The 72,089-nt window shown below is 34.7% G+C and overlaps 1 protein-coding gene across 1 annotated transcript; it reads left to right on the plus strand.

Moving 5' to 3' along the window:
- Positions 1 to 18,013: 18,013 nt before the first annotated feature.
- On the plus strand, positions 18,014 to 55,165 carry tilB (touch insensitive larva B). The gene is made up of 15 exons (XM_035361677.2): positions 18,014 to 18,136; positions 24,023 to 24,116; positions 25,535 to 25,608; positions 25,725 to 25,802; positions 29,631 to 29,727; positions 31,318 to 31,393; positions 34,676 to 34,726; positions 37,265 to 37,321; positions 38,187 to 38,278; positions 39,220 to 39,306; positions 40,143 to 40,223; positions 41,457 to 41,522; positions 44,986 to 45,151; positions 50,425 to 50,497; positions 54,991 to 55,165. The coding sequence occupies exons 1-15, from the start codon at positions 18,121 to 18,123 to the stop codon at positions 55,062 to 55,064; spliced, it is 1,182 nt and encodes a 393-aa protein (XP_035217568.1). The 5' UTR covers positions 18,014 to 18,120; the 3' UTR covers positions 55,065 to 55,165.
- Positions 55,166 to 72,089: the final 16,924 nt, after the last annotated feature.

A 72,089-nucleotide genomic window follows, 5' to 3' on the forward strand; every position in this document is an offset into this window, starting at 1 on the left:
GAAGAAAGTAATAATGTTGTCAGTTACGTTTTTGAACTTATTAATCGAATGAAGAAATGCCAAGAACTTGCCGTGGAAAACATGGTACGATCGAAACGCAGTGAAAAGAGAATTTTCTAGAGGAGATTTAGTTCTTGTTTTATCAACGAATCGCCAAAATAAACTAGAAGTACAGTGGAAAGGACCTGGAAAAATAGAGCAGAAAATTTCAGAAACCAATTATATTGTAAGTTTCGAGGAACAAAATGAGCCAAATCAAGTATATCACATTAACATGCTTAAACCATATTACAAAAGACCAGAAATGATTAATATGATAACTGAAGTGGAAGGAGACTTAGAAATGGACATTCCTCGTTTACCTTCCAATCCAAGTATATTAAATTTCTCGGACATCATAGAGGAGAATGAACTCAAGGAAAGGTTGAAATCCGAGCAAATAGAAGATTTACGAAAGATTTTATGGAAATATTCTGGTTGTTTTTCAAATAATCCTGGACTAACAAACTTAGTTTGTCACGATATTGAGCTATTAAATAACGAACCAATACAAATAAAGCCATACAGACTGTCACCCCGACAGACTGAAATTCTCAAAAAGGAAATACAGAAAATGCTCGATCTTAAAATTATAGAGCCGGGAGAATCGGACTATACATCTCCCATGATTTTGATAGAATCTTCATCAAAGGATCCTCGGCCTTGTATTGATTATCGTAAACTCAATGCTGTTACTAAAACTGAATACTATCCTTTGCCTAATATTGAAGAACGTATCGAAACTGTAGCAAAAGCAAAATATATTACCCTATTAGATTTATCTAGAGGCTACTGGCAAATTCCGTTAACAGAAAGAGCCCAAAGATATGCAACATTTGTAACTAGTTTTGTAAGTTTCAGGCCTCTACGTTTACCCTTTGGATTAAAAAATTGCCCCATATTTTTTTAGCAAAGTTATGACTAAAGTCCTGGCTGGATGCGAAGGTTTCGCTGTACCATACCTGGATGACATTGCCATTTACTCAGAAAACTGGGAAGAGCATCTTAAAAACTTAACTTCTGTTCTAGAAAGAATACAGAAAGCAAATTTACGACTAAAACCATCAAAATGTAAATTTGCACAAGATCAAGTGAGATACCTAGGCCATGTTGTGGGACAAGGACAACGAACCCCGGATGAAGTAAAGATCCTGGCTGTAAAGGAGTATCCTACACCTAAAACCAAAACAGAAGTACGTGCTTTCTTAGGACTGGTAGGGTATTATCGCCAGTACATACCGAGATTTTCAGAAATTGCTTCACCCCTCACGGACGCTTTGAAGGGGGTAACAAAAAAAGGAAATATACAATGGTCTGAAATATGTGACAAAGCATTTAAAAATTTAAAAGAGTTGCTATGCAAGAAACCAATTCTGTATGCTCCCGATTTTGATAAAAGGTTTATTATACAAACCGATGCCTCAGACAATGGCATGGGTATAGTACTATGCCAATTAGATAATGAACAACGTGAACATCCTATCTTGTATATAAGCAAAAAATTTACTAAGTTTGAAAAGAATTATTGTACTACTGAAAAGGAGTGCGCTGCGATCATCTACGCTATCAAGAAATCTATCAAGAAATTTTTTATCTGGATGGTCAGCAAGAATTCTTGATTCAAACTGATCATAATCCTTTGGTCTGGCTACAATCCAACGCCAAATGTAACTCTAGATTGATGCGCTGGGCACTCTCATTACAACCTTATAATTTTAAGATCATTCATCGCAAAGGATCTTTGCACAAGAACGTAGATGTTCTGAGTAGAATTAAGTAATGTAACTCTTAGTGTATGTAACCACGTTTAGAATTAATTTTATTATTTAATGTATGCTCAACTAATGTATTTGAACGTTCTCCATTTCTTTCTTTTTAAATGTGGTGTAAAAGTATTGTTTAAAACTTAAAATTTTTTGGCCTGAAATTTAGAAATTTATAAGAGAAATAACCTTTTCTCTTTAAGCAATCGAGCAAACCGAGCTTACAAAATTTCGAAATTTACAGAACTTTTCCCTTCGGTAAAAGTCTCTCCATTGGGGGAGAGGTTGTAACAGCTTTAAATAATATTAAAATCTTGTAGATTAAATAATTTAAATAGATGAACATTAAGGTATTTGTGAATGGCAATATTTGAAACCAGACTCGAGTGCCTCGTGCGACTCTCGCACGAAGAATGTAATTTATTTTTAAATGATAGAATATGTTTTCTCTTCTTGTTTGTATGTCGCCATTTTTTTTAGTGTTAAATAAAAGTTATTGCTGTATTCCATCATTGGAGTTGCTTCATTTCGCCAAAGAAGCATCACAATATCTATGTAAATAACATGTACTCTAATAACTTAATTTTGTTGATTTTTTTTTCCAACATCCTTTAACACGAAATTCTTTTAACACGAAAAAAATATTTCATTCCCTTCAGTTTCGTGTTAAACGACTTTTACTGTATACAGGTACGTATGTATGTACATATGGACATGTATTTATGTATGTGAGTGTGTGTGTATATAGGATGATCCAAAAGTCGTGTACTTCAAAATTCAAAAATTATGAAAATTCCAGAGTGGATATTAATGGAACATTTATTAATTACATATCTATACTACACTAGTGTGCAACTTTAAAATTCAAGTAATAAATTTAATTTTCAACACATCACCATTAAATTATTGAAAAGGGCTTTTTGAGACCAGTACAGTGAAAAGCCAACTCCGCAGAAAGGGGATGAATAGGCAAATATCAGCATCATCACGTCAGAAGTTTCACCAGGGCACGCAAAATGTGAGAAATCGGAGCGCGCAAAGTAACTTAAAAAGAAGGAAAAAAAAAGGCCTATTTCCAGGCATTTTTCTGCAAGCGAAAGAGAGATTGTACATGCGGCATGGCTACAAGAAAGCATCAGTGCGCCTTCACATATGGTAGAATAATAGGCAAGCTTTTAAAGAAAGGCGTACCTTGAAGTCTGTCACCCAAAAGTTAGGAACCGATAAAAGCGTTGTTTCACGAGCTTGGAAGGCTTTCATACGAAATATACACACGAAACGAAAGATTGTACGAAACATTTATGGTGGTCGGCCAAGGAAAACAGCTATGACTGACGACCGTCTATCGCTCTGCAGGCGAAAAAGAGATCGAAACTAGAAAAATTGCCTAGCAGTTATGCAGGGGCAACAGGATGACAGGTGTCCCGGTTTACTGTGGACAGACGACTTCATAAAGATGGCCTGTTCACCCGATGTCCTCAACCAGTGAGAGCAGCCCATCGGCGACACCGTTACAGAAGTGTAGAGAACTCAAAGACTGGACATTTCCTGAATGGAATCATATCCTCTTTACCTAAGAGTCATTTGAGTTTGCCAAACGATTCCCGGCGCCAAATGGTATGAAAAGAGATAAGATATGCTTTCATCCCAGCGGCTTCAGGAAAAGAGACCTCTAGGGTGATCCTGGCGTGCTTATAAAGGAAGACATTATGATGAACGAACGGACGGAGCTCCATATTTTCGACAGAGGTTGACTTACGGGAGATTATTACTGTTAAGAGGTTATCCTCTCTCATGTACGCGTTTTTTATGGTGCCATTGGTCCCAATTTTTTTAATGGATTCCACATGGTGTAATGGAAAATGAGCTTGATTCTCCTAAGGTGAACATTTTCTGGGCCGTTTGCAACAGTTTTTTTTTTTCTGGTCCCTTTTTCTTCGTGGAAAAAACGAATAACGGGTGCATTTATCAAAATAGGCTTTCAGAGTTGTTTTTCCCTAAGTTGTAGGAAGCGGTTGCTGACTGCATTCTTCAGCAAGACGGTGCTCCACATTATCATAAAACTGTACTGGAACGGTAGTTTACCTCATTGCTGCACTCACTGCGGCCTGCTGGCTCATACGATATGCCATTACTTGGTTGGGCATCGGGTTCCCCAGATCTAACCCGTTGTGATATATCCTATGGTATTTTGTTAAAGACAAAGTGTTCCTGTCTCCATTTCCCAGAACTTAAAGCAACTAAAGTAGCAGATAACTGAAGTGCTCGAATCATCAACAAAGGATGTTCTATCACGAGTGTGGCAGAATCTGGAATACTGCATAGACATTCGCCGTCTCACCAGAAGAGCACACGTAGAACATCTGTAGAGAACTGGATGACTACAGTTTCACTGTAAATTTTATTTATCAAAATAAAGTGAGTACAGCATTCACATGTGTGCTTTCGATTTGTCCCATTCAATAGGAAACTCCCCGTACTTTCCTTATCCTTTAACTACTACATTGTATCTCTTTAGTACGGATTTCGTGTCTTTCAGTTGATTTTTTGCGGAATTAAGGCCAGAATCAGAGAAATTATTTTTGCACACTAGTGTATTAAAAGTATCACTTGGTGTGGTGTGGTGTATTTAATTACGGCAAAGCACACGAGAGCTATCTGCTTAGGGGGAGGGATGCCTTCGTGGAGGACTTTCTAAGGGAAACTGGCTCGTATACACGTTACACATGGGGAAAACCACGAAAACGCCCATGTAGCCAGCCCGTTCGCGGGATTCGAACCTCGGACCGAACTACCAATGTTCAGCGACCTTTACCGCTCGGCCGCTGGTGGGCCAAAAGTATCACTTGAAATTTCAATCTAAGTTTATGCTGTCAGGATAAAAGCCATTTGTTCGGAGCAAAATGGGGACGAATGTTTCCCAGGTGGAACGAATTTTTATGACTGAGCGTTATTTCTACAGTATAAATTTTACCGATTGCATTTTTCTCTTATTATTTGTTGGTGATTGAAGCATTTTAGCTAATTTGTTCGAATTCGAAAGATACGGGTGGCTACTTCATTTCTTAAACAGAAATCTTACATTTTCTCAGCCGCCCAACGCGAGCCGAAAGTCTTCCGGTGTGGTTTGATGGAAGAGCAGAGGAGTGGGAGACCCTCGGAGCCGTCCTTCCGGGGTGCTCTGCATCAAAATTGGGGGCGGAACTGAGCTAAATCGCACTGTCACCTGAATGGTGCTCAAGGTTGTTGCCAATGACAGAAGTGTTCTAGCGCTCCCTACCACGAAGAATTTCGTGGGCTTGGCCCGACTACCTCAGACAAGTGAGCATAAGGAACGTTTTCTGAAATTCAGACTGCCAAGAGGAAGATCATTGTTTTATTATGTTCATGAATGTTTGGGAAGATTCCTTTATATCGTTGAGTGCGTACGGGTTCATAATAGAATAAATGCATTAGTAAAGTTTATTCTTATCAAAAGAACTATACCAGAATGCTGGAATTTTCCTCAGAGATTTCGTACAAGTGCTCACAATACCACGCAGTATAATCAGTAGTTATACTTAAAACTACTAAAAGCGTTAAAATACAACGCAATGCAAAGCGTTTCTAAAGAGAAAGCTAACTCAGATTTCTCAATTCAAGCGGAAATAACAACTCGCAACAACAGTAACTAAGCAACTGAACTGAGACGCTCTCTCTCCGGCCTTTTATAATTTTCAACCGCTCGTGAGAAATTTCCAGAAAATTTCTGCTTCTCGAGATTTCTGAAAAACAATAAGAGGATGTAATTACAGTTACAACTAACATAGTGGTCAAATACATTTATTCAGTTTCAATATAAATTACCGAGATATCTATTTACTCAAAGTTAAATGCACGTGTCCCTGTATTCTTACTTTTTCCGGCATAGCTTTCTCTTAAAATTTGTCTCGCGCTGCATTGCATGGGGAAATACAACAATTTTAATTATAATTTTACTAAAATTAACTATCTAAATACAGAATTCGTAATCATATGCTTCGTCAGCTTTTCCGTAAGGAAGTTTTACGAAGTAATGCTCTATTATAAAAATTTGTTAGACTTAATAAAAGGTTACCTTCATCTTGCACCAAATAAACAGCTTCAAAAGCCTACAGAATAAATTGTACTTGAAATTTAAAGTGATATATTACTTGCAGTGCCGTTGCAACATCTGTAGCCGTAACGGATATTAAAATTTGGGGGCATCAAAATTTTTAGAGGGAAATCGAGCAACAAAAATGGCTAAGTTTTTAGAATTTTGTGGAGGCATCGGGCTTCAGAAATTTGAGCCTGAAAATATTATACCAAGTGACAGAACACCTAGGGGCGCCCTGATTACTTGCCATAGGATAATGAGCGCATCTCTTGAAACAATTTGCTATTGATATCCATTTTGGAATTTCCACAAATTTTGAATGTTTAATGGCTCGACTTTTGAATCACACTGTGCCAATATGTGCTTTGGTATTTGTTCAGTACTGTAGTGTATAATCTACCTTTTACTTTTCTAAACTAAAAATTAATTAAAAATTTATAGATAAATTACTTATGTCCAGTATCCAACTTCTTCTGTACACACAAGTTTAGGTCATTTTATGAAAATTTCATTTGAGCAATTAGAAAACCTACAACATATACATTACATAAGTCTATGATAAGAGTTGTATATACAACTAACTATTGTAAGGATCTTAAGTTTTACTAACGTTTATTTTATTTTAAATCTTTACTATCACTTCTTATTTTCTACTTCCGGCCAGAATTATAAGCGTGAAGGAGTTTATGCAAAGTTGTCTGGCGAACGCCAAGTGTGGCCTTTTTGCCAAGCAGAAGAGAGGAAGCCGTGAGTTCGAAGCAGGCCGCTTACCTTAGAAGTTACGCAGTTGCTACTTTGCCTTCCAGGCCAGAGGTTTTAATCCTCTTGATAAATTAAACGTATTGTAGTGTTCACAGTCTCTGTGCTACATACGCTTTCTGTTATTATAAGGCCAATCTTATTCTAAAGTTAAATTAGAGTTTAGTTTTATTTTGATATCTTTTAAGTTAGACCCCGAGTGGAGGGTCATTGTATTCCGAAGTACGGAAGTCATTGTATATAAAGAAAAAAATAAAGGGTTTTGTATACCCTTCGTCTGTATCCTGTCTACTTACTACAATTAGTGAACATAGCTTTAGTAAGCTCTCTGTTCTAGTCAGGTCATTGTATGTTTCCGAAGAAGGTTAGAAGAAACATTGAACCTGATAGTGGCGCCCGACGAAGAATAACCATGGCCGAGTTTCAAGAAGAACCTGTGCTGCCTGCAGAAACAGCTCAGAATCCAGAAATGCCAGCTGCCGCCCTGGAAGGATTTGGGTATATTGTCCAGACCATGCGCGCTTCGATGAAACCAGAAGCAACGTTTAATGGAAACTCACAGGTAACCAGTTTTTTGGAAAAATTGGATGACCACTTCATGCTCTACCCCGTGCACGAGTTTCAAAAAGTTACCTTAGCTACCAGCGCTTTGAGGGGCCAAGCGCTTAACTGGTTCAAATGTATCGGCAGAAGTCTCTTGGGTCAAGCAGGAAGTCCCACCTATACCTACGAAAATTTCAAGACTGCCCTACTAAAAGCCTTCCCTGTTGTAAGGGATCGTGCGAAATTAGAAACAGAACTTTTCAGTATATATCAACAAAGAATGGAAAACATCTCGAGTTTTATTTTAAGAAAAATTCACGTTTTCAAGCTCTTGTATGGAAACCGTCCGGATCCTGAAATAATTCAAGTGATTTTGCCGAGGTTACTACCCCAAGTGCAAGACTTTATTGAATTGAGAAATCCGACTACACTGGAAAAATTATTTGAGCTAGCAATCCAGTTTGAAAGTAGAAGAACGGCGGACGTCGAAAGAAGACGCCAATATCAACAGCGAAACCAATTTGGTACGCCAAGACTACAGCAAACTCAAGCACATGGCTACGGAGAAAAAGCGAATCAGTGGGCAAGGAAACCCGAGCATTCAAAAACAGCCGGCGAACATCGACAGTTCAATAGCAACCCAGGAAAAAAGTCTCAAGGCCAGTGGAGAAAGAAGGAAAGCACCGAAAGGAAAAATAATTTAAACTAAAACGGATTTCTGCTGACGAGAGGGTGCGGAAATCCGAAGGCCACGAAAACCCCTCTTCCTACAAGTTAAATACAGTAATGGTGAAAAATTTAACTCTTCCGAAGATTGAAGTCTTGGTAAATAATATCCCGGCCACCGCACTCCTGGATACCGGCGCGCAGTGTTCCTGTGTGGCAGAAGTCTTTTTTAGAAAGTATTTTCGCAAATACCGCATATATAATGCGGATAATACAACAGTATTAGCGGCGCAAGGAGAACAATGTAAGTGCGTAGGTAAAGTACCTTTGTACATCCGTATCAAGGACGAACAAGTAAAGGTGATGTTTTTTATAGTAAAGAATTTGCAAGCACACTTAATACTAGGAATAGACTTTCTTTCAGACGCACAAGCTACACTGGATTTTAATGAAGCGTCTCTTAAGCTGACGATGAAACCTGTGCGTGTAGAAAAGGTTGAACCGCCAAGGTTAAATCTCGACCACCTGCCTAATGACGAGCAAGATAGAATCCGACAAGTGGTAAGTGAATTTGCTTCCTTATTTAGTGATATTCCAGGATTTACCCAGGTTACTAACCATAGTATTGACACCGGAGATGCATTGCCGGTTCGTCAAAAACCATACCGGTATGATAAGAATAAGGAAAAAATTATAGAATGGCATATTACCGATATGCTACGTAAAAAGATCGTAACGCCTATCTCAAGTAGTTATGCTAGTCCAGTGGTTTTATGTAAGAAAAATAATGATTATCCTTTGGAGCATCCAAAAAGGTGGAGATTCGCTATTGATTACCGTAAATTAAATTCCATAACGAAATATCCGGTATATCCGTTACCGATTATAGAAGAAATTTTAAGGAACATAAAATCAACCAAATTTATGACAACTTTAGACTTAACGAATGGTTATTTTCAAATAGGGATCAGGCCTGAGGACGTGCCTAGGACTGCTTTTATAACCAAGTCTGGCACTTATGCATTTTTGCGAATGCCGTTTGGCCTTTCAGGCGCCCCAGCAACATTTCAGCGATGCATGGACATTGTGTTAAGACCTGTTCTCGGAAAGTCCACATTTATCTATTTAGACGATATCATTATTACTAGTGATAATCTAGACCAACATGTACAGGATTTAAGACAGGTGTTTTCTTTATTAAATGAGGCCGGTCTAAAAGTTAATGTCGAAAAATGCAAATTTGCAGCCCCTGAATTAAAATATTTAGGTTACAAAATATCGCAAAAAGGGATCGAGACAGATGAATCAAAAATAATCGCTGTACAAAAGTATCCGACTCCAAACACGGCAAAGAAGCTCTCTTCTTTTCTAGGACTTTGTTCATATTATAGGTCCTTTATAAAAGATTTTGCGGCTATCGCTGAGCCATTGTTAAAATTAAAAAGGAAAAAGGCAAGATTCTCGTGGACGGCCGAAGCCAATAGTGCTTTCGAAAAATTAAAACAAGCATTAACGCAAGCCCCTGTGTTGAAATTTCCTGAAAAGGATGAAAATTTAGAAATTTCAGCGGATGCTTCGGATTATGCGGTAGGAGCGGTACTTTCGCAAAATCAGCAGCCAGTAGCATTTTTTAGCCGAACTTTAAATCAAACACAAAGAAACTATTCCGCGACCGAGAGAGAGGCACTTGCAGTTCTGTTAGCAGTGCAAAAGTTCCGAGTCTATTTTGGAAAGGCGCCGATAACAGTATATTCTGATCATGCGGCGGTAACTAGATTGTACTCTGGAAAAAATTTATCCCCAAGGTTAATAAGATGGGCACTCAAGCTGCAAGAATATAATCTGGTAATCAAGCATACCCCCGGAAAGGAAAATATCGTAGCAGATGCCCTGTCACGAATTAAATTAGACGAACAGGGTAATACCGTAAAAGTTGCAATGCTGACAGCGTGTACAATAAATTCCCGAGAAACTGTAATAACCGAACTGGATAAGGATCCTGAGTTTGGAAGTATTTATGAGTATTTGAAGGATCCTGAAAATTTTAGCCACCAAGATATTGTGGCGATAAGAAATAGGGCGGCCCATTACGAACTAATAGATGGTCTATTATTTTATACAAAAACTACGAATTCCAACAACGAATTTCGACCTGTTATCCCAGCTAGTCTTAGATTAAATATCCTGCAAGAGCTCCATGACAGCCCTTTAGCTTCTCATGCTGGTGTTCGAAAAACTACTCAACGCGTACGCGAGGCAGTCTACTTTCCTGAACTGCAAAAGTTAACAAGGGCGTATGTCCAGTCCTGCCCAACATGTCAAGCCGTTAATTATATTAATTTCCGCCCGGCCGGGTTTCTAAATAGTATTAAATCCGAATTTCCAAATGAAATAATCGGCATCGATTTATTGGGCCCTTTCCCAAAAAGTCAGTTAAACAAAAGTCGCTATCTCCTTGTTATAGTTGATCATTTTAGTAAATGGACCGAAATTGTTCCCTTAAAACGAGCCTCCGCGAAATTAGTTACCGATTCTATTTTAAATAAATATATTTTAAAATACGGGGCGCCCCTAAAAGTTATATCGGATAATGGTCCTCAATTTGTAAGTAATATATTTGAAGACATGTGCCAAAAACTGGGCATACGTCATTTAAAAATGGTCCCGTATCGGCCGCAATCAAATATAGCGGAACGGATCAACAGAAATATAGTGAAAATTATCCGTAGTTATGTTAAAAATTTTCATAAAAGCTGGGATAACTATGTCAATGAATTTGCTTTCGCCCTTAGGACCGCAAAACATGATACAACGGGCAAAACTTCTGCTGAGTTATTTCTAGGCAGAAAGGTTATAACACCGTTAGATAAACTATTTTATGTGCAACAAAGAGCCCCAGAATTTAAAATGGGTGATATAGATAAACTAATAAAAGAATCAAAAAAGAATACGGAAGTAGCACAAAGAAAACAAAAATTGTATTATGACTTGAAACGACGGGGAGTAACTTATAAAGTAGGGGATGAAGTACTAAAAATTAAGCATTCACTTTCTTCAGCACCAGAAGATAAAACTGCCAAATTTTTTCCACGCTTTGAAGGACCATATGTTATAGAAAAAATAACTCACGCTGTTGTAGTGTTAAAGGCAAGAAATGGTGAAACCTGTTCCGCAAACATTGACCAGATAAAACCATTCTATGACCGTAATAAAATGCAAATCTTTTCAGATCTTTTGCAGGATCCGGTACGGCAGACACCGCAGGTACAAGTTCCAGAGGTGGGAAAACGACAAGTACAAGGGCAAGCCAATGAGAGACAGAAGCAAGTGAAAAGAAAATTGCCCCGCGGAAAAATTGAAGGTACAAAGAAAAAGAAGCCGTTCCACCGTCCAAAAAACAGAGTTCACGAACACCCCCAGAATGAAGAAGGGAGAAGGACGACGTATGTGGAAAAGACCGGGAGAAAGGACGGCAACTATAACCCGGCTGTGAAACGGAAGATTGACTCATCCGACAGAACTCTCCGCAGGAAAAGTCGCCGAACTGCGGAAGGGCCATCAGCGGCGGAGGAAAAAGTACAAGAAAAATTTGAACGGCCAACAACGAGGTCCAAGCAGGATCACGACAGAAGTTTCCCGGTTCCACCAAGACCAGCTGCCTTCAAACGGCCAAGAGCACAAGCAGAGGACAGAAGGAAGATGTTCAAGGGTGGCCGTAGTGGTGAAAAACGGAAGCTTCCAGAGGAAAGCACTGAAGGGCGAGCCCGTACAAGAAGGAGGATCAACCAAGCTACGGTCTGCAGCACCTTTAAAGACTGGGCCCAGAAAAGGATGTCTGAATATTACAAAGATAAATCTCTGGAAGGAACCAGAATTGAATAAAGCTCCTGTTTTGATGCAGTACAGATGAAAAAGAAAAAAGATTGTTGTATATTCCGGGAGCTGCTATTGTAACAAATTTCTTTCTTTTAAAATTTTCTAGTTTCTAGCTAAGTTAGGATTGTAAAAGTTTGGCCTCGCGTTAGTTTCTAGAGCTAAAAGTTTTCAACAAGGTCGTTTTAGACCTCAGTTTCAAACTAATTAACTCTGGCGGGAAGTATGTAAGGATCTTAAGTTTTACTAACGTTTATTTTATTTTAAATCTTTACTATCACTTCTTATTTTCTACTTCCGGCCAGAATTATAAGCGTGAAGGAGTTTATGCAAAGTTGTCTGGCGAACGCCAAGTATTTAAGTGTGGCCTTTTTGCCAAGCAGAAGAGAGGAAGCCGTGAGTTCGAAGCAGGCCGCTTACCTTAGAAGTTACGCAGTTGCTACTTTGCCTTCCAGGCCAGAGGTTTTAATCCTCTTGATAAATTAAACGTATTGTAGTGTTCACAGTCTCTGTGCTACATACGCTTTCTGTTATTATAAGGCCAATCTTATTCTAAAGTTAAATTAGAGTTTAGTTTTATTTTGATATCTTTTAAGTTAGACCCCGAGTGGAGGGTCATTGTATTCCGAAGTACGGAAGTCATTGTATATAAAGAAAAAAAATAAAGGGTTTTGTATACCCTTCGTCTGTATCCTGTCTACTTACTACAATTAGTGAACATAGCTTTAGTAAGCTCTCTGTTCTAGTCAGGTCATTGTATGTCATTGTATTGTCAGCCACCAACGGTAGATAAGTTAAGTTTATTTAGAAAGCGCATATAAAGTTTAATGTGAAGTGCTGTGGCAATCTAGTATAACTGTTTAGCCCGAGAAGAGACGTCGTCCGCCTGGTTGTCCTGTGTATTGGTGAATGGATTTATGATAGACTTTAGAATTTGAATTCCCCCTTTTATAAGGTATTTCTCCCACCTTCTTAGCATGCTTCGTGGTGTAGTGGTCAGCACACTCGGCGCGTATTCGAGAGCTCCATGGTTCGAGTCCCGGGGAGGGCATTGCTCATTTTTCATCTCTCCTATTTTCAAAAAATACGTAATGTCTGTACAGTAGTGCTCGAATTGAAAAGGGTGGTGGATGACGATTCTTCACCGCCAGGATTTGGCGATTGGGTCCCCTAATCCCCAGTTGCCTTTAAAAGAAGAGTATATAAGGTATTTCTTCCGCCTTCTTAACATGCCTTCGTGGTACAGTGATTAGCACGCTCGGCACATATTCAAGAGGTCCGTGGTTCGATTCCTGGAGGGGGCATTGCTCATTTTTCATCCCTCCTGCTTTCAAAAAATACCTAGTGTCTCTACACCCTCTCGCAGCTGAGTTTAGAGGTGAAAATTTGATTTTCTGGCTTACTAAATACACGAAATTTTAAAAATCAGAGTTTTGATAACTGTATTTGTTATTTTTAATTGTGTCTGAAGATACATATCTTTAGAAAAACGTTAATATGTTATACCTTTAAAAACCACTTCCGTAAATTTGTGCTTCTTGTCTATGCTACTGAAGTTTAGTTGGATTGCTATTTACTTTGAAGAAGAAATTTCACAGAGCAAGAGAAAATTAAACAGGAGTAAATAGTAGTTATCTAACTGAAGCTTTTAACTGATAGCTTTTAGGCATAATGCTTCATCAAAACTCTATACTAACATGTGCATTGCAGCACACATATCTTCAGTTTATTCAATGGCAATCTGGCAACCTTGATTCTTATCTCCAGTGCCTATCACTTGCGTACAAATTATGTAATCTTTCAAATTAGTGCTTCAGTAATTCCCTAGCCTGAAAAATACATATACACATTTATTTAGATTTAGATTATTTCTAACGTGTTTTTCAAATTTAACACCAAAAAGTATTATCGCAGGCGTTCCCCTTCCTCTCTAACTTAAACAGACTCTAAGCTTTGGTTTTGAGTTGTAGCCGCTTGGATTGTAAATGAGCAGTATTGTTTGTAAATCGCTCTAAAGTGTAAGTGGCAATATTGTTTGTAAATCTCTATAACTTTAATGTTTTATTAAATGTTTTCAAATATTAGATTATTATTGTGAATTCTGATGAATTTGAGATTTTTAGCAAAGAAGATATTCGCCACCTGCGGACTCGTTTACAAAAACGGTAGGAGAAACCTCAAGGTAAATATTCATTGTTCCTTTATTTAACCTTTTACAAGTATAGCAAATCCTGGTGAATACCAAAACTTTAATAATTAAAATTAATTTGTTTTTTTTCATAAAGTAAAATTAAATACTTAATAGATGAATAGAAGGCTGACCACATTATCCCCATGAAACTATGAAATCCCCCCTTTTTGAGAACCCCTGCACTATATCTTTCTTTTTTTTTTTAAAGTTAATCTATCCCTTTCTTCTTTTCGATGGAAGGCAACATAATACCCAAAATATTTTAACACACCCTTTATTGAGTGATCTAATAAACTGCAAGGAGATCAAACATCCCGCTCCCTACTTTCCGAATTCTCTACATGCATTCTTTTGAAGAATTTGGATTATTTGATAAGGGCATAACACATTATGGTTCTCTACCTAACAGACGGAAGGCCTTCATGGAGAACGTGTAAAGAAAACTGGATCGTATTCAAGGTACCGACACGAGAACTTATATGGTTCTCTAACTTACGGGTTGTTTTATTAGGATAACTAATCGGTTAGTAAACTGAACTCTTATAGCTTTCTTAAACTTCTTAACCCAGCAAATACCGTTATTCTTGGTGAATTCTATCGCAACTAGCTCTAGAGTTTCATCGGATTTGTGCTTCTAATTTGTTTTCAACTTACAGTCTTGTACATTCATCTTAGGAGTTTTTAAGACTAATTATTTGAAAGAGTATAATTTGTGTAAAATTAATTCGGTATAAACAAATGAAAAAAGTGAAAAAAAAAACTTAATATGTTTTTCTGTAGTGAAGTACTTCATGTACTTCATTGGAGTTTATCTGATAGCTGTGATATTATATCCTGCTGAATTTGTACGAAATTTGAATAATTTGTTAAAATTCTTTATCCTTATGACACTAGATCTTATTCCAGCTGCTATTACGTAACAAATCGTATCTAAATGGTGTAAATCAACCTGATTGCAATATAAAGCAGTGTAAAAGAATTCTCATGCCCTGTGACAAATATTCTGAACTCATGTACTTTGTGCCAGAAAATCTGACACATAGTTTGCTTTGAGAACTGAAAGGCAATGCATTTTTATGAGTTAAAAATCCAAAAAGAGAAAGTTTAATTAACTTTTCTTAATTTTCTTGGTTGATATTTAAATATCCAAACAAAAATTGGAAATTCCTCTTTAAATAAACATCAAATACCCATAAAAATAAATAAACCAAATAAGAAGCTCAATCAATCTGTACTTACTAAGAACCTTTCTTAATATTGCTCCCCAATATTATTACGAAACTGTGATTTAATAAAACCAAATCTAAACATACTTTCATTAGGATGTACTTTCATTATCAGACTGAAGAACAGAATAAACTCTAAAATATGGGAGTTTGTTTTTATTAATATCACTGGTACGCAAGTTTCTTTAGAAATAAGGGATAGAAATTAATTTCTTTAAGATTTGTGCGAGAGTTTATGCATGAGGTTCTATGAGAGTTTATATGATGTAATATAATAATATTACATAACGAAAATTTCGAGACAAAGTTGAAATGTTTTTTCTTTGTTTTTCCAAAGCCTTAGCTTAAGGTTCGTTACCATTTTATAACTGCCTACTCAATTAAGTTAATTTTCTTCTGAATTTAAGCAAACAGTAGCTTAAGGGACTCTGCATCTGCTACATAACGCCTGAAAATCTGCAGTAAAATCAATAAATTCTTTATTACTTACTAAAAATTTCTGTTTTAAAGAATGTCAGACAGTAAATAGCGAGTAATGAGTAAGTCAGCGATTTTATTTGCAAAAGTATTTCAAAATGCATTTGAAAATAAGCAAAGACCCTCAGATAAATTACCACTAAAACATCATAAAGAAGATAACCTTCTGAAGCATAATCACATTTAACTTTTGATTACCAAATGTCGCAGTTTTGTTTAGCACAAAATGGCATTAAAGCTCTTTGTGTCTATATCCTGATCCCATATATTACAGAAGCAACACATCGTCTAAAATTCCACAAATTTGACTATACTTCTCCAAGCGATGCCAGATTTATTTCCATGTTTTCTAAACTTCGGTGTTTGATTTTTTTGGTTCTACTAACAAACTATAATTGGGTATAAATGTACGATTCCTCAGTTCGACTAAGCAGCCGAGTGAATAAAACTGTTAAACACTGGTAATAAATAACGATAATGGGGTATGTGTCTTTTCAGTTTTTACGTGATTATTCAAGATATATCTTCTTAATATCGTCAAAATGGCATATAATTTTATATTCATGATGACTGATACATATTTTATAAGCAGACAAATTATCTGTATGCCTCTACCTCTAGAAGGCTTTTGAGCACGTCATCGATTATGGATTACACATCCAGGAACCCAACTATCATGTAGAAAGCAATTTGACATTTTTAATTTCCTTTCAACTATCTTTCCATATTATTATTCACTTTTAAATACATTTTAGTGGTTCTCATGTCTTTATTTATATACATAAATTCACGCATTTCTGCGGTTATTTTTTATTACAATATTCCCTATTATTTATTCCTTCACTGTTACTATTTACTTAAATATTATTTATTCATAATTAAGTTCGTTTATTAATGTGCAACCAATACAATAGCCTCTAATAAAATAGTTATTTATCCACTTTGCATAAAAAACTTAGTCTAAAAATAATCAAAACAATTTTCTCAGTAAAAAGTAAAAAGGAAATAAACTAGGAAGTCTGAAATGTAAGACTCTTTGCCAATCATATGAAGTATTTTAATGCCTATTTTAAACTATAATATTTGTATGCTTATCAAAAAAATAGTACTATGAGCCAGTAGCTTCTTAATACTTTCATATTTCTCAGTGGCAAAAGAATGTTCATAAAAAAATCTGCTGTCAGAGAAAACTGCTTTCATGTACCGGTTTCATTGTTGTCTATAGATATCAGTATCGTAATACAATGAAACCTCCGTTTACGAATTTAATTCGTTCTCAAAGGCATCTTTCATCAACCGAAATGTTCGAAATGTTTTCCCACAGCAGTTAATGTAAAACAGATTAGTTTGCTCCTGGGCAACAAATAATTGTTTATTTAATTTGACAACAGTACTTTGAAGACAAACTCAAAACCAACAGAAATTATCAAATATAAGACAAAAAAGATAAACACAACATAAAACAGATAAAATAGACGAACGCGTAGTTTAATTTTTTTTCTAACTATATGAAGGAGAGTGGCTATATAAGAGGAAAACGATCAGAAAGATTACTCTTTGAAGAATTTGTGAATGAAATGTAAGGAATGGTAAATATTAAAATGGCGTTTCCAGAGTCTCTGAGTGTTAATTATGTATCATATGTTACTTCAAAACAACTTTGAAAATCTTATGTTGACTACTTAAGTGTTCGAACTTGAGACACCTTTGGCTATCCAAGGCTATTTTGTTCAGATAATTCGTTTGTGAAAGATTTGCTAAACTCAGGCGTTCATGATTTGGTTTCACTGTAGTGAATTATATTTCTGAATTATCTTTAAACAAAAACATAGCTCGCATGATGACAAAGTTTACGTGTATGATGCCAAGATGTCAAAACTTCTAGGGCATTACTAAAGTTCATTTTATTACTAGAGCATTTCAAGATGTCCATTTAATTTGTTGATGTGAAAAATTATTGTGTAAAACTGAAAGATTTAAATAAAGGTGAATGATTAAATAAATTGAAAATTACAAATATTTTATTGAGAAAATAATTGCATTGTTTTCAAATTCAGTTAAACAAAATATGAAGCTGGGGTGAATTTTCACATTCTTAAATTTCTATGTTATGATTTTGGTTACAGGTAAAATGAAAAAGAAAAGTTCATGGGAATATTTTGTGTGTGTGTAATACAAGTATACGAAACAAGCGACGAAAACATATTCACTTTATATTTAACTAGTCTTATTATATAATTGAGCATATATGAACCGCGATAGATATTTTGTATGAACTTGTATACATTTTTAACTTACTTTTTTAAGAAATTAGTGCTCAATTAATGTAGAATAATCACAATTCTTTATCTTTCAACAAGAAACACCAGCACGCGAAAGCTAGCAACCCAATCAAAAAATATGGCGTCCTTAGCAACGAAGCAGTTCTTTCGTTGTCTTTCGTATTAGAAGCTATCTTTTCTTCACATGAAAATGGCGAGAAGTAAGTTAATATTTTAATTAGATTCTTTTGTAGAAAGTGTTTTTGTTATTTTTAGTGAAATTATTAGAATATAAGCTAAATAGTTGTTATTTTAAATTTTTAAAGAAACTCATACTGACATAAAATCATAAAGCTTAATTATTTCTAATACCTAAACTAATGCATTTCATAAACTCTTCGGAAAATTCATTTACTAATATTTTTTTATTCTTTAATTCCTGTATATTAATATATACAATCAACTTCCGATTAACCGGATACGAATTATCCGGGTGAGTATTAACCGAGCCTTGTCTTGAAAAGATATGTTTGCTTATTGTGGAATGATAAGAAATCTTTCTGCAACAGTACGTAATGTAATTGTATATATAATCAGGATATAAATGTTAAAAAAATATGTAAAAAATAAATTTCTAAATAGTAAAAAATTAATGAAATACGGAACTATTAATCTTTTGTTTTCCATTGATTTCTATTGAAACACAAAAGTAATATGTAAACAAAAACATTTTTATTTTTCTATTTTGAAGTGTGTTCTGCTTTTGAATGCTGATTTAATTACATGACCAAATATATTTATTCTCCATAAACTGCTGAAAAATAAAGTAAATTGTTAATGATATTTTTCTGTAAATTACAGTGTAGATTATTTATTTTTTCTGTTATTATAACTGTTGTCGAATTACTCATGATTTTGAGTTAACCTTGGATGTTGTTTCTGTTAATCGAGATTTATTCGGTTATCAGACCCCACAAAATAACCCGTTTAATCGGGATTTAACTGTATATATGTATGTATTAAAATATTAGAGAAACCAGATGTATAAAATTTTCCTGCACATGTATATACATTTCAAACTGAAAAATTATGGAAAATATTTTTTCAATATGCCTCTATTGTATATAATGAGCTCCTGTTTTAGTTTCCTCCTTAGTCAAGCGATATCTGTTTTTCAAATCCTTTGACGCAGGAGAAATTCTTTAGAAAATTTGATGAAAAAGAAATAATAATGCATTTTACTTATTGTAAATTTCATCAGAAACTAAGATGATGATAAATATCCTTCTTAAAAAATTTCTAAGCCGAAACAATTTTGTAACTAAATGTTGAAAAGTATAGAAATCGCACATCTTCATATTTCAAGAATTAAAAATTCTTTAATTAAGCGTAAAATATAAATAGCTGTAATTAAAAATTTTGAAATTTTTAAGTTCGGAAAGTGACTTTGTTCAAAAAATGAAACTTTATTTGAAAATTTCTTTAATTAGCCCCGCATTAAAAATTTAATGCATTATTTCGAAGCAGTAAGTTGTTATTTACAGTTTCATATAAAATAATAACGAAAGCAAAGCAAAGCATAGAAAACACCTGTAAAGAATTATTGCACTTTACCGAGTAAGTGGTTTCGTAATATAAGTGATTAACGTGTTCAGCCATTTAGTAAAAACCAATTGTACCTGCTCCGGGATTCGAATCACGGATTTTTATTGTTAATTGAATGTGGTGACCACTTACATTACAGGACGACGCAAAGGATCAATGCGAAAACTCCTTACAATTTAATTATATATTTCAAAGAATAAAGTCCTTAAGGAACCTTTTCCTTCTGAAAAATTATTAAATATTTTACAATAGTATAACTAAAGGAAATATCATTTATATAATATCATTTACATAGAAAGATAATTGTAACAAAGAATTGCATCAAAATGGAGTGTTTAAAATACAATGTGAGCAGTTTTAGTTCAAATGTCTTAGAAGTCTAATATTACAGCTGGATATGCAAGTAGAAATGTCAGAATTGATATTAAGAACCAAATTTCTGCGAATTATATTAACTAAAATTTAAAACCTTTGATCTGGTAATGCTGCTTTAGTCATATAACCTTAACAGACATGAAGCGAGTTATCGCTATACCTGAGGCAGAACAACAAAGTCTTAGAAAGGTTATAAACACAGCATTGCTGTTCAAGCTGAACTTCAACATAAAAGCCAGACTTTGTGCTACGATAAAAACAGTTTATGGAAATACATACTAAAATAAGAGCAGCCACTTATTTGAATGTTGAGCCTTAGTCTAAAACTATACAATTAATTACTAACTTAAAAGCTGGCTCAATAATTTACCAGCGTGTCAGACTCAAAGTATCAGCGGCGCGAGAAATGCCGAGACGAATTATTTCAACATCTGAAGCTATCAGAAATTATCTACGTAGGCGCAATGCCAGAAAGATTTCTCTCAAGATTCAAAAACCTTAGCTTAAACACTCAAACAACTAATTTACATTCCGATGAGGATCACGGAAAGGAGAAATTATAGTAAAGACCGAAATTATAATACGAGTAACTGGTTCATAACATAAGATACTCAAATACAATACATTACAAATACAGTGCTTTTTCATAAATGAGAAACCTTTCGATATTTTTTTAATTTAAAATATTCTGAAACTTGCATGAAAATGAAGCCAGAAGAAAGAGTAGCAGTGTAGATATTTTAACCCAAGTACGACAGTAAGTAAGACGGAAGTATAGCTAACGGTAAGCGATTTCAGTGCTCTTCAATTGTGAGCGTATGAAAGTACCTTTTTATACTAGTATTACAGTATTTTTTAACTGTACTAGTATATCTTGATAGCTCTGTAACTTCTTTAATGCTATTAACTTGCTTCATGAAGATCTTTTCAAAAGTTACTTATATACTCTATATAATACCACAAGTGTTATAAATAGGCGTAGATCTGACTCTTTAATTTAAACGCGGACAATATTCTCTGTTTTCGAATCAGAATATGACCTTCAGTAGGAATAGAAAAGAATATCTATACCTTTTATGATCTAGATCAGAGGTGGGGAACTTGCGGCCTCCGTGAGTTTTTTGTGCGGCCTTTAGCTCTTATATTAATTAAAATTTAATTATATAGATTACGACAATTTGAAAATTAATAAAATTAAATAACCTAAGCATTTTGCAAAAGCAAAATCTTTGTCCAAAAATAACCATTTTGCAAGACACTGGATAGAACTATTTCGATTGTCAACTATATTCGTGTAAATGCAATGTGTCATTGTAAATTTCGGCAGATGCTAAATTTAGACGAGGAAACGCACAGCGGTGATGTACCGTACTACTGCAAGGTTCGCTGGTTATCAACAGGACAGGTTTTGATAAATGTTTTAACTTTACAACTACAAATTTAAAACTTTTATCAAGAATAGGGAAGACTATGTAATCTATCAGATGAAGCATTTTGCAGAAACACTGCATTTTTGTCTGATATTATGACAACACAAAACAATTTAAATATTTGACTGAAAGGTAAAACGAAGCATATATATGAAATGCGGCAAAAGATCCAAACGTTTCGAAAAAAATTAACATTTTTCAAAACATTGCTTTCTTGCTCAGATATATCTGCAGAACACTTCCCGGAGCTAGCAAAAATGTCAAAATAAAACATTTGATGAATATGTAGGCGTCTTGGATGTTTTAATAGAAGAATATATTTATTTTCAGATTTTGACGAGCACACTTCTGGTATGGAAATGGCATTTGAAGCACATTTAGTAGATATATCCAAAGCTTCTACGGAAGTACAAGGGAATTATTTGAGTTGCGGCAAAATAGTATCTTCAAATCTTTTTTTGACTCTAGAAAGAATCCCATAGATATCTGAAAAAATACTGCTGAATATCCATGCCTACAACAGCATGCAAGCCGTTTACTTTCCTGCTTTGGAAGTACTTACTGCTGTGAGTCACCACAAAAGTCTCATGACAAAAATTAAAACCAGTTAAGAACGCAAATTACAGATTCTTATTTAGAGGATTTACTAAGGTTAAATCTGCTCATTACGAAACTTGAACCAAACACTCAATTACTTTCAGACAAGAAATAAATGCAAATATCCCACTAAATTAAATTTTCCATCGGAATTTAATATTGTTTTACCTACTTATGCTAGGTCATTTTTTATAACTTAATATTATTACTTTTGTATTGTTTTCCTTATAATGTAATAAATTTATCCAAAAATACTTTTACTTTATTATTTTTATTTGAAACAATATTTAAATATATGTAGCTGTTTATTAAAGAATTATTAAAGATTAATGTTATAAATTATTAGCCTTATGTGAATACAAAAGCATTTTATATTGTAAATTTTTATTTTAATAAAGGACTTCATTTTTTTGCATTATTTGTATACACCGACGTGACAAAAGTCATGGGATAGCAATATGCAAATATAAAGATGGTAATAGTATCGCGTAGAAATGTATAAATACGAAGTGCTTTGGCAGGGCTTTCATTTGTGTTCAAGTTATTCATGTGAAGAGGCTTTGACGTGATTATGGCCGCACGAGGAGAATTAACAGACTTTGAACGCGGAATGGTAGCTGGAGCTAGACGCATGGGTCATTCCATTTCGGATATCGTTAGGGAATTCAACATTCCGAGATCCACAGTGTCAAGAGTCCGAGAGTATCTAATTTCAGGCATAACATCCCACCATGGACAGCGTAGTGGCCGACCACCTGCACTTAACGACCGAGACCAGTGACGTCTGCGTAGCGTTGTCAATGTTCACAGACAAGCAACACTGCGTCAAATAACCGCAGAAATCAATGTGGGACGTACGAGGGACATGTCCGATAGGACAGTGCGGCGAAATTTGTCTTCCTTGGGCTATGCCAGCAGAAGACCGACTCGAGTGCCTTTACTGACAGCACGACATCGCCTGCAGCGACTCTCGTGAGCTCGTGAAAATATCGGTTAGTCCCTAAACGAATGGAAAACCGTGGCTTGGTCAGATGAGTCACGATTTCAGTTGGTAAGAGCTGATGATAGGGTTCGAGTGTGGCGCAGACCCCACGAAGCCATGGACCCAAGTTGTCAACAAGGCACTGTTCAAGCTGGTGGTGGTTCCATAATGGTCTGGGCTGTTTTTACATGGCATGGACTCGGTCCTCTGGTGCAACTGAACCGATCATTGACTGGAAATGGATACCTTCAGCTACTTGGAGATCACCTACAGCCATTCATGGACTTCACGTACTCAAACAACGATGGGATTTTTATGGATGACAATGCGCCATGTCACCGGGCCACAATTGTTCGTGATTGGTTAGAAGAACATTCTGGACAATTCCAGCGAATGATCTGGCCACCTAGATCGCCGACATGAATCCCATCGAACATTTATGGGACATCATCGAGAGGTCAGTTCGTGCCCAAAACCCTGCACCGTCAACACTTTCACAATTATGGACGTCTATAGAGGCAGCATGGCTCAATATTTCTGCAGGGGACTTCCAACGATTTTTTGAGCCCATGCCACATCGGGTTGCTGCACTTCGCCGGGCAAAAGGAGGACCGACAAAATATTAGGAGGTATCCCATGACTTTTGTCACTTCAGTGTATAATGCAATAGAACTATATAAAAACCATAATAATTTCACAGAAGTCGCATTTATAGGTATATCAATTTATGCGGTCTCCTTTATAACTTCCTAATTTAAATGTGGCCTCTCATGGTAAGAAGGTTTCCCACCTCTAGTCTAGATAATCATATTTTGTCAATGCTTCTTAGGTATGACTATAGTTGCAACAATCCCACAACCCCCCTCCGAAAATACCTTTGTGTTTGTTTACCTGCATCAGGAATCATTAACCATCACGCAAGTTCACCCAAAGAATTATTTTTTAAAACATTCATATTTTGTTTAGTTGCACTTGTTCCTAATTTCGATGAGAAGTGTGTTAATTGAATTAAATGAGTTCGTATTTCTTGAATTCTAAAACAAATCTCTTGCATAAAATTGTCTAATAAAACACTGTAAGAGTTTGCGTCTGAAATTTATTTTTTTCTTTGCTTTCAGTAACTGAAGACTTGATTCGTAAGTGTGCAGAGCACAATGAGTGCGAAATTTTCAGTTTAGAAGAATTATCTTTGCACCAGAGAAATGTTATAAAGTAAGAGTGCAACAAATTTTCATTCATAGTAATACTTTAGCAGAATTTTTATCCTCCTTTCTTTTGTTTGAAATATAAGAAATCGCCCCAAAATGGATGCCTAGAATAGAATGATTTCTAAACTTATATTAATTAATTTATTAAATTGATAATAACGCCAATGTTTTTTAAACTTAATAATATAATTTAAAATTATTACATGCATTTTTTACCAACATTAGTGAGATAAAATTGCTAAACATTTTAAAGTTTGTTTTGATGATTTTATAATGTTGTTAAGAAATGTTGTAAATCATATAAATAACGTAACTTTAAATTAATTGTTGCATCATTTACAAATAACTAAGGTAACAGAACAAGTAATGCAAAAATATACTTCATCTCTATTTAATATTTTATTACAGCATGCTTATAAAATTTGCTTTTGTGTTAGACACAATTCGATTAAATGAACCAGAATCACATTTTGCGATCAACGACGTTTGAAGAAACACCTTTTTTAGAAAATTTGCTAAACCTCTTAATTTCTAGAAATTTCCAATTGGAATTAAATTGCAAACATTTTCACCATATTCCCTTTCACTTAAAAAATGTTGGACTATTTCTCTTCAATTAAATTGCAAACAATTTCTCCAAATTCCATATCATTTGTAAGATTCCTAAGTGTTTTAATCTATAGCTAAAGTTGAGGAATCTTAAGAAATAACAAGCGAATAATCGCTTGAATTCGTGATACAGAAAACAAAACGTACGAAAGGTGAAATTCCCCTTTATTATTCCAATAAAATTTAACAGAACTCCTTGGAGTTTTACAATAAAGCCTCCACTCGGGCTTGAACTCAAGAAACTAAGAATTAAAACTTAACTAAAAAGATATAGCCGAAGCTATCAAGATTCTACTAGAGTTGGCCCCTTAACGCTAAGTAACGGCGAAGCTATCAAGGGCCTAAAGTACGGCCGAGCGCAGTAATAACTTAAGAGAATAGATTATAAGAGAGAGAAAGAAGAATAGAATAGACTTAAGAGAAGAATAGAAGAGTAATAACTTAAGAGAATAGATTGAATAGGCGAACGCCTGCTAGTCAGAATCACTGGCTCTCTAACTCCAGTAGAACTTCACAGTTAAGTATTCCTCCTCATTTGCATTCAAACGCGATTCTAAAAATACGTTCTGGCCGGAAGTTGTAAGCTTGAAATTAAGAAGAGATAAGAAGGTAACTTTAACTCAAATTTTAACTGTTAGATAAATTAACATATTTTTTACACACTCAAGAAATGTTGGGGGTCGAAATCAAAACAATGAGCTACCGGGAGTATTAAGGGCATGTTTTCAAAATTTTAATAGCAGTTTTTCAGACATAGTTGCTGTATTTATTAATTTCATATTTTATGTATTTACTCATGAATTTCTATTGCAGAATTGAGCATATTGATAGGTGGTGCAAGGACTTAAAAATACTTTATTTACACAGCAATCTTATTTCAAAGACTGGTAAGTTTATAACTGTTTCTTCTCTCTTTTTCTGATGTAGCTATTTAAATAAAATAGACTTCCAAATTGTCTAAAAGAACGAATGTTATAATAATGCATTACATTTTCTTTCTCAGAAAATCTAAGTCATTTAAAAAAGTTGGAGTACATTAATTTCACTTTGAATAATATAACCAGGGTAGAAAACCTTGAAGGTGAGTACATTTAAATATTTAAAAGAATTCATTGGCTTCTTTTTACTCAATTACTTTAGTCAATAAATAAAAAATGATCTCAATTCCTTGTAATAAAGTGTTTAAACCTGGTTACAGTAACGAAATGCATGTTGAACTTAATAAGCGTTTTTCATTAAACAGAGAACAATGCAATGTTTGTAGAATTTACTCAGAAGTTAAATAAAATTACAAATTAATATAGTGTTGAAAACAATTTTTTTTTCAAATTTTTAACTAAATCGAAAAACCAGAAAGATTATCTGTTTCTAGAGAGGTTATTATTACGAGTATATAGTAATGTAGCAATGTGATATGTAACCCAAAATTGCTAGATTTAATGATTAAACTAAATCTTTATACAACTTATATTACACCTATCATATTGTAGCAGTGAATGCTGACCATAAACAAAAACAGATGAAGAAAGACTTGTAATCTTTGAAAGAAAAATTCAGAGACAATAATAGACGGAGAAATTTGTTGAAATCTGTAGAAGATATAAATAACGTCCGAGTCATCAAATCTTATCGTATCAAGAGGCCTGGACATATTTTTAGATGTGACAACTTGAACTCATTAAAAAGGTGACCTTTGCAAGTTTATAGAGTACCAGGAAAAGAGGAAGACCTCGCACAAGATGGATACACTATGTGAAGACAGATTTCAAGACATTAAAAATCAATCGTTGGCGGACTGTAGCGACTAATCGGATCCGTTGGAAGAATCGTATTGCGATGGCTTTGTCTGTAATAGGCTGTAGTGCAGTTTGAAGGAGAAGAAGATGGTAATCTTCCTCCTCCTATTTTTTCCGAGGGCAGTTGAATGTTTAGAAATAAATGTTTATGTAAAAATGGCATTTTACAATTCATAAAGCTTGGGAATTTATGAAATGCTCTGTATTACTGAATTATTTGCAAGATTCTTTCTTATTTGCACTCTTATTACATTTTATGAATATTTTTCACGAAGTTTGAGTTCTTGTAAACACCAGTATTTTTATGTCAGATTTTTAGGCAATGATGTAGTTCAGAATCTACCGCTTTTAGTAGTTAGTTATTTCTTAGATGGTGCTACTAAAACACTATTTTTAAATGCGAAATAAATACAAATAATTAAGAATACATAAAGGAAAATGATTCCATTAATTAATTTACTAACCTATTAAATCTGTTATTCCGTTAAATTTAAATGTCTTCCAATTTTGCAAAATAAAAGCAAAAGTAGCTCTTTTGTTGTAGTTTTTATGGCTTGTTCAACCGCATATTTTGAATATAGTGCAGCATAGTCAAAAACCAGTCATCACTTTTATTAACGGACCTATGGTTAGACGAAATTCAGTAGCATTCAAACGTGCGACATAGTGGCAGGAAAAAGAAATAATTAAAACTAAAATCAATTGTAGTGACTATAAAATTGAATCTAAAAATAAATTAATTAGTTGTTTTTAAAAGATGAAATTTTACTTTAAATGTGACAACAAATACAAGAAATTACATAAACGAAAACCCTTCCATAAAACTTGTTTAGCAATTAAACGCATGGGTTAAAGCTTGAAGCGTTTAATTGCTTCATAAAGAGAGCTTGTTGTCATAATGAGCTTATTCTAGTTGCATTTAACATAATTCTAAGACTACATTTAATGCTTATAAATGTAATGAGTTATTCTCAGTCGCAAACCTATTTTAAATATCAAATCTGAGAACTTTTTGATTATCTTATAATGTATTTTTTAGGAAAGTGTTCGGAGCTTTACTTAAAGCATCACTTGCAGTTTATCAATTTTATCCAAAATTTAATATCTTGATCTTATTAACATAAAAGTCTTAAATATTAAAATTGAAAAGTTTTGGCTTATATTTTGGTATAGTTTTTCATCAAAAGCTCTTATGAGCTTCAAGTAAATAATCACTTCCGATTGTCCAATTTTAATAACGGAAAAGGCTGTTTACCTAAAGGAAGAGATGCCTTTTGGGAAGACATAAAGACTGTTTGCCTAAAGGAAGAGATGCCTTTTGAGAAGACATTTTTAAAGATAAACTGACTCATACTCATGTTCTCATGAGAGTTCACTCTCATAGGGAAAATCTCGAAGACACCTTGCAGCCTTTTGAGAAGACATTTTTAAAGATAAACTGGCTCATACCCATGTTGCACATAGGGAAAATCTCGAAGACACCTTGCAACCAACCTTTTCGCCAGGATTTGGACGCAGGTCAAATTAGCAGTATTCGGCGATCTTGTCTGCTGACCAGTGATTGGACGTACCTAGCATTTTACATGAAATTTATATAGCTAATAACTTGACAGTATTGCAAAATAGAAAAAAAGAAACATTCACTTGAATAAGTTATTAAGCTTGTAGGGATTTATATTTAGTTTTACTAATAATTTAAATTTTATTTCAGACTTTCTATAAGCCTTCAATTCCCTAAGTGTCAGTGCCGAATGGTTAAATTGGGTAGCGCGCGTGATGAGAATGCAAATTCTACCTTGAGGAGAAAAGTTTAAATACTGAGGTTTTAGAAGGGAAGTGAGAGAGTTGGGCTCGCACAGCCGTAACTGCCATAGGGTACAATTTACTGATTGCTGGTTTAAGTGGCTAAAATGCATTTATATGCTGCCACTAGTTATAGAGGAGGTCGAAGGTCGGTATTTCGCTGAGCCCTGTAGATTAGTTTAGCACTTGTTAAACATTTCAACTTTTGATTTTTAAATTATCTGCTCTTCAGTTACCACCCAAGTGGAGGCGAAGTTTGTTAGCGTCAAGTTGACGCAGTGTAAATTTTAAAGAGTTAATAAAGGGTTTGAACCTTTTCTTCTGTGTAGTTTCCTGTTACTCCTGTATCCAGCTAGAGGGTAAAGCAGCTGGACACTACAAGCTAGCTGTTAATTTTGAGATAAAATCTATACAGATGGACTGAATATAATTATTAACTTTGTTTATACATGTAGTTAAAGTGATTTATTTTTTCCAACTAATTTTTATAATTCGAGGATCTTAAGTATAGGAGAAAGATAAAGTTTTGAATGCTTCGTGTGCCTTTGAAGTAAACGGAGAAAAAAAAATCGATTCCTAAACTCTCCTTTCCCAATAATAAAAGTTTACGGATCCATTCACTTATTTAACTTATTTGGTTCCCTAGTGAGACTATTAGATGACTTACACCCCATAATAAAACTACAAACTCAAGAAATTTTTAAGCAAACCCTTCTTTTTAAAATTTGAACTTAATAAACGCACGATCTGTGTTGATAGAATAATCTCAGCAGCTTGCGAGATTTAACTAGCATGAAATAATTAAAAAATTAAAATTAAAAAAATTAAAATTAAAAAGTTAAAATTGAACTCATATAACTTTGGAGACTCGTAAATGCAAATCCTATACATGTTGGCTCAGTGTAATTTAACTAGCAACTCGGATAGCAAAAGACTAATGCCGATCTAAAAGTAATTTTCAGAGATAGGCGAGGAAAAAGCACAATGATCATCGTCGATGCCAAAGTCGCTAACATTAGCTTATATCCCAGCAAGAGTTAGAAAAGTAGAACTTATGGTACAGGTAAAATAATAAGATAATGTGCTCAGCAGCATACAAATTCACTCAATAATCCAGCTATTTCAATGTCAGTCAGTCATTGCACCATTATACATGTTACCTTCAGATTAAATAGAAGCATTTAAACTCTAGAATATTCTGATAAGAAATTACACAAAAAAATAATTTTCTCTATACCAAATCATATAACAATTTATTTTAGCTTCCAGATTTCTTACAATATTATAAAAAACTTGAGTTTACGTTTCAGGATGTGAATCGTTGAAGAAACTAGATTTCACGGTCAATTTCATTGGAGAACTGACGTCCATCGAAAGTCTGCAGGGTAATTACAATCTGGAAGAACTGTAAGTACATTTTTGAAAACTTTTCTACAGTTTCTGAAGTGAATGCAGTTAGATTAAAAATTAAACTTGCGAGATTCAAGCAAATGTTCTAATAATACTGAAGTACGACACATTTAAAAACTGGATCCTTAATATTCCATCAGATACTGATTTAATATTATTATGCGTATTTTGATAAAAAAAAAAAAGAGAAAATTTTGCTACATGTAGAAAGGCATAATTTACAAATTACGGCTATCAAATCAGGAAATAAATCACCATATTTTTAATCACATTTCGAAAACAAAACTTAGAAAATCCGAAATTTTTCAGATTTTATTACATTCAAAGGGACTTTTTTAACGCTTTGTGTGTTACCTTCACTTCACTAAATATCATGTTCTCCGTACTTAAACCACACGAAGTTCAATTCAACAGAAATATCACAAAATATTTAAAAACAGCTATATTTAGAATTTCTGACAGACATGATCGCGCACTGCATATATTCTTTTCTCTCTCATACAGTGTTGCCATTGCTCGCTTTGAAATCGTTGAGTTTGTTAATCAAACAGTCGTTAAAGTTTTACACAGTATGAAATAGATAGTAAAACTATTTGCAATTCAAATTTCGGGTTTCCAAGTCCCCATGCTTGGGGGGGGGGAGATTACGTTATTCAAAATTTGATGGTTGTAGATACCGTCGTTTTTTTCACAGTGCGAGAAACATACATACACTCATTCAAATTCGTCATTATTTAATTTCTTTAAATATAATACAGGGCAATAATATTTGGTGGCAACAATTTAAAAAGTGATTCGCCATTCATAGTGAAACGCCACAAAATACCGTTTTGAGACTAATAGAACTTCTGGGCTAATGCTCCTTTGGACTAATAATAAATAATCACTTTTTTTTCCTGAGAGTAAATTCTGTGAGCCATTCATAGCTGTTTTCATAAATTAAGCATTACTATCCAAAGTAATGTACCTCAGCTTTGTTAACAAATAATAAATAAAATAATCTTTCGTAAATTAACAGGCATAGAGTGTTCGTTAAGTTACTGAAGGGAAATAATTTATGTCGCAAAAAAGCGACCTTTTTTTTTCCTTTAATAGTGATCAATATGTAGGTGGCAACTGAAATAAGTTTAACATAGCATCACAGACTTTCACGAATGAGACAAATGAAAGGTTCATTCAGTAATCTCTGCTCAGAAAGAGGAAGGACTTGAACACAGAACAGTGATACGAAACCTGTTAAATGCAAAAGAGAAATAACCCTAATTCCATACAAATATCGATTAATGTTAAACAGATGGGTTTTTAGCTGTCAGAGTTGACTTGCCGATTGATTACAACTGGGAAGGAATATTTTTGTTCTAGGTAAAAAGATATCGCAAAATAATCTTTATTGATAAATTCTTAATAGCATTACCTCTGCCAAAAAATTTGAATTTTGTCCTATGCCATCTAAGATGAGTTAATATCAACACATATGAGAATCTGTCCTTGCATTCCCAAGTTTGTCTTGTTTGTGCTAAATTGATTATGTCATATTATAATAAAATAACAGCTTTCATTTTTTTAATAATAGAATTCTACTTTCAGATACTTAACAGGAAATCCTTGTACGGAATTTGAAGGCTACCGTGAATATGTTATAGCCACATTACCGCAATTAGTGGTATGTAAACATGATTTTTGGAATTTTAATGCAATAAAATTCAAGCTTAGCTAAAATCGAGTTTAACCGAAATGTTGAGAAAACTCAGTATACTATAGACATAACTGCGAAACGTATGTATGCTCAAGTGATGATTCCAAACTAATTTACACTGGTGTGCAAAAATTAAGGACGAGACGGTTTTTTTTCAATATAACTTTGTACAAAAGCTTTCCAAATCAACACATTTAATACCGTAAGATCCCCAATACGTAAGGACATGAGTAATGTAAGCAACACTTACTAAAAGAGAAATCAGAGGGATAAAAAGAAGCTTTATTGAAAAAGTAGCATGGAGCGCAATGCGACTAAAGGGCGAAACATCCCTGTGATGGGTGTCCAGCAAGAAACATCCGGTCTTTAATAGGGGATATGATCTCCCCTGACTGCTAGGCAGGTTTCACAGCGTCTGCCCATGCTGAGAATGAGGGTGTAATGAGTTGTTGAGGCATTGCTGCCCATTCGTCTTGCAGCGCCAATCGAAGTTCCGGAATCGTTACTGGTGGTAATGTACGAGCTGCCAAGCGTCTGCCTAGAAAATCCCATACATGCTCGATGGGATTGAGATCAGGAGATCGTGCCGGCCAATCCATACGTTCAATATCCTAACTCTCTAAGAGCTGTTCGGCAGCTACTGTGCGATGACATGGTGCATTGTCGTCCATGAAAAGGAACTGCGGACCCATAGCGCCTCTAAAAAGACGCACATATGGAAGAAGAATCTCGTTACAATAACGGATCCCGTTGACTGAACCTGCGTCGAAGATGTGAAGGTCTGTACGACTACCAAGCATGATGCCTCCCCAAACGAGAACACCGCCACCTCCATACCTGTCCCTTTCAATGATGTTCGAGGGATGATTGCGGCTTCCCCGCTCTCTCCAGATGAGTATGCGATGAGAATCGCTACTCAGATTGAATCTGCTCTCATCTGTAAAGAGTACTCGTCCCCATTCATTGTCTCTCCAATTCCGGTGTTCCCGGCACCACAGAGAACGCCTTCTTCGATGGGCAGGCGTTAGAGGTACACACTGTCGTGCAAACAGACCACCACCGTGCATTCTTCTGGCCACGGTAAAACGCGCTATCGGTCGTCCAGTCGCCTGTGTCGTGTGTCTAGCGATTTCTCCCGCTGTCTGCCGCCTGTTTCTTCTGGCCTAAGGCAATATACCGGTCATCTGCGGGTGTAGTTCCTCGTGGACGACCACTACTAAACCCCCGGATAGCTGTTCCTGTAGTTTGAAATTGTCTCCAAAGTCGTGAAACGATGCTGTGAGCAATTCCGAACTCTGCAGCCACACTTGTCACACTGCGGCCTTAATCCAACTTCCCAATGATTCGACCTCGGGTAAAAGCATCCAGATGTCGTCTAACAGATTGATTATTCACCATTTCTCGCTGAGGTAGCAACTCGGTGTGATTTTAACTGCTATACGGCGTGCAATCTCTTTGCCAGAAATACTGATCTTACACCGACAACATGCTTTATACTACTCAGACACTCCCCCATTACGTCTACCTGCATATCTGCGCATGTGCTACCGTACATCACCTTACTTAATCTCCTGATTGGTCTTTCTGTCCGCTCTGCCTCTTCGTTCAGCTGATATGCTCATATTTCGACTTCGTCCTTAATTTTTGCACACCAGTGTATACTAATTTAAAGACTAATATCAATTAAAATTTGCTTTATATTAAAAGTTACCTCAAAGTTTTTAAACTATCAAAAACGGAAATATCTCTAAAATTATAATAAGTCATAGAAACAGCATGTATCAAATAAATTTTTCCCATTCTTAAAAATATTGTCATTGACCAACCAATAATGCTGAAACTACTACACGCTATAATTTCTAAAACAGAAACTTTAAGTTATTTATGTAATAATATATAGCTAGTTTTTTTATTTTATATTTTTAATTAGCTACTATTTTTGTGAATACTCGGGCGTTTAATCTGCACTGCTATTAATTTTTCATCGAATACATTTTTAACTTCGTTCTTTGGACACTGGCTCGGTGAGTTAAATATGATAAATGTACGTAATAACGATTAAAACCGAAAATTTTTTGGCAGTTATCGATCTGTATCATATACCTTATAATGATTTCAATGAAAATATAAATAAAATGTAATTATAATTAAAAATTAATAATTTTAAAGTGAAATCTTTGTAGACTCTATTTGTGCAAAATATCATTTGCAAATTTTATTTTGCACAATTCTTGTGTTGAATGTCTCGCATTTCTCTTGTTTGGTCTACTCCAATAGAAAATGTATATGATATGGGTTTTAAGTAAAGAGTGAGAATCTGAATTTGAGAGAAAGCTGGCAACCTTATTTCATCCTACGATCCTAAAATTTTTCTGTTATTGGTTGTCTTAATCAGAGAGTTTATCTTTGTATCTTTGTTTGAAGTTACATTAGAAACTGCGCATTAGCGGAGCCAGGTTGCTAGACTTTTAAGTTTTGACTTGCAAATAATCGGAATTATTGTTGTCTGTTCAGTCCTAAATATTAAAATTTTCTAATGGTATATTTTCTGATGTTTTATTTCAAGCTGAAGTGAGAATAAATTTTTTAGTTGCATCTATCTAATTTTAGTCATGCAGGATTCTGGGATTGAAAAGTAAAGAATGAGGACATTTCTTCCCTCAGTCTAAGGTGGTTAGACTAGTGTTTTAGATTAAATCCAAACTGAGTTTAAATTTTCATATTATCGTCGGAAACAATGCGTGCAGAGGTGAGATATCCCATTCTTTATGAAAACTAAGCTGGTGTAACAGAATAGGTATATTGGAAGCTGCGCTGCAGTAAAGGGACGAAATAAAATTGAAAAATTTGAGGAAAATAACTTTCCTTATTTCTGAATAATGTAGCTATGGAAATATAGTACAGTATATAATTGCGTAGGTGTAATGTATTACACATTTTTGCTATCTTTATTCCACGAAATTAATCACCATAGATTAATTTGAAGAACTAATATTAGCCAAAAGGTCTACGTTCTGATTAGTTTCGCTGAGGCATTTTTCTCTCGTAATCATTTCTTTTATATATTTAAACAGCATGTAAGGAATAAATAATTTATGATACACAAATGGCTGAATATAGATTTTATTACGATAAATCCCCGTTTCCATTTTTTAAATTAGTATGAAAAATATGAATGTATCCTCCTCCATTATGAAAAATGTTTATGGTTTGTTATATAGAAATATTTAATGCAAATTGTACTTACAGAGATTAGATGGTGAGAAGATTAAAAAATCAGAAAGAATCTTGGCTATGCAGGTAATAATTGTTAATTATTTTTATTGCAGATAAAGACTAATAGATGACATTTATTTAATATTTATAAAATTCAGGAAATTTTATTTAATATTTTATTGGTTAAATGAATTAAAAGTGATGATAAAAATTTCAGAGCAAAAGTAATTTATGAAAATTGCTACTATTGATATGGCTGACTGAAGCACATTCTTTAGAAAGAGAACTTATGCATTTGATGTTCATTAGCATGTTGAACGCCTAGCTAGCTTATCTTTCTGCTTATCACCAAGGTCGATTTGCAAAAGCGGATGCTCAATGCAGAACTCTCAGGGATCCTCGTCTCTTCTCACCGGTTCAACGTAATAGATGCTATTGATGCAAACTATATACCAGGTATCTCTAATCAGAATAACAAATTTCTAATCGAGAACATCGTATATTGCTATTTAGAACCAGAAGCATCCCTGATTTCTAGTATTATAAAATGAAGAAATGTGCGTATATGAGTTCGTCACTTAACATAAAATGTAAAGACCTGAAGTGCAAAATTTCATACACACGCTGTGTGAATGGAGAAGGTGTGCGCACAATGAAACGATTTTTTCAGGATTAAATTAAGATTTTCTTTATCTAATGCTGTAACGACTTATTGCGCATAGTTGCTCTCTTAGCTGCAAACTAAAATTCTCAGAATTTTACTGCTTGCACTGTAGGAAAGCGACAAAACAAAATCTTTTAAGTGAAGCTTATATCGAATTTTTAGCATAATTTATTGATTCTTTTTTGACAATTTTTCGGAAAGCCCTGTATTCTTTTGACCATTTTTCATGCATTATTTTTAAATTCCATTTTTCAAAAATGCATCGATTGTAAAGTTTTGCAATTTTCACAGTTTATAAAGCAAACTCTTCACAGTAATTTAAAAATAAGTACGATGAAAAATATTATTGGGCTATTTTTCTAGATTCTTTAAATAGGCATTAATATAATTTTAGGAAGGGCAAGTTTTCATTCTTCGACGAGCATCTCGTCACTTTCATTCGAAGCATAATTTGAAGAACATGAGGTTATTATTCGTCACACTGTTTTCCCCCTTCTACATAGATTTCTCTAATTTTGGCTATTTATTAATCTCATTTCTTCTCTCGCCATAAAACTCATTTTCAAAGAAATTAAGTTTATTCTAGAAGCCGTCTAAGATCTTATAATTGTTATATTTTAATAGATTTTGCATCTAATATTCGTGCCATTTTATTATCCTTATTTTCCTATTTTGATTTATTTCAAAACAAGAGAGTTTAAGAGTTGACTGGCATTTAAAATTATTAGCAACGAAATTTGTCGTGTCATTTATAGTTTTTTTATCTGTTTGAAAGTTTGGATGAATTTTTCTAGGCATTTTATTTTAAAGGATGATTCTCATAATTTCACTGTATTATTATATTATTATACTCAATTTTAGTGAAATTCTAACATCTAAAACTGTATTGCTTATAAAACTATGAAAATTTCCCCTCCCGGTTTTAAAATAGGAATGATTAAAAACTTAATTAGGGGATATTCGAATTCTTTTTTAAAATAGGCATCAGCCTTCTGGCTTACGTAACACGCCAAACCGAAGGTTGGCTACACAAGCAATCAATGCTACAGATTTATCTAACCAAATTCTTAAAAATACTAGGTTTTCTTGCAGCTTTAGGGGAAGATTGTTTGCGTTTATGCTATTGGTATACTGCCTCTTGTCAGTCAGAAGAGGATTCATATTTTTAAAGTGCAGATTGGAGCTTCTGAGATCTTATTTTACGTTAAAATATTGTTGAAAGCAATTAAGTTACCTAAAATCCTGCGGCAGTCGCTAAAACTTGAACAATAAATAGTTACACCTAACAATATTCGAGCCTTTATGAAAAATGGTTTGAAGAATGCCAATGTTTCCCAAATAATGCTTGATTTTGAAGGGTTTGGTGTAAGGCAATTCTTAGATGATGAGCTGATAAATGAGAAAATTTTCATCAATGTCATGAATTCATGATATGAGAAATACTTATTGAATTAAAAAGTGAAGTTTGATAAACTTTTTTCTCACATTCTCAATTATAACCTTCGTGAATTTGTCAATATATCTGAACTTTCCTCATTTATTTCATAAAAGATAGCCAGAGTTGATTAGGTGACTAAGTGATTACGATAAAGTTCTTCAGAGCTATTTGGTTAGAAGGGATACTTTTGTGGAGAAGTTCCTAAGAAAAACTGACAGTTATGCACTTCTCGCATGATGAAAATCACAGAACCACTATGCAACTGACTCATTTTCTGAGAAACAAATTGGGAGCGTTTAACTGCCTTATTCATTCTGCTGTTCTTACGGCTTATGACAGTCAGAGAGATAATTAACTTCTCTAAAAAAAGTCCTTAAGACCAACATTTTATGTATTTTTATTTATATAACATTAATCATTCGCAATAATAATTTTTTAGAAAGTAGCGTAATACTTCCATCAGATCTAATTTCTTCAGATTACCATACTTGCTTTTAATACAAGTTCCTTTTATTTCTAGAAATATAGCAAAGTAAGAGGAGAAGTTCTAGAGCAACAAAAACGGTATCTACTGAAAGTAAGTTTTGTAACTGTTTGTAGATTATTTATTCCGCTGTGAATTTTGTTTTGCCTACTTACTAACATTTTTTTCCTTATAATTTCATAATTTGTTGCAGCTAAAAATAATTTCTCATATCTTTTTGCAGTTAAAAATATCATATTGTTACAGAAAACTTCCTCTAAGACTACCGCAGCGCTTCCATATGAATTTTATCTTCTATAGCAGTAGCCGCCGCCGCCCAGTCAGGATAGTGGTAAGCGATGCTGATTGCTGTACCGAACAGCCCGGGTTCGAATTCCTGGAGGTTGTTTGTAAATGTGTGGTGACTGTGCGGCATTGGGCCACTCTAAATATGCGGCGAGCCGAAAGTCTCTTCGAGATGTTGGTGTTAAGGGAGGAAGGATGGGAGAACATCAAATCCATCGTCCTCGAGTACACTGCATCAAAACTGGGGACGAAACTGAGCAAAGTTATACTATTACCTACATGGTGCTCAAGGCTCTTGCCGACGAATGCACAATCTTGCGCTCCTTTCCACGATGAATTCCGTAGGCTTGCTAGGAATAGTAATAATTACTAGGAAATATGTATAATTATATCAAAACAAAGAGCTTAAAAATTTATCTTATAATAAATTGGGCGTTAGCAAGCCCTTCTGACTTCTTTATAATTTCTTAAGGTAGCGAATGTATATATATTTAAATTTAAAGTAATCACTCGTTGATTATTCAATTGCATTCCAGAGATTAGATTTATGAAGAGGTAACTGTAACTAAATTCAGAAAAGAAGTAATCTATTTTTCTATTCCCTAAAAATGATATATTTTGCAGATAAAACTTTAATCTCCACTTTCAGATTTTAATGAACATTTTCTTGCAGGTTGGACAAAATGAAACTGTTTTGAATGATTTCGAAGATGGGGACCTTGTTTACGACACAAAAGAATCAGATGATGCAAACAAGGAGGACAAGTAATTATTGATTTACTTGTTTTACCTACACAAAGGATAAGATTAAACCTCTCATTTTCTAAATAAAGGAGAGAAAAATATGTGCGAGATTTTTGCGTCTGAAGAATTCTTCTGTTCCTTCAGGATTTTTTTCTCTCTCTTTTCGAATCATTTTTATTTCGTTCGAAACCATCTTTCATTTTGTTCACAGTTTGAGACATTCTGTAAGGAATTCTTTTTTCATAAAGACACGTAATTTTAATTTTCTCTCTTTTGAAATCTATTACAATAGGTGTCTTTGAATTGCAATTTATTTTTCCCTACAAACTTCAGGTACTCTTGTTTCCACAATATAACTATTATTATTTACATAAATTGTTTTCTAATAAAAATCTAAACTTTTATTTAAATTGAAAAATTAAGATTTGATCTAAATTCCATGCATGTTAAATATATTACTCAAGGAAATGCTCAAGCAATACATCTTCCAGCTATCATAGTTTTTCAGAGGTCTAAATATTTTCTTAATCCGTTTTACATTGAGAATCCAACTATATCATGAGTGCAAAGTCTTCAAAAAAGGTGATCCATTATTTATTAGATTGCATATAGTTAGTCAGTTAAATTATCTAAAAAGCAGGTAGTTAGCAGTATCGTTGTTTTAACTAAATATTAATTATTATAAAAACTTATATACCATTTTAGTTCACCATTGCTTCACCAAGCATCTCTGCTAGCCACATGGTATGAGTAATTCATATGGTTCAAGTTAAAAGCTAAAGGTCTTTATAAAATCTGTTTTTGTTGGGATTTATAATTTGTTTCAAAATAAATTGATTCAGTATTAAATTTTACTGAAAGTCAAATACATTCTTCGAGCCTTGTATTCAAATTTATACACCGAATACCATCAGAAGTGGTTTGGGAAAATTCAATAAATGTTATTGTTTCTTTTCTTTCAGTTTCTGGAAGCAACAAACAAAACACACTCCTCAGTCTAGAATAGAAATCTTCAAACACATGCAGAAGCTTTCAAAGAAAAGTGACAGGTACGTTAATTCTGTACAGCTTATCGTTAATGAGCGGGAATTTGTCAATGAATGTAGTCCAACATATAAATATTGTTAATAAACAAAATGTCTTGCTAACTCATTGAATTAAGCTATCCTCTTTAAGAAAACCTCTTTTGAATTGTTAAGAAATATATATTGAATATTTAAAACATTTATATTAAAATTCCTCCATTTCACGTTAAAAATCTACTGAGATATACTTAAAAATATTTTAGTGGTTAAAATACAATTATTATAACTAATGCAGTTTCACAGAAGACAGAATAACTAATCGCTAGAACAGTAACTTTGTTTTGCAAACTGTTTCTAAATTTGTTCTTTGAAATGTTGAATAGCACCTATTTATGTCATTGGTAGCTGCTAAACGATTACCTATATCGATGAATTCATGCTTGAATATTTTCATGAATTTTCTCCACATACGAACACTTTTTGACTCGTCAAATTTCCATGAATATTTTATTAACAGGACGTTTTTAATTATATGTAATATATCATAAATTAAACTTTATTTTTACAAGGCCTTCCATTAGTAATATGGAAATAGCTTTCATGAACTTCTCTATCTTGTTTTAAGGAAACCTACAATTGCAAACACATGTCTGTGATCAATATTGAATAAAATAAAGCCTGTGACTATCTTTTTCCAGCATCTTTAGTATTATTGATGAGTCTACTTAAATGGGTGAACATTCATGGACAAATGGACAAAGTTATTTAATCCAGTATTTTCATAGCATTTATAATAACTTGGAAGGGAAGTGTGTAACAATGTTATTTTCAAAAATGTTTAATGAATTGCCTCATTTTAGCTACAAAGGAACAAAGAAACCTAAGCCACCTCGAAAACTAATTACAGAGGACGGAAGAGTTTTGAACGTAAACGAACCCAAGTAAGTTAATATGATATATAACTTCTTCAATGATCATCACTTCTTTGAACTCATTTTAACTTTCTCTACGGGGTTTATTTTAATTTATGTCCATACAGAGTTTCTTAAAACTTATTTTTAAAGAAATGCTTATGTTAGATCGTTGTAGAAGATTTTGTAACGTTAACATAATTTTACATTATTCCAGTTTAAAAATTCGAGAAATATTCCATATTTTAAACTTTATATTTTTCGAAATTTTAAATTATACAGAGTCATAAAGTATTTTAGCAAAATAGTGTTGATAAGTCTTCAGTGATTATCGATGGAAGACATCAATTCTTGATTTTTGTACTAAGATTTGTGTCCTTTAATGAGAAATTTTATAACTTTGTTAGTCTGACCTTTTGACATAAATAACAGAGAGTTTCTTAGCTAAAATGTATCCAACAATTGAGAATCTTGCTTGATATGGAGCATGAGTTAGTAAAGAATGCAGAGATGTAAAGAATGTAGAGACTGCTGTGCTTTTCAGAGCAGGAAACATAAAAATCAACTGTCCTCACCACGATTCGGAACCACGGATCCAGTGCAAATAGAAATGTTTGATTTGCACTGCTCTTCAGGGCATCCATGCTTTGACTCGCTCAGTGAAGTTAAAGATGTGAAAAGATTTTAAATGTTGCTTTGTTTTAAATAAACGTTTTAGGATAAATTCTTTCTGAAAAGAGGTACGATTTGTCCCAGTAAATTTACTGCTGTAGCACAGACAGGGGATTTCCTCCCAAAATGAATATTCTTCAAATAGTTTTACATATTTCAGTAACAAAAAACAACGCAAAGCAATTATAACGAATACAGACTTACAGAAGAGAATGGATTACATAGCTTTACCTTAAAAGATATCCAAACTGTTGCACTATTTAATTATCTCTTGGGTTCCTAAATGAGTAAAAATTGTCAATTACTAACTTTCTTTAAGATAGTTGACATCCGACTAAAATCACACAGAAATTTTTGGAGTAAAAATAAAATGAATACGTATTTTCATCTCTTTTAATTCTGAATGGAAGATGAAAATTTGTAACGATTTCCACGCAAGAGAGTTGGAGGTCTTTTAATAAGAAACAAATTCTAAAATTCTAATGAATTCCAAAACTAGCTCTTATAGTAATAGTAAATACTTCAAATTCATTAAAATTAAAAGTATTTATTTGTGTATTTAAATGTTTATCTCATACCTTTCATTTTCAGACTAGACTTTGAATTTATTGATGATGAAGAAAACAATTGCTACAAATTAGATTTGGCAGTTTACAGGTAATGTACAAGAAAGAAAAAGTACTGCATTCTAATCTTCATTCAGTATTGAATACTTTGATTTATATGAAATCCTTTTTATCATTTCTTATAGTTTTTGCTCCATATAATGAAAGGTATCATTGCTATACACATCGATATAGTTGTTGTAAAATAAATATATTATTTATTACTGGCACTTCTAACTTCTAATGATTTTAGGTTTAAACTGCGTTTGTTTGTGCTATAATTTATAGTTAATGTAATGCATTTAGTAAAAAGAATTTTATAGTCTTATTTTACAAAATGTAACGCTACATTCAAGTCAGCTATCCGGTTACAAAAACATTTTAATGTTTCTTAAGTAACGAAGGACACCTTAATACATTTTATTTCTTGATTTTAAATTCCTAATTTGAACTATAAAGTGCAATGGTCGCTATCTTCGAACCTGCTTTTGATCCTGTTTGTACGTTTTCTAGATCGTTATGATAATACAGTTGATGCTAGAAAGGCAAGCCGTAACGTATTCGTATGACATCAAACCACGTATCTACTAAAATAAAAGTGTGGTGTAGAATGGTTCAGATTTATCCTCATTGGTTAATAATAAATTCGGTTCCCAAATCTGAAATCATTGTTTGCTGTAAATACCTGCATTATTAACTTTATGTGAGAATCATTTGACGGGGATTTATTTTGAAATAATGCAGTTTAGAACGATGTATTATAAACAGTAACTATTTTTCTGACAGAAATGGAAAATAACACAAATTAAAATGTAAGATTAAGCAACTATAGCAAATTAAAGTTAGACTATTGATTTCAATATTTTTATCTTACACATATTTAAAAAACCAGCTGTACTACGTGAAAGTTAATTTCCCTTCAAACGAACTGTAGAAAAATGCTGTTCTAGAGAGCGATCTTAATGTTATTAGTTCTAACTGTTCTTGCTCATTTTGTGAAAATTTAATGATAAAAGATCACACGCGCTCATGGCTGTGGATAACAACCTTTGAAAAAAAATATTAGTAAATAGATGTATGTATGTATAGAGAGAGAGAGCTTTCATTTTTGTGCTTATCCCAGCACCTGTCTTCATTGTTAACTGTCAGTCTCCTCTACCTAAGCCAAATTTATTCGAGACGCCTACATTGAGGCTACTTCAAAATGTTTCAAATCATAATATTTTATTTCTGCATTACTGTAAAATTTCACTAAAACCTGGACTTCGAAGCTTTCCTTCCTAAAAATGAGTAGAACAAGAAAACTATTTCAACAGCAAAATATTTTTAAAAAGCCTAAAAAGGAACTATTATGGGCAATGAGCTCTCGATTAGCCGGCAGCAGATTAACAAGGCATTGTCTAAATTTTCAGATTGTTAGTTATAAAACAATGGAAAATTTATTATCACAGATCATCAGAATAAAGCAAAATTCCTATTGGAATTATAGAAAGGAGAAGAAAATGTATGTTATAATTGGAGTGATAACAAATTAATGTAATAGTATTTAGATGCCGTTTTTTATCCATAGCGGTACATAATTTGGTTGTGCATAATCTGGAATATATAAACATTGTTAAATCACCGATATGAATTAATTGCTAAAGCATAAAAATAAAGTAAGCGCACAACCATTCAGTTGTCTGCTTCTCATCTTACACACCCATCTTACACAAGAGTAATCTTACACAAGATTACTCTTGTGTAAGATTGACACCCATCTTACACAAGAGTAATCAAAACAAAAAAAAAAATTGTTCCTTCGATTTTAAAGTATGGTCTTGTTTGGAATCCTGATTTAATTTACTTGATAAAATGAACCTATCGCCCAAATCTAACTACTCAAAAATACAGTTAAAAATTTAACAATAATTTTCTGTTAATTATAATATGGATTGCATTTTTTAAATTGGTTTAATCGTAATTTTGGTTTAACCACAGATTTCGTTTGCAGCTTTACCTAGGTTAACCTATAATCTCCTTCAATTTTAACGTGTGCCTAAGAAGCATTTCCTTAGGCTAGAAGTTCAGATCAACATTGCTTCAGAAAATAATAAATGCTTTTTGTTTCTGCTGTTGTGTCGAAACTATTGATGTTTAGACAACAGCGAGATAATGAGTTCAAATATTGTAACTAAATAATTTAAAATAATGGTTCTGGTAAAAAAAAGAAAGAAAGAATTAAAAAAAAAAAAAAAAAAGAAATTAGATCTTCCTTGTATCGAATTTTAGGTATCATTGCGCCCGTAAGCTTTTTCTTCCTTTTTAAATGTCAAATGTTCTAACAGAAATATTTATTTAAAATATATTATGGAATTTGTCAACCAGATAATAAATTACTTCATCGCGTTTCTTTTCTACCTTCAATTAGACTCGAAAGTATTTTTCTTTGCGAAATTATGTATTTCTGACATATATCTATCTATCTATCTATATATATATATATCTCTATATATATATATAGAGAGAGATATATATATGTATGTATTACAAGGTATTTTCCCCTCCTTACAGTATGCTTTCGTAGTGTAACGGCTAGCTCACTCAGTGCGTATTCGAGAGGTCCAGGTTCGAGTCCCGGCTAGGGCATTGTTCATTTTTCATGTACCTCCTGTTCCAAAACAACCTAATGTCTATACAGTGGCGCCCGAACTAAAAAGAGGGTGGATGATGATTTTCCACCATCAAGATTTGGCGATTTTGCCCCCTAATCCACAGTCGCCCTTTAAAAGGGGGAGTATATAAGGTATTTTCTCCCTCCTTCCAGTATGCCTTCGTGATGTAACGGTTAGCACACTCGGCTTGTATTCGAGAGGTGCAGGTTCGAGCCCCGGCGAGGGCATTGCGGATTTCTTTGATTTCTTGCTTCAAAAATCATAATGACTCTACAATATATTTATATAAAGATAAAAATTGTATATAATACACAGCTCATCTTTAACTTGCAATAACTCCTCAAATCTCTGTTTAAGCATCCTAATTTCCATCCTAAACATCCTAAACATAACTTTTAATAAATAACACTAAACTATGTCTTTTCAAAATTAATAGCTGTCATACGATTCTTATACAATGCTAATGTCGCGGATATTTACACAACTCTTCAACCAATAAAAATATTAGAATTTAAACCTTACGTAAATTAACCGATCGGAATAGAGTCAAGCCCAAACTAATTCATTGGATCCTTCCCTTTAGACAGATAGTTTTCGCGTGCTTTGTCGCAACTCAATCTCTCTCAGACGACCACCTCCGCAGAAAACCAAATCCTCTGGTATCGTGCTTAATTATCTCTGAAAGAGTGCATTGTTTCATTCTTGTATTAGAACTAACAGCGACTGAGGGAAAAAAATGCTTAAAATGAGAGTAAAAATATTTGACATAATAACTTTTTGGAGTTTTCTGCATATTTAGACTAGTACTGAATAACACTTGCTGTTAAAAATTTACAGCAGCTGTGTAATAAAATTTTACAGATATCTGGATTCTGCTCTTTTAGAAGCTGATGTGGAACCCAATTATGTTCGCATCAAAGTGAAAGGAAAAATCTTCCAGTTGCTTCTTCCTCAAGAAGTCCATCCAGACCAAAGCACTTCACTACGATCGCAGACTACTGGACATTTACTGGTCACTATGCCTAAAGTACGTCAAATTTGCATACGGAATTAAGGAATTAAGTGCATCATCTATGACGGAAATGAAATTAGAAGTTTGAAAAGATTTTTAATATTTTTCACTTGTGTTAACATTTACTGTGCTCACCACCATCCGAAGTCGTTAAACACTAGTAGTTTTACGTAGGTTATATTCTAGGCGAATAGGCTGATTGCATTGGCATTTTCATGGTTTTCTTCATGTGTAACGTAGATACGAACCAGTGTTCCTTAGAAATTCCTCTACGAAAGCGTTTCTTTCCTGAGGTAGACAGCCTTAGTGTGCTTTGTCTAATCGAGTAAACCAAACCAAACTAACATTTACTGTATTTCTGAAAAAATGAAATCCAAATGTTAAGCTTAGTAAGAATTTAGTAAGAAATAAGTAGTACCAGTAAAGTATTTAATCTTAAAATTCGAGTAATTTTAATGATTGTTATAAAGAATAATTTACATTTAAATTTTTTTAAAGCATTTACATTTTTTTTAAATATAATATGAGCTCAGCGCGGTTTTAGTCTAGTAAATTTTTATTTATTTTGCTCTAATGTGGTTTAAAATTAAATATTGTAATTTAGTTGGCGAAGATATTATTATTCGACGAAAATGTTTCTGGAATTTATATATGTAACACAGCTAACGCTTTCGTGGTTAATAACTTTGAGTTTTGTGATGCACATTTTGAGCCCTAAACTTTGCCAAATAAAAGCTAATTAACATAACTATCATACTACAACGAATGACTTTTCATTGATATTATTCAAGGGGAGTATAAACACGACTATCAAAGTATTTCAGTCAGTGAAAATAATTTATTTCTAAACTTTACTTAAAACGTATACGTCTGTTATCGTAAATTCACAATACATTACACGTATATACATTGAAAGGCAGCGTTAATTCATTTTAGCTTTTGATCACAGAAGGTATTCTTCTGTGCATTAATTGAACAATGATATCGCTTCAGAGGTGTATTAGTCCTTGTTGGCATAACGGCAACTCTGGCTTCGTTCAAGTTAGATGGTCTTTTCACACTCTTCACTCAGTATTGAGCAGAAGTGAGATTAGAGAATTGACCTGGCCATGGAAGCAATCCCGAATTCTAAATCCCGTTCTTCAAACCAATTTGAGTTCATTCGTACACGGTGACCAGGCGCATTATAGTGCTGAAAATGAGCATTTGTGTCAGGGAACATTGCAGCAGTATGTATTAGATTAAAGTCAAAGTACGTCATTGGCAACGATTTTGAAGTAAGCTTGTAAAGTCCTTATTTTGTTCAATCAACTATTTTCAGTTTAAGAAACTTTCCTTTCCCTTCTGATTTCAATTTTCTGCCAGAATGTAAATTTAATGACGTATATGCAAATTTAAGTGAGTTGGAAACAGTACTTAAGCAGATGTTTTTTAAGAATTCGAGGTAAGAGAGTTAGTTCAGAATTTATATTTGAAATAGCTCTGTAAGTGAACAGTTGGTGCTAGCCACAATTCTTTAGATTATATTGATATTCTAGGCTAGGTATTTCTGTCTGCAGCCAATTTAGAGGTTCAGCTGAAGAAGAAGCCAGTCGTGTAACCAATCTTTATCTTACTGTGATTGTACACTGCGAAAAAAAAATTGGAACAATTCTATTCTTCTTTTCTACTGCGCCGATTGACGAAATTCAACTTGCGTTTTTCATGTCTCGAAAGCGCGACTTAGGATATGTATTAGATTTATGCATAGCATTGTTCTACTATACATATTTTGACACAAAATCGGACTTTTTCCGAAATGACATGCCAGTTTTTTTTCCCATATTTCGATTCTACGATTCAAGTTATGCCTAAATATTAAATTTTGTAAAAGTTGGTGCACCATTTACGGAGAAATTCAAAACTTTATCTTTTTATTTATTTATTTATTTATTTATTTAGTTTCCACTGCGAATAATTAACTTGACGAAATTCTTAATTTATAGCAGCCTATTTCCTTTTCCTTTTTTTCACTGTAAACGAACGGAAAAAATTCATCGTTCATTGTTTCAAATAATTTTAACAAAGTGCGTAAGCCACATTTGGCGTTATTATCGCTTGTAACAAATATGCCAAATTTCAAAACGCGCCTCTAGATAAATTTACGTATATCCTAGAACATTTTGTATAAAAAACTCTATTTTCAGGTATGCTTAGAAATACATCTACTTTAAGATAATGGTAAAACTTATCTTAAAGTAGATGTATTTCTAAGTTAAAAAAAAATTTCGAAAAAAAAATTTCGAAAAATTTTTAAGAATTATTTAAAAAAAAATTTAAAAAATAAATCATAAAAAATAGGCGAATTTTATTTGGAATGAATTAAATTTCGAATTCTAGAAGAAGGAATCAAGTAAGTTTAATTAAAAAAAAAGGACATTAGTAAATACGAGTATATATCAAATTCAATTAACATTGAGGAGCTAATTTTTTAAAAACTACTGGAGCGATATTTAAAATACTTGGGAGTTTGGCATAATTTGAGTCGTAGAATCGAAATATGGAAAAAATGGCATCTGCTTTCAAGGCATGAAAAACGCAAATTGAATTTCCTCAATCAGCCCAGTAGAACGGTAGAACGAGAGATACAGAGCAGTATATATCCCATTTTCTGTTCAAGTTACTTAGCCACAAGTAGTAGCTAAATTATGAGCACCGAGTGAATGCGTTTTTGTTTAGTTAAAATAAAAAGGTTATTTTAACCTTCTGCTGTAGTCATCTCTTTTCTAAAACTTAGCGAGAATAAGCTACACATGGTCTTTGAGTAGGGTCTATTAGCTAATGATCCCGAAACACACTAGAAGACTCTACAAGCTGTGACAGTGACAGCTGTTTTCAAACATATCAAGGAACCCATGGTTCTCCAGGAAAAAACTTCACAGACCATAATTCCACGGCACCAGGTGGAAGAGGTGGTCAATTATAAGAGTCTATGAATCTATTCTGTTTCTACAAAATTCTCACCCTGTCATCTACATGACGGAGCAGGAAATGAAATTTATGAAACTCAGCAAATTTTTCTAATCGTCAGCGCTTCAATTTTGATGATCTTAAGCCCGTCTACAGGAGAATACATACTATATCTGGACAAGTCTCTGACTCCGCACAAGCGCTGCAGACTTGATCTCTTCAAGTCTGCAGCGCCTTTGCCAATCTCATCTACACAGGGAAACTATCTGGTGCGTTAGATACATGTTTGCGGCGCCTGCACTCGAGTCGTGATCGCTGCGCATAATGGAATGCATTGTCGTCTGAGACATATTTGGCAACACAGTAAAACTGTGAATGGAAATCACGTTTCCGAAAAACAATGGCGGCTACTCTCAGCGTTAAATTACTGAAAAACACAACGCGAATCTTTTAGAGTTTTTATTATTATTCTAAGAAATTTAATTAATTTATTATGCGATATTTCTGTCGGAACATAATTTCCGATTCATTTCTTTATGAATAAAACATTTTTTCACCTTGATACGAGTGATTTGCTATTGTAAGCTATACAGCGATGTATTTTTTTTACCTCAGTTGTTAGCATTAGTCTGCTGAAATAATTCTTCCTGTCGAAGAGGATTGCTATAATCTTCCGTTTCCAGAAGTCTGACAAGAAAGAAAAGCTTAATTTATAGTCTGTTTACATTTGATTACATTTCCCGTTTTCTTCTGTTAATAATTTGTCAAACTTTCGGTCTAGGTCTGACTAGCTTGATCATTTAACGCATTTACCAAAGTGTTTAAACTTTCCGGGAACTAGCAGAATGTAAATTCGAATACGGCTGAGCTATAGGGGGAAGATTCCAGCTAAATTAAAGTTACTTTGTTGGCTATATCTTTATTTGAACTGTGAAGCAACTATTTGCCAAGTTCAGCTGTATCAGTAACAACGCACAGGATGGGTGTCAACTCAAGAGCAGTATGTACAGTTGGCTATCCTAGCGCTTACAGAGTTTCGCCAATAGTTTTGGCGGCAACTCAAAATCAAAACGAAAAATTAAAACTGATCCTAAGTTGAATAATCAGCTGAAACTGCACAAAGATATTTTAACGCGTAGTTGTCTCTCGGCCATGCCACCGGCGAAAACTGAACGGCAATGCACTGCCGTAAAATAGCAAGCTTAAGTAACAGATAAACAACGTGGCCGAAAATCAGAACACGCTCTGTCTAAAATAATCCAGGCACCAGCTTAAATAATAGTCTTCTATCCTAATCTGCATATAATGCACGAAACTGAAATCTAGTTCTGGCAAGAAAGCGTGGGTTGACAGTAAGAACTATAGGAAATGTTTCTTCCAAAATACAATTAACTGCTAATTAAATTAAATAAAACTCTACAGCTATTTTCAGTTTTTTTTTTTTTTTTTTTTTTTTTTTTTTAACTGAAAATAATTGTTTTATTGCTCCTGTAGTTCTGTAATTAACAGAGATATGTTAACACAAAAATTATAAAAATTTTTACACGTAACATGATAATTTTACGCTATTTTGTTATTATGCATAAAATGTTATTATTTACGTTATTTTTATTATGTATAAAATTTTATCTCAATTAATTATTTACACAGTAATTTAATAATTATTGCATGAATGTAATTAGCCCAGAAGGACTATTAGTCTCAAAACAGCATTTTGCGTCGAATCACTAAAAGCGTTGAATCACTTTTCCAATTCTTGCCAACAAATATTATCGCCCTGTATTATATTTAAAGCAATTAAATAATGAAGAATTTATATGAATGTATGCATGTTTCTCACATTGTGGAAAAACATCGGTACCTAGAGTCATCAAATTTTCAAACTTAAGGATTTCAAAGCGACCAATGGCGACGTTGTACAGAAAAAACATTTTTATCTCCATCGCGCGAGACTGTGTAACGGAAATTCCAAAGATATGCCCATTTTGAAATTATTTTGCGATAATGCTCTTGAACTGAGTTTTATGGTGTAAATGCGAAGAACATCATATTTAATAAATAAAGGTAATACACAAAAAACAAACGCCCCTTTGAACTTAATTTAAAATCTGAAGCCTTTCAGTTTTCTTTTCTTTTCTTTTTTTTTTTTTTAATTTATTTTTCTATGTTTAAGTAGTTCTCTTGAAACGCTTATGCAGTTAATTAGAATTAAGTTTTGAATGCTTAAATATTTTTGTGTTTCGGTGATAATGTGCCTTCTTACGTCACTGGAATATTTTTTTTACCGTTCATTTTCAACACTTATTATTTACTACTTTCCGTATATTTTAATTTTTTAGGCAAATACAGTTCTAAGGAAAAGAGAGGTCACGGAGAAGAACTCTGTTGTTCAAGAGGAAGATAAAGAAAAAAGTAAATTAGATCCAAAAATTTAATTATTTTAATAGTTATATATTGTTTAAAATTTCTTTTGTGCTTTACTCTAGTCTTAGTTAAAAAGTAAGATTATATTTCTTCATATTATATTTCTTCATATTAACTCTTTTCCTTGAAAAAGTTAAAGGAATAACACAGCATGGATTAAAATTAATAAAAAGCAGAAGATAACTCTTGAGAATTTTTTAAAATTTTATTTTTAGCCTAAATGGCGTGAGCCAAAAAATGCTTATTAGTCTCAAAACGGAATTTTGCTTTGAATCACTATAAAAGTCTGAATCACTTTTCAAATCGTTGTCACCAAATATTAGAGCCCTGTATTATATTTAAAGAAATTAAATAATGAAGAAATGCATGTTTATCGCACTGTAAAAAAACAATACCTTGAGTCATCAAATTCTGAATAACATAGTCCTCCACTCGAACATGGGCACATGGAATTTGTGTTTCTGTCTATTTCATATTTTGTTAATCTTGAACGAATTTTTGATTAAAAAAACTTAACGATTTCAAAGGGAGCAGTGGCAATTCTGTAGGGAATAAAGCATTTTTATCTCCAGCGCACGAAACTGCCTGTCCGAAATTCTAAAGAGGTGCCGTTTTAAATATTTTCAGTTCAAAGTGGCGTTATCCCAAATGCTCTCGTAATGTGTATGTGTATGTAAATGAAGAAAACGTCCGTTTGCGCGTAATATGAAATCTGAAAACTTTCAAATTTTATTATTATTTTTTATTTCTTTATTTATTTTTTAAAACTGTCGCTTTGATTAACCTAAGCGAGGGACAGTAAACCTAATTTATTCAAAAAAGGGTGGAAAGGGATTGACTAAGTAAACCTCTCCTTCCTCTCTTCTTCCAAAACGCCATTACATGCATTAATGGGGATATCAAATGATGCATTAGTTAAGTATATGGAAAGCGAAATTTAAAATGTAAAGTTCGTAAAGATTGAAGAAAATCACTGATTATAGTACAGAAAACGGCATATCGAACGGATAATCAGGGTTAAAGAAAAGCACTAAAAATTAGCGGGATTTTAAAAGTATTTTTGGATCCTAGAAAGAAGTATGAATGCATAAATAGAATACATTATGTAAATGGAAGAGAAAAACCCTCTGTTTTGGTATCGAACAAAATTCTCCTTTAGATTGACGTTGACTGTACATGAAAACTCCATGAAATTGCTAAATCTTTCCCTATCTTTCTTTATACTAGATACTATATATATATGGTATATTGTACACAGAAAAAAGTGTGTGTGTTGTGTTGGGAATAGATGCTGAACACAATTGATAAAATCAATATTTATTCTGATATTTGATATTGAATATGATTCTGATATGATTCTGATATTGAATTTGATTCCAAAATAGCAGTTACAATTTCAAACACAACCACAGTTAATTAACCCAAGCTTCGATTTACATAACTCTATTTGCAATTCGTTAGCACTGCTGTCGTGGACAGAAAACAAAATCCCAAATAATAATCTTAGCTACAAAATTAATAATTTTTATACATATCCCCAAATACCTCATTAATATACCGATTCCCAATCAAATAAAAATAATGATATTACTCTAATCTTAAAATTAACTCATGAATAAATATTTATATATTAGCATTTAGTGTTATATAACCATCACTACTTGCTAATAAGGATGGTGACGAGCATTTAGCTGAGAAGACTTTGGGTATTCTGATTTAACCAAACTTAACGCAGTATCGAAAGCTAACTTTCCGGGAGTGAGACAGCACATAAAATCTGTCTTTAACATAGTCACCTATAGTATTTAACGCGGTTCGATGTAATTCATAGAGTGAAGCCGTCGATCGCCAACATGCTAAAATATCAGTTCGGTAAAGTCCCTTTATAATACGAAAAACAAAAACACAACGCCGGGATAATTGCACGTCATCAGCTGAAGCTAGAATTCGATATTCTGTGAATCATGAAGTTTCTTCATATACACTGCTCTGCAAAAGGTAAGAAACAGCATGTTTTTCAAAGATCATTGCAGAAATGTCAGTAACATTTAAATTCACAGATTATATACATGATAACAGTGGAGTTTAAGAAGATACATGAAAAACAATAGCTACCACTTTTATTTTATAGTAGAAATGAATACTTATATAAGAACTGGAGAAAAAATGTAAGTTTTGTTTACGAGTGCTTATCTTCAGTTGTTATTACGAAATTCGGTAACAATATCCATTCTATCAGTGTCTAGTAGAAGTTGTTTTCCCGATTAGTTGAGGTGGACGGAGATGTCAATTAGATGCATCACTGTCTCTCGTAGTGTGATCCACCGACTAAGGAATTAGTTTGAATCCGTGGGTTCTGTGCCTAGAAGACATGTACCAGACAAATTAAGAGTTATAACTCTTGTGGGAGACTGTTATTTAGCTCTTTCGGTCCGAAGGAGGAACAAGCTTACTGTGCCTCAGCTCATAGCAGATCATTTAATGGCAAAACGAAGAATTACAGCTACAGCAGCGCACAGAGACCTGCAGGATACAAGTCTGTAGGCAAGACGACCAGTTGTTTGTGTCCCTTTGGCCTGTTTATGTTGGGCTAGAGAACACGTCTCATAGACCAGTCAACAATGAACGTCTGTTCTCTTCACAGACGAGTCCATGTTTGCATTGGAGAGTGATTCGGGTCATCAGCTGATCTAGAGGGAACAACACACCAGAGGCAATCAATCCCACATTGTGAAAAGATACAGTTGCAGAGGAGGTGGTGATAAAATGGTTTGGATTGAGATCTCTCTCGGTGGTCACACTGACCTGAATATGTTCCATGGAGGAACTTTGACCAGTGTGAGATATCGAGACGAAATCTTTGATCAATATATCCACCCATATGCCGCTGCTGTTGGTCCTGGATTTCTTTTGATGGGCGACAATGTGCGACCGCACTGCGCTCGAGTTTCTGAAGAATATTTTGAGGGTCACGACATGGAGCGGATGGAATGACCAGCTCAAGACCTGAATCAGATAGAGCATCTTTGGGACTACCTTGGGAGATAGGTTTCTGCTTTAAGTCCTCCTCCAAGGTCGTTAGATGAGCTTGAACAAGGATTACTCCGTGTCTAGTCGTTGCTTCCCATTTCACTGACCGATAACTTAATTGACAGCATGGAACGTTGCTGCCGCCAATGTATTGCAGCTAGGCGTGGACACATTTCTTATTAGAAACCATTTTTGTAATGTTACGACTCCATTTTTCTTCAAAAAACTGTACTGTTTCTCCAAGACTGGATTTCTCTTCCAAGAGTGCAATTTTTTGGTTGTAATTCATATTTGTGTTGAACTTAAGCAACATTCTATGTCGCATTCATTAAAGAACTGTTTAGTGAACATGTCCTCTAAATTTCTTGTTTCTTTGTTACTTCATTTTCAAATTAGACACAAAAACATGCTGTTCCTTGACTTCTGGAGGACAGTGTACTTCGGAAACAGAAACACAATGCCGAGATAGTTGCACATCATCAACGGGAACCAGAACCCAATATTCTAGGTCGCTAAACCAGAAATCTGAATTCTGGTGCATATTTTTACTTCCTTCACTCATTTAAAAAGCATTCTGAAATTGAATTACATTTGTCATCGCTTTTAGAGTCATAAATTCGGTATCTTTTTCCTGTTACATACATCGTTGTAAGAACACCGCACAAATCGTCGCATTTTTGTCAGAGAGGATTTTCACGTGCGAGTCCTCCGCATTCTTCCTACTCTATATAATTCAGTTACAAGAGCCTGATACATTTTCCGTAATTTTACCATCCATCTGGCTCATCTTGAGGATCATGATAGCATGACTCTAGTTTCGTTCTTTCATTCCAACACCCTTTCTATCAGTTATTACCCACAATTCTTTCTTCCTTATTTTTCCCTTTTTCTTCTTCGTGTTGCTAAACTCTGAAGGAGAACACATGTTAGAATTTCTCCTTCCAGCATCTAGTTCACATTACACCATTCTTTACCATCTTTTTCTTCCTCATCAAAACAAAAAACGATCTTGAAAAAAAGCTCACCTTTTTTTTCGACCAAATCTTTGCTATTTAATTCCAGGCCTAATTATTAATTAAACGGCATGTTCTCATGCAACCACGCCTTTTTTTAACATAATTGGTCCATCGCAATTTACTACAACCTTTTTCGAACTAATTATAACAACATAGCAATTAAAATTACGCGCCGCACATATTTTCTACAGCGCCCCAAGAAATATGAGTAGGGTATTTTCCTTCTCTAGTTCGCCGTGGGAAATTCCTCTAGATACATCACGCACCGACAAAACGTTTCTTACAAAATAATACGATTGTCTTTTCTTCTGTTTGCTGTCATTTCTTTCTAAGCAGCCTGAAATTTGAATACAGAAGCTAAAAAGTATTTCCTATAAAAATAGATATTTGAATAAAATATGCAATTTTAATTATTCAGATAAATTTTATTTTCAGGTGAAATTTTGGAAGTTACCCCACCTTTAATAAATTACGTCGATAAAATTGTGAGAAAACCTGAAAAAGAATAAATTCGACGGAAATAAGATCTGGATTACCGAAGCCATAATCTGAATTATGTATAATTCGCTCAGCAGAAGTGATTCGATTTTATTAAATAAAGTGGTTTCTTTTCTTGTAACTTCCATTCTTTTGTTTGTTTGCCTTTATCATCCATCAAGAAATAAATATTTGCCATATTCTCTTCCGATGCCTTTTTAGTGATAATTACAGATTACTAATTTATAGTTTATTTTTTCAAACCCAGACTGCATATTTCGATATTTTTCTCCAGTTCAACTTGTGTTATTAGATTATTTTCAAATATACAAAAGCCACGTACTTAGCAAAAAGTGCAATTATCTGAAGAATTTGTGTCGGAAATTTTGCTAAGAATTCTGCAAAAATAACCATATACGGCAAATCTTTTCCTTCAGCAATCGATCCGAGAATGAATTAGAAGAAAGATCTTTTGCATTCGTTATTATATTTCTTATTCGAATAACTGATATTCATTATACTCGTGGTTTAAATTCAACAGGAGCCCACATTCTAAGTTTTTGAGTGAAATCTCAAGATAAGCTGGAGCACCAAATAAGGTGATCTCCGGTACTTTAATTTTCATTTACTTTAATTAGTTTTATCTCTTTAGGCTTTATTTAATTTTAATTATTAATTATTTTATTTAATTACTTTTATTTATATTTCCTGAGACCTTTCGTAGGCATTTCCATCTCAGAAAATAAGCCTTGGTAACATCAACCAATATTCGCCTAATCTGTGTTCTAATGGAAAAAGATGAAAGCTACAGAAAAGCCAAAATAATAAGATTATTTTAAATAAAACCTTGTAGAAACATTAGGTTAATTGGAAAAACCGGAGAGAGGAAAAGTTAACAAACCGCCTTCGCCGGGAATTGAACCACGGACCTCTGGAATACCGGCCCAGTGTGCAGAACCACCACACCACGAAGGCACGCCAAGAAGGTGGGAGAAATACCTTATAACCTTACACATCCAACTTATATTACTGCCTTCTTTTACCATAAAGTTCTGTTGGTCATTAAAACTTGCAAATTATTCTGCAGAAACTGTTAAGCTCTCGCTACTTGATATTCTCCCTTTCCTAGATTAAAATGTAGTACATATTTTAAACAGCAGTCATTTAAAAGGCGTTTCAACTGATAATGTCGTACAGAAAAACAAAAACAGTTTTCGGTGGCATGATACTAGATTAACACAAATGCGTTCCATTTCGCTTTATTTCGTCAAAGAATACAAGCGGCATTCGTTAAATTAATTTACTTCACCAATCATTTCCTATTGTCGTTTAGCCCACCAGCGGCCGAGCGGTAAAGACGCTGAACATTGGTAGTTTGGTCAGAGGTTCGAATCCTACGAACGGGCTGGCTGCATGGGCGTTTTCGTGGTTTTCTCCATGTGTAACGTGTATACGAGCCAATTTCCCTTAGAAAGTCCTCCACGAAGGCATCCCTCCCCTTAGGCAGATAGCCCTCGTGTGCTTTGCCATAACTGAATAATCCAATCCAATCCAATCCTATTGTCGTTTAGGAAAAATTAAAAAAAAAAAAAAAAATGAGACCATCCACCTCTTTTAGCCACTCTTGTCTTTTAATATACTCCTTTAAAGAAGCTGAATATAAAATCAGATTAAGGTTGACATCCCTCACTGCGCGACATGTGATTTTTACTCTGTGATTTGTCTGAGTTTTAGGAAATGGCTGGCATTTTTTTCTGTGGATAGCGAAATGTTATCTGACCTACGTACCCTATATAAGATCATGCAGATGATGCAATAGCCAGGAAAGCTTTTCCTACAGCTATTAACAAACATTCAGACAATAAAGTCATGGATTCAGCGGATGCTGAATTGTCGGAAAAAGAATCTCCTGATGCTGAACCTTTAAAGCACAAACCTGGGCTTGCGCAACTGCCAAAAGATCGAAACCTCACTCATGAAGAAGCCACGGAACTTCCTAATATGAAAGAAGTGATAAGTGACGGAGGACGTTGGTACCGTCCCTTTACCTTAATGGTTAATCAGTACAGCACCACGTCCGCCATTATCTAGAGCCGCCGATGGGGTTCGCTGCCGTCCAACTGCCCGGGTCCCAGTGTTTGTTGATATCTGAGAAAAATATAAGTACATGGCCATGCGTTACGTTACTAATGATTCAATTATAATACATTTAAAAACTAATTTTGCAGCAGTGCACTATATATTATGATACTGATTTATGCAATTCATACATTACCAATTATACAATTTCAATACATTACAATACTAATTATGCAGTACACACATAGACTTTATAGTGTATGTTACGAAAGTGAATAATAGAAACATTACCAATTATACAATTAATATATATTACAATACTAATTATGCAGTACACATATAGACTTTACAGTGTATGTTACGAAACTGAATAATAGAAACATTACCAATTATACAATTATTATACACTACAATACTAATTATGCAGTGCACTCATTATGCAACACTGCCGCATTGTATCCCTGATAGTGCACGTAGTACTCCTGATAGTGCACGTAGTACTCCTGATAGTGCACGTAGTACTCCTGAAAGTGCACACGCAATGCAGCTCTAATATGAAAGAAGCTGAACATATATCTGTTCATCGTGATAAACTTGTAAATGTCCGTCATCAACGTGCTAGTAGGCCCACCAGCTGCCAAGTGGTGGCCCACTGACACTGAGCTAACTGCAGGGCGATGGCCTACTAGCTAAGTCGTTCAACACTGGTAGCTCGGTTTCGGACTCGGATCCCAGCGAATGGGCTGACTGAATTGCCGTTTTCGTGTTTTTCTCTATTTGTAACGTGTATATAAGACAATTCCCTTATAAAGTCCGCCACAAAGGCATCCCTTCCTTTAGGCAGATAGCTCTCGAGTACTTTTCCATAATTAAATAAAACGAAAAACAACCGACAGGGTGCTACGAAATTATGGAGTACTCCTACTAGAACTACTAAAACAAAAGCTACTGAAGAATTTTCTCCTGTTATTTCTCACGATAACGCCTTTGCTGCCCTCATCATAGACGATGATGCTGTAAAGATTGAAATAGATGAGCCTCTAGTTCCCGTGCCTGACAATAAGGAAAGACTACCTCAAGTCATCTACCCCGATCACAAGTTAGCTGGAAAGAGATAAGATCGCTCTTTTCGCAAAACGGTATAAATGACTACACCGCTACCCTCCAGAGATGACAGCAAGATTATAAGATCTTTCTCCCGTCTTCTTAGCATGCCTTCGTGATGTAGTGGTCAGCACGCTCCGCGCGTTTTCGAGAGGTCCATGGTTCGAGTCCCGGTGAGGGCATTGCTCATTTTTCATCTCTCCTGATTCGAAATAAACTAACGTCTCTACAGTGGCTCCCAAACTAAAAAAGGTGTTGGATTATGATTCTTTACCCCCAGGATTTGGCGACTGTGTCTCCTAATCCCCAGTCGCCCTTTAAAAGGGGAAGTATCTAAAGTATTTCTCCCGCTTTCTTAGCATGCCTTCATGATGTAGTCATCAGCACACTCAGCGCGTATTCGAGAGGTCCGGGATTCGAGTCCGGGCGATAGCATTGCACATTTTTATCTCTCCTGCTTCAAAAATCCTAATGTCTCTACAAGTTGACTTAACTTGGAGCTTAATGCGTGATAGGGCGTTGGTCTGCCTGATGATTAAAGCAATTCAGTTTATCCCATTTAGAACAAAACGTGATAGTAGGAAATCAGATGCTACGATTAAAGTGGCCATCAGAGAACTCCCATTTGAAGCTGATGTTCGAGAAATAATATGAGAATTTGTGAATTTGGCTTCGCACTTACGAACGACTAGGAAGACTCAATGAGGGTCTATGATGCTTCCTGTTTTCTTCGCTTAATACGGATAGTTAAGTTAAACACACGGATACTGGCCGGAAGATTTTTTCGTTTAAGAAGCTTCTGAATCAGAATATTAACATCAAAAGATACTTCCCAGGTAAAAACCCCATGATCTGCTTTCTATGTCAGCGTTTTGGTCATGCTCAGATTGGCTGCAATAACTGACCTAGATGTTTTAAGTGCGAGAAGTATCATTTAACTTACACTTTTGGACTGAAGGCGGATGAAAAATCAACGTGTTTTCGACGTCTTTCGGACCATCTCGCTGCCTCCAAGGACTGCCCACTATTTCCGAAACAGCAAACTAGGTTACCTAAATCCTGCAGAAAGGTTAATCACCGTTATCCGGACACTGCTGCTCCGCCACGTATAATGGACTTTGTTTGAAGCTCTACCACCGATCTTCTGAAAGATAAAAAGCTTCACAGCCTCCTTTTCAAGATTTTGGATACTGTGAAAAAGTATAATAGAGAAGATAAAAGTATTAATAGAGATCAAGTTGCTGTAGTTTTAGAAATTCGAAATTTAATAGTTGTTATTTATTCAATTTATTCTCCTCCTACGGATGACATTACCCCAGTTATTGCCTTTTTAGAAGAGAATCTTCGCATTATTGGTAATAAACACCAAATCATCAGTTGGGACTTTAATGCCCATTCAATAGCATGGGGTTATACAACAACTGATCCTAAAGGTCGCCTATTGGAGGATTTTATATCTTCAGAAAATTATGTGCTTTTTAACTCACCAGACTCTGCGCCTACCTTTGATAGAACATATGCTATTGGATGGCCTGACTTAACTTTTACTAAAGCAAATACTGCACATTTGGTTCATAACTGGACTATTCATGATGAAATAAGTTTATCGGACCATAAATTTATTACGTTTGAAATAACCAACAATGGCTCAGTTCCTATTCTCATTAGATATAATCTCCCAGGTCGTAAATATCGTCAATTTACGAGAAAAATTAGAGGAAAATTGAACCAACTGAGAAGACAACTATCTTTGCAAACAACTCCAGCTGCCTTGGAACAATTTACGGACTTGGTTTTAACTACAATCCAAGATATTTGTCAAGATCTTCTTCCAAGGAAAACAAATAAAAAACTTTCAGCTCTCCATTGGTGGAACGGTGAATTAAGAACTCAACAACAGAAATGTCGAGGGCTTAGAAGAAAATTAAAATCTGACCGTCGAAATGGTATCACCTCAAATACTTTGCAACATTATCAAACAGAAAAGCAATTTATAAACGCATGATTATTCAATCTAAATTAACAGCATGGAAGCAATATTGCACTCAAAATCATGATCCATATGGACTTCCTTACAAAATTGCAAGGACAAAAATTTTTCTACCTTCGCAAACTCATCTAATAGCATCTTCTACTTCGACTGAGCACCCAACACAAGACACAATAGAATCAATTTTAACCACCGTGTTTCCATCTGATGATCCTTCCACATATTCTCAGTTCCAGACAGAAATTAGAAATAACTTAACAGTTTCTGATACTGCAGACGATCAAGATATAACTTTAGACGAAATTAAAACTACAATACGAAATCTTCCTAAAAAACGGGCGCCAGGGCCAGATGGAATTGATTATGTTATCATCCGAGCGACTATTAATTCTCATCCTTATTTCTTCAAGGACTTCTTCAACAAACTTTTCCATTTAGGACTTTTTCCTAGGGCTTTTAAAATTGGCAGAGTGGTCTTATTCCTAAAACAGGGTCGAGACCCACATAATCCTGCATCATACAGACCCATATGCTTACTCTCTGCATTGGGTAAGGTATATGAGAGAATAATTGTTTTACGCTTAAAACATCATTTGCATGTGCAAAACTTTTTGTCTGATAATCAGTTTGGTTTTCGAACTGGTAGATCCACTGTTCAGGTATTGTCAAAGATTGTTAATGATTTGCAATCTAATAGAATCAGTGGTCACCACAGCGCTTTCATTAGTATTGATCTTCAAAATGCTTTTGATACGCTGTGGTGGCCAGCAATTCTGGAATCATTAAGAAAAGCTCATTGCCCTAAGAATATATTCTTGGTATTTAGAAGTTATCTATCTGAACGAAAATTAATGTATTTAACTAACCGGGAAGTAATAACCAAGATACAAAATCGTGGCTGTCCCCAGGGTTCCTGTGCTGGCTCTGATTTGTGGAATGTAACATTTAATTATGTTCTATCCTCCACTTGGCCAGCACATACCCGTTTATATGCTTATGCTGATGACACAGCTTTTGTTGTCACAGGGCGAACAAGAGATGAACTGCAAATTAACTCCACAGAAACTTGTAATCTTTTTTATGAGTTATGTAATAATATCAAACTTACAATTTCCTCTTCAAAGTCAACCATTCTCCTTGTCCTAAAGAAAGGAAAATCTTTAAACCGACGACCGAGAATTACAATAAATGGTACCAGAATTGGTATTAAAAGGCAGCTCAAATTTATCGGTATAGTATTTGATGAGAAATTAAATTGGATTTTGCATCTGCAGGAATTGAAAAGAAGAACAACTATCATTGCAACTAATCTTCGCCGTATGTATGGACACAATTGGGATATTAGTCCGTACATACAAAAAATATTATATCAAACTGTAATCGAGAAGATGGTTATATATGCAGCTGCATTCTGGGCCGACCCTATGCAGGGTCGTAAGGCCAGACTATTGCAAAGCTTACAACGACCCTTTGTATTACAGATTACACGCGCTTTTTGTACAACTTCTTCTAATGCCTTGACTGTGCTTGCAGGCATTATTCCATTGCCTCTACGCACTCTACAGGAGGCAGCTTATCAAACAGTTCGCCAATTGCAGCAATCTGTAAATTTTTATGATGACATATTTCTTCCAACCAACTATGAAAAGCAAACACAGCATTTGGATAATCAAATATATGAAAAAGGATATGGACTCTATTTTTGAAATGTGACAATTTGCCACAACTACCTCACTTACAGATATTCACTGATGGTTCGAAAATTGAGCAACAAACTGGTTGTGCCCTTGTGGCTTATCACAATGAAGACCAAATATTTAAATGGTTAGGACATCTTACTGCTGAAAACAGCGTTTTTCAAGCAGAAGCGATGGCTATTCTTAAAGCTGTTCAATATCTTAAACAAACCGGCGAGATGAAAGGTATAATAATAACGGATAGCCTTTCATCTCTTTTTGCAATTAAAAATCCAAGGCATTCTTCGCCTATTTTCTCTGCCATTCAGCAGGAATTGCTCATGTCCGGAAATTCTAAAATACTGATGGCCTGGACAAAAGGTCATGCAGATAACATCGGCAATATCCAAACAGACTTCGTTGCAAAAATAGCTGCCCAAAAACGTATTAATCATATTGGTGAAATTGAAAACCTAATGGTAAAACGGCCAATTTCGTATTTTAAAAAGTAAATTTTACTCAAGACTATTTCTGCGTGGCAAACAAACTGGGATGACTCCGACACAGGTCGTCGTACTTATTTTCATATTTCATATGTTGATATACATAGACAGGTTACCAATCATCATTTGGTACGTTATATTACAGGGCATGGACCCTATCTAGTTTACTATTATCGACATGGGATTTCAAATACTGATATGTGTGTATGTGGTGAACTTGGAAATCCTGAACATTATGTGACTCAGTGTCCTATTACACAAGATTATCACATTCCCATACCAAATACTAACACTCGTGCATTTTGTAAGTTTTTAATTAAACAAAAATACTTAGTTAAAAAACTGATCAAAATTATGTAAATACTTCATTTGGTACTGACTTGTGCTTGGTAACATAATTTACAATTTTATTATATTGTACGCATACATGTTAGTGTTAATCTACTATTCCCATATGTCAACTTATCACATGCTTGGATTGGTATTTGTCTCATTGAATCTTCGTTGAATTTTGTTCAATAAGAATGTTTACATATATATATATATATATATATATATATATATTATTTATCTTTGTTAGAAGTACCATTTGATATATGCATTTACTTTTCTATTAATATCTGGATTATTTTAGTATTTGAATTTGTATTGTATAGATCTTATCGATTGTATTGGGTTGTTTTCTCGATATGTCTTTAACTTGTTATGCATTTATAATTATATCAGTATATATCTACTGACTGTATTTGAATATGCATTGCATAGATATTTTAAGAATAACATTTTGCTTTTGTATTGGTCATATATTCGGATTTTTATTTGAGTTTATTATTATAATTATATTTTAATACTGTTGGTATTTAAATTGCAATACCATTCTGTTGTACGAATACGACTTTCTTTTATATAGTATATCTATATCTAACATTGTATACTACTACTCTTTAACTTTATGTTTTGCATTGATATGCATAGTCCTTTAACTTAGTATTGTTTTGCACTGATGGTTCATGAAATATTAACATTTGTAATTACATACTCGTGTTTGCGTTATATTGTACTGTTGGACTTGTATTGTATTATACAGTCTATTTATATTTACAATCTCATTATGTACCAACTGATCATTGTATTATAATTGTCAGAGAATTTCAGTATTGTTATCATATGTACTAATATTTGAAGCAGTAGTCCTTTAACTTACTATTATTTTGCACTTATGGTTCATGAAATATTTGCATTTGTAATTATATCTTACTTTTTACATTGATATTGTAGTATTGGACTTGTATTATGCAGTATATTTATGATTGCAATTTCATTATGTACGAATTGCACATTGTATTATAATCGTCAGAGAATCTCAGTATTTGCTATCATATGTACTAATGCCTGGACGGTTGGGTGAGCGTTGTGTGGAGGGCGCTTTTGGTCAGTTTGACTGCCCTCTGGATGGTCCGAGCGTTGGGCCTCGGCTTTTGGTGCTGGGCGCAAATGTGGCTCCTACACATTGGCTCTAGACAGTGGTGGGCACGGTGCAATACCGATTAACCATTATGGTAAAGGGACAGTGCCCGTGCTCCCCGTTACCTACCTACCTACCTACTGTGAAAAAGTGCAAGAAATCTGATTTTCCTTTTGTTACAAAAATCACATTTTGCATTGTAACTATTAAAAATCATCGAAGTAGGTAAGAGAAATTAAAATTTGTCCTCCCTGGAGTTACGATTCTCAGACGTATGTCACGTGAGCTCTAGTTTTTGGATTCGCTGTTGAAGGTGCCTCCAGATTCTCCCGCTAGTGATCCAAGCACTTTACTAGTTTCTTTTCCTTCTTCTCTGTTGTTTCTTACAAAACAATAGATAGAGCCAAGTGTACCGTCTATTTTTCCTGCTTCAAACTGCCCTAATTATGATTTTTCAGGCTTCAGAGCGTTCGGTTCCTCCTTTTATCTTCTCAACATCAAGTCCTCCAGCTCCGGGAGTTCATCAGGATTTTACATTATCATGCCCGTTGTGGACCTATTTCGATGAACAGGAAAATACTGCTTAGCAGTAGAACTCTTGTATAACACGTTAGTATCCAAGTATCCGAGAGTATAGAATCGATTTCTCATGCTAAGGTACTGCAATTCCAAATCTATGGGATGACTGGGATTTATCAGGTAATAATTTCGAAACATACAAGGTGTGAGTCAGAAGTTTCAAGACTGGCTCATTTCTGAGTATGAGAGCGCGCGCAAACCGGTTCCACCGAGTGGGGGAAGTAGTGGAGGTCTCAGGAAACGAACTAACGCTGCGGCAGTTGCCACCGGAACCCTGGAGAGTGCGCATCGCTTGCAGCGTGAATGCGTGTCATTGACCTCGGTCGAAAAGTGAGGGAGGCGAAAATGGAGCAGTACTTGGAGCAACGTTATGCGATTAAGTTTTGCGTACGACTGAACAAAACCACAACGCATACTCTCGGTATAATTCAAGAGGCCTTTAAGGAAGAAGCCATGTCCCGTGCAATGGTTTTCACGTGGCAAAAACGTTTCAAAGGATGCCGCGGGAATGTTGAAGACGACGACCGCTCTGGGAGGCCATCATCAAACCGAACGAATCAAAATGTGAAGAGAGTGAGGGAACTTTTAAACAAGGTGTGTGCCAAACTGGTGCCAAAAGTTTTGTCGGTGGATCAGAAGAAACGGCTCATGACTTCGCCAGCAAATGTTCCAACGGTTGAATGTTGATCCAAACCTTCTGGAAAAAGTGTTTACTGGTGATGAGACCTGGGTCTACGAGTACGATCCTAAGTCGAAGCATCAAAGCTCAGAATGGCACACTGCTTCCTCGCCGAAGCCCAAGAAAGCTCGCATGAGCAAGTCGCGTGTGAAGTGCATGCTGATTTTTTTTTTATGGTAAAGGAGTGATTTACAAGGAGTTTGTAGTTTGTTGCTCGTGGACAGACTGTCGCAGGTGACTTTTACGCTTGAGTGCTCCGCCGCTTGAGGGATCGAGTCCGCCCGGCAATCAAAGGCAATTGGATTCTCCACCACGACAACGCGCCCGCTCACCCGTCACGCACCGCCGCCTTTTGGTCAAGTTCAACGTGACAACACTGCCGCAGCCACCCTACAGCCTCGACTTTGCTCCAAGTAACTTTTTATTCTTCCTCCTCCCGAATTTGTAAATATATGGTGAAGCAAAGGCATCTCAGCCAAAAGATTACAAAAATCATGACGGCATTGGCAAGATACGGCACAGATCTATGTGCCGTAGAATAAATATTGCGCTCAGCAATACAGAGGCCAAATTACACAGTATTCACTGCGCTAAGAGACTGCTCTAACTTCAGTGTAACCTCTATTGCATGGCTTCATGTCTAAACAAATTACACATGTAACCCTAATATATATAGTACGCGAATATATATGTAATATAATCGTCAGAGAATCTCAGTATTCTGTTATAGTACGCGAATATATATGTATGGGATCCTAAATGAATATGTAATGCATCCTAAATGTACATGTATATGTTATTGCACGTGAATCTCAGTGTAATTTTATACGATCCCTGCCTCTGGAACGTTCTGCACATTTGTCCACACTGATATGAAACTGTAAGAAATTCATCACTTATAAATGAATGTAGCTCCATAATTAAACAAATTGCATCTGTATGTAATCCCAAATGTATATGCATGTAATCCGAAATGAATATGTAATGCATCCTTAATGCATATGTCTCCATAATAGTACGTGAATTTTAACGTAATACTAATTAAACTACACCTGTATGTAATCTTAAATGTAATCCCAAACGAATATGTATGTAATCCGAAATGAATATGTAATGTATCCTTAATGCATATATCTCTGTTATAGTACGTAAATTCTAATGTACTTCTAATTAAACTGCACTAGTATATAATCTTAAATATATTTGCATGTAATCCTAATGAATATTTCCTGTATCTTCAATGTATCCTCAATGTATATATTATAATTGAATATGTTACGTATCCTTAATGTACCCTTAATGTCTATGAATATGTTATTGCACGCGAAGTTAACTGTAATTCTACACTAAATCAGACATACCAGAATTACCTCTGTATTCCTTTTACTGCACAGCTCCATATCTAAACAAATTGCATTTGAATGTGATCTCCAATGCATATGTATGCAATCTGAAAAGAATATGTAATGTTTCCTTAATGCATGTGTCTCTGTAATAATACTTGTATTTTACTGTAATTCTAGATGTCACCCCAAACGTATACGTACGTAATCAGAATGATCATGTAATGTATCCTTAACGCATATGTCTCTGTTATATTACGTGAATTTTACTGTAATTCTAATTAAACTGCACTTGTATGTAATCCAAATGTATACGTATGTAATCCAAATGAATATCTTATATTTCCTTATCGCATATTATAATTGTATATGTCACGCATCCTTACCCTTAACGTATATGTATATGTTATTGCACATGAATTTAAATGTAATTCTACACTAATTCATGCATACCAGAATTATCTATGTATTGCTATTACTGCACAGCTCCGTATTTATACAAATTGCATTTGCATGTAATCCCAAAATTATATGTATGAAATCCGAATTGTATATGTATGTAATCCGAAACGAATATGTAATGTATTCTCAATGCATATGTCTCTGTTAAAGTACGTGAATTTTGATGTCACTCTAATGATTATGTCATGTATCCTTACTGCATATTATAATTGTATATATTATGTATCCTTAATGTACCCTCAACGTATATGTATGTTATTGCACGCGAAAATGCACATCATAATTGTATCTGTTACGTATCCTTAATGTACCCTTAACGTATATGCATATGTTATTGTACACGAATTTAAATGTAATTCTACACTAATTCAGGCATACCAGAATCATTTCAGTATTGCTAATACTGCACAGCTCTGTATTTAAACAAATTGCATTTGTATGTAATCCCAAATGTACACGTATGTAATCCGAATTGTATATGCATGTAATCTCAAATGAATACGTCATATATCCTCAATGCATATGCCTCTGTTATAGTACGCGAATTTTAATGTAATTCTAACTAAACTGCACTTGTATGGAATCCTAATGTACAAGTATGTAATCCCAAAAGTATACGTATGTAACCCGATATGCATAAGGGAGGGGGTAATGTATCCTTACTGCATATATCTCTGCTCCAGTACGTGAATATTAATGTAGTTTTTAATTTACCTGAATATGTATACCTGTTATGTTTTCGTCTGTATGGATCCCCATAGGGATCTATTGCATGAGGTTCGATGCATAATTGTATCATTGTTCAATCAGCATTAACTTTAAATAATCTGTAATTATCATTGAGCAGAACGCATTCTTGAAACTTATGAATGCAAGCGTTTGATAAGTGTCATTGGTATTATTTAGGTTAACCATTTATTTTATTGTACGAATTAATATACTAATCTTATTTCCGTTGGTGTCAATATATGCATTCTTGTACCTTGTTTCATCGTGTGCTCTTGCAATAATAACATTTGATTTGTTGCTTTCATTTTAAACTTTATAAATCTCACTTGATATTTTATAAATCACTATATTGTATCTATCATGTATCAACTGCATGTTCATCCGCCCTTGTATGGCAATGTATCTCTCTTCTTTTAGTCTCAATAAATTCCCGATGGCCCTTTGGTTCGTTGAACTGCTCCTGGGATGGATCCGGCGTTGCGTCTGGGCGCTCGGTGCGAGGCACGCGTGAGGCTCCTCTCTAGCCAACTCTAGATAAGGGTGGACATGGTGCTGTACTGAATAATCTCTATGGCAAAGGGACAGTGCCCATGTCCACCGTCACTTATCACTTCCTCCTCCCGAATCAAGACAGGCCTAAAAGAGAAGCGATTCGACTCCATCGACCGCCATCCAGGAGGTTTCGACTAGAGCCCTTGACAGCATGACGCTCGAGACCTTCCAGAAGGGCTACGAACAGTGGAAGAGGGGATGGTAGCGCTGTGTTGATGCTGAAGGATAATATTTTGAAAACTTTTAGTCCTCTGTACTTAAATGTCCAATAAATTTCTAGTTCTGAGGTAAGTCTTGAAACTTTTGAATCACATTCTGTACTTGCATCAAATAGCACAAGATCAAAGTATCTATTTTAATGACAACATTTTATAAAACGGAAATTTTGCATTAAAAGTTAGCAAATATGTCAGCCTTTATTCATCGTAGAACCCTAGAAATTCGTGATCACTGCTGCTAGAATGATATGTGCAGTTATTTTTACATTGGTTATCACTCTCACTGGAATTGTCACTTTCCTCATATACAATATCATCTTCACCTCCATCTAGCGTATTCCGGCCCACCAGCGGCCGAGCGGTAAAGTCGCTGAACACTGGTAGTTCGGTCCGAGGTTCGAATCTCGCGAACGGGCTGGCTGCATGGGTGTTTTCGTGGTTTTCCCCATGTGTAACGTGTATACGAGCCAGTTTCCCTTAGAATGTCCTCCACGAAGGCATCCCTCCCCTTAGGCAGATAGCCCTAGTGTGTTTTGCCATAATTAAATACACACCACACACACACACACCCTAGCGTATTCCATATTTCTTAAAATATTTTATGATAGTTTCACTTTTAACATTCTGATAGGATATTTTCATCCACTCACAAACACAAAAATTTGACTGCCGTTTAAATCTCCCCGTCGTGTGACGTCATGAGTTGGCGCCTCAATTCCACTTTAGTCACTCTTCATGGATAAATGGACTCATTCTTCATGGAATTAAAGTGTGTGTGTGTATTGAAAATACGGCAAAGCACACTAGGGCTATCTGCCTAAGGGAAGGGATGCCTTTCGTGGAGGACTTTCTAAGGGAAACTGGCTCGTATACACGTTACACATGGGGAAAACCACGAAAACGCCCATGCAGCCAGCCCGTTCGCGGGATTCGAACCTCGGACCGAACTACCAGTGTTCAGCGATTTTACCGCTCGGCCGCTGGTGAGCCTCATGGAATTAAAGAATGTGTCTGTTATGAATGAAAACTTTGGCTTAAGCAGAAGTGGCTCTGTCAGATTGGCAGACGGAAAAATTTTTTACTGGAAGTTTACTTACAGGGGCTATCTATTCAGCCTTAATATCTTTCTGCGCATACGTGAAACAACTGTCAAGCCTATATCGAAGCAAAGAAAGTGTATGCTCATACACGTTCTTTTCTTGAACGGTTTATTGAATGAAACGTCCAGAGGTTGCAGTGGAAAAGCCAATCCACCAGGAATCACAAAAAGATACATCTTCAGTTCAGTAGCAAGGATTATTGCTGACTTTGTTATATAAATCTTAGACTGCTCGCACACCAATAAAGACCGATTTCTTCAGCAATCAAACTGATACTTGTACCACAACTTCTATAACCACAGCTTCCGTCTTGTGGCATGTTCATTCAATTCATGCAAACCCGCGCCGACAGTAGGTTCAAGGTCGAGTCAAAAAGGCGCCGGGCAATCATTAAAACAAGCAGTTCGTCTCGCTGCCTGTATGAAACTTCTTGTCTTATTTGATCGCTCCTCCGGTAGTCGACTCAAGTAAAACCTGGGAAGCTACTGATTAGGATCTTTACCTAGGCTGTCCTCGGCCACGGGTGTTTAAAATCAGTCTTCACAAGACTGGAGTCATCACTGGCAATGACTGTTTCAGGCTCGACAGGGACCGTATGGTACTGCTTTGCCCGTTCCGCTGGTTTTGGTGGAGCTATATAGTAACACAGTCATGGTTGTCCGGGACGAAACATCCCGTCGATGGAGTTGGCGAATTCAACTAGCCTTTAAACTGCTTGAGTTTTCCAGCGGGCGCCTAGAGCCTCAAAACTGCATATTAATATCCTTCCTTGGTTCCCCCCTGGAGGAGCCTAAAGCCGACATTCATGATGTAGTGTTAGCAGGCCGGATTAGTGGTCCGGTCTATCTGACAGCGTTTAAGAGACTTTGTTCTGCTGTCCGGGGTTGGGGTACCCGTTGATGGCAGATTTTTTACTATCCCTCCGGAATGGGAACGTGGAATGCGAGTTGCTGAGTATTCCTGTTGACTCAGCTTAGCTCGTCGGCTCGGCCGATAGGTTAGCGCCTTCTTGGATCACCTCTAAGGTTTTGGGGCGTTTAACTGTGTTAAGGCAGCCTAGAGCTTGCCAGGTCTGAGCGCTTCTTCCTCCTGCCACCCTGTCTGATTTGAGAGAAAGTTATGACTAGGGCAAGAGTTCGTCTCTGGTGTTCTCTTCTGTCTTATTTCAACATGAAAATATGTGATGCCGATGCGTATGTAAGGGTAGAAACATTTGACAAATTGCTTAGTCCTTATTTTGTATCTACTATTACAATCGTAGTCATTTGTGCAACATTTATCTTTTTTGTGATTGCTTGTTGTATTGTTTTTCTACATAAAATAAAAGTAAGTGCAGTAACATATTATATTAAACCGTGAGCGCGCGAGCTCATATAAGTTACACTAGCGCGACCCGATTCGCGGTTTTTGAAGAAAAAATTGTAAATCTTAAGAAAACGTGTTACATCTGTGCTAATAGTAAATTTTAGGATCAAACATAAAAAATATGCTTATTAAAATTTTTATTTTCTGCAAATGCTTTTATGAAATAAAATTTCTTAAAGGAATGGAAATTTATATTATATATTTAAAATACTTTATCTCTGTGTCGATTCTTTATTTTCTTTATTAGCTCTGTTGTTTACGCAGCATCGATTCTTTATTTTCTTTATTAGCACTATAGACACGGAGAAAAAAATGCAGCAACAAATGTTAGCAGTACTTTGTACAAAGTGTTGTGTGTTCCGCATACAAATATTTTTCACATTCTGCGCAGCACGTTTTCGTTTTTGTGTGCGTTTTCGCTGGGCAAAATCTTCATTTTTTTTTATATCGTTCCCGATATATTTTTTCCAATGTCATTCTTACTTTCGTTTTCATAATCAATATAACTTTCTGAGAATCATTATCATATAAGCTAAACATTCATGATCACGTCCGTCCTCATTTTCTTCAATATATTTATTATACGCCAGTTGATGCATCTAAGAACCTTTAAAACTGTAGAAAATTATTTTTCGAGTAATTATGCTCAAATCGTCGCGTTTCTGAAATAAAAAGTTAACCTAATTTAAAATAATATGTAACTAACTGCTAACTAACCTTGTTTTTTATGTATAATAACAATTACAACAAGCAATCACCACTACAAAAAATTCACAAAAAAGATAAATGTTGCACAAATTACTATGATTGCAGCAGTAGACTCAAAATATGGACTAAGCAATATGTGCAACGCGTCTACGGCGCCTCCTGTACCCTTACATAAGGATCGGCATTAAGTATTTTTGTTTGCATATATTTACAAGATCAGTTTAACTTCCTCCTTCTCAAACACTGCAAAAAGCATTAACTGATAAAAATCAAAGCGATATAAATAGTATAAATCAAATGCATGAATTGCAACTTTCGCAAACCTTTGGAGCAAATGTAGTATCGCCGGTTGAAACTACACTATATCGCTGTCAACAACATAGCGGTGTGCAGAAAAGAATTTTGGATATATCCCTAGATATCAGCTCTAGAGCATTTTCTGTGCCTTTTTGTAATCACGTGTCGTAAACTACGCTGAGAACAACAATTTATTCAGTGCAAATTT

Source organism: Stegodyphus dumicola, chromosome 1 (genome assembly GCF_044657685.1).
Source record: "Stegodyphus dumicola isolate Sdum_Otavi_A_Nest chromosome 1, ASM4465768v1".
In the NCBI taxonomy this organism is placed as follows: domain Eukaryota; kingdom Metazoa; phylum Arthropoda; class Arachnida; order Araneae; family Eresidae; genus Stegodyphus; species Stegodyphus dumicola.

Bases quoted from the DNA above. Each gene is read 5' to 3' on its own strand.
- tilB (XM_035361677.2), top strand. The intron at 31,394-34,675 runs GTATGTAAACAT...TTGTACTTACAG, and splicing joins CCACATTACCGCAATTAGTG to AGATTAGATGGTGAGAAGAT. The intron at 34,727-37,264 runs GTAATAATTGTT...TTTTATTTCTAG, and splicing joins AAAGAATCTTGGCTATGCAG to AAATATAGCAAAGTAAGAGG.